This window comes from Grampus griseus (assembly GCF_964374135.1).
Source record: "Grampus griseus genome assembly, chromosome: 19".
NCBI lineage: Eukaryota > Metazoa > Chordata > Mammalia > Artiodactyla > Delphinidae > Grampus > Grampus griseus.
Window position 1 is genome coordinate 14,460,984 of NC_139013.1, and position 60,268 is coordinate 14,521,251.

The 60,268-nt window shown below is 40.1% G+C and overlaps 1 protein-coding gene across 2 annotated transcripts; it reads right to left on the bottom strand.

Moving 5' to 3' along the window:
• Window positions 1–18,153: 18,153 nt before the first annotated feature.
• On the bottom strand, window positions 18,154–41,598 carry LOC309836822 (zinc finger protein 875-like). 2 transcript variants are annotated; one of them, XM_082677004.1, is made up of 5 exons: window positions 41,499–41,598; window positions 41,058–41,146; window positions 32,288–32,414; window positions 31,758–31,853; window positions 18,154–18,435 (listed from the first exon to the last, which is right to left on the bottom strand). In XM_082677004.1, the coding sequence occupies exons 2-5, from the start codon at window positions 41,088–41,090 to the stop codon at window positions 18,359–18,361; spliced, it is 333 nt and encodes a 110-aa protein (XP_082533130.1). In that variant the 5' UTR covers window positions 41,091–41,146; window positions 41,499–41,598; the 3' UTR covers window positions 18,154–18,358. The 2 variants fall into 2 exon arrangements, with proteins under 2 accessions (XP_082533130.1, XP_082533131.1); XM_082677005.1 differs by lacking the exon at window positions 18,154–18,435 and adding an exon at window positions 26,021–26,104.
• Between the last annotated feature and the right edge of the window lie 18,670 nt (window positions 41,599–60,268).

Consider the following 60,268-nt stretch of genomic DNA (forward strand, 5'->3'; position numbering starts at 1 on the left):
GACGGCTCCTACATAAGTCATCAGAGAGCAATGTGAATGGATTACATTAAAATAATAGCCCGATAAATTAAATGCATGTTATTACATTTTATGAGCTCAATCTAGGTAAATTCAGAGCCTAACTGTGTGGGGAAGGGAGTGGTGAAAAGACCCTGAATTGGCTAAAGAAATACTGAATTTCTTAGGTTTTTCCAGATGTGACAGAAATTCAGTTTCTGTCATCTAACAGGTTAAGGAGCCAAAAAATTATGCATTATTTAAACTAATTTTTGTTTGCTGAAATTTTGACACTGAAATTCCTAATTGAAACATATGGGTGAAACAGGTAAAGTAAATAATGCTGAAGTATAAAAATTCACCTTTTCGGGACTTCCCTGGTGGCGCAGTGGTTAGGAATCTGCCTGCCAATGCAGGGGACACGGGTTCGGGCCCTGGTCCGGGAGGATCCCACATGCTGTGGAGCAAATAAGCCCGAGCGCCACAGCTACTGAAGCCCGCGCCTAGAGCCCGTGCTCTTCAACAAGAGAAACCACCACAGTGCGAAGCCCACGCACTGCAACAAAGAGTAGCCCCCACTCACTGCAACTAGAGAAAACCCATGCGCAGCAACAAAGACCCAACGCAGCCAAAAATAAATTAATTAATTTTTTAAAAATTCACCTCTTCTACTACATAGTTTTCTGTGGAGCATTTTTTTAAAAACTTTTTAAATTTAGCTACTGGAATAGTACACAGTAATGCCTTTGTGAGACACCAAAAATAAAGAATATTGCTTTACATAGCAAAGAGATTACCAGAAAAGGAATATGAAGACTGTAATTTGGAGATAAGAACCACCTAAGAGAAGAATTTCTCCAAAGATGTTAACAGTAAGATTCCTTTAGATGGTCAAAAAATATAAGCTGACATTTCACCTCAGGTCTCCTCTCTGATCAGCTGATGTGTTACTCCTGCCTCACTCCTTTTCACTTACCTAAGCTTGTGGTTCCTGTCACCATTCTCTCTTCCAGCCATGGCTCTTTCCCATTCTCAAGTAAGGAGATTACAGATGGTTTAGGCCTTCTGGTTCCTGCTTGAGAGAAGAAAAAGAACCTATCAATGCTATGAACTTCCCAGAATTGGGAAGCAATGCTTTGATAACCCAGAATAAGGAGAGTTATAGCTACCCTAGAATTCTTTTTCACACAATACTATCCCCAGCCAACTCTATCAGAATGCAGATTCCAGGGGCCCATGTCCAATGTTCTCAAAATGAATCACCGTGGGATGGATGTTCAAAATCAGAATTTTTACCATGCTTAAGGAGACTTACTATAAATCAAAATTTAAAAACTAATGGCCAAATAAGGATAAGAAAATCATCTGAAGAATAGGTAAGATCAACATCCCAGCATTCTGAACATTATGAAACAGGCAACATGAACCTGCCCATTTCTAATTCCACAAAGCACCTAAAGCTTCAGAGTATAGGAAACATACTGGCATACCAATCATAATTTCCCCCAGAGTCATAACGTAGCAAACAAAGGAATATGGAACTCTTATTTTGAGTTTAGAAAGAATGATATACTTACCCAGTGAAACCAGGTTGCTTTAGTTCTCCAACATCACACCTTTGTACAAGTCCCTCTGAGCAGGGTCCAGGAATTCCCACTCCTCCTGAGAGAAGTCAATGGAAACATCCCTGAAATTCACCAACCTCTAAAATGAGAAATGCTTTATGAGTATGATTGTGTATGCCACTTTTATCACAGAGAAAACTTTTTATTAAGGGCATTAACAAAAAGTCTTAATTTAAGGATTGTCTATTGTAGTGTTTCTGGTGTAGCTCCAAGAAAGGTAATTTTGAGTGTCTGCAATAATCCTAGTTTTTTAAACTCTACCTTAGCTACTTCAGATTTTACTATATTTTAAAGAACATAGAGTTTTTACGCATAAGAAAAAATAGCAAACAACAAACAAAACTGAAGATTCAATCAAAAACAAAAATGTATATGATACATACTGAATGCTTTAAAATCCTTACACATGAGAGATCAGGGTGGGCTATAGTACAGACCTGCATGCAGTCTTCTATAAATTGCAGGGTCAAATCCCGTCATTCCTCAAAGAAAATAGTTCCTGGCTCACTGTCATTTACTCCAACTCAACTCTTGTCTTAATTCATGGGGATTTCATATAGGTTAAAGACCTATATGCTGAAAACTATAAAACACTGATAAGGAAAACGGAATATGATTCAAAGAATGATATCCCATGCTCTTGGATTGGAAGAATTAATATTTTTAAAATGACCATACTACCCAAAGCAATCTACAGATTTAATGTGATCCCTATCAAAATACCCATGACATTTTTCACAGAACTAGAACAAATACTCCTAAAGTTTACATGGAACCACAAAAGACCCAGAATTCCCAAAGCAATCCTGAGGAAAAAGAACAAAGCTGGAGGCATAACCCTTCCATACTTCAGACTATATTACTAAGCTACAGTAATCAAAACTGTAGTACTGGCACAAAAACAGATATGTAGACCAATGGAAAAGAATAGACAGCCCAGAAATAAACCCACACACCTTGTCAGTTAATCTGTGACAAAGGAGGCAAGAATATACAATGGAGAAAAGACAGTCTCTTCAAGAAGTGGTGTTGGGAAAGGTGGAGAGCTACATCTAAATCAATGAAATTAAAACACTCTAACACCATATACAAACATACACTCAAAATCATTTAAAGACCTAAATATAAGACATGATACCATAAAACCCCTAGAAGAGAACAGAGGCAAAACATTCTGTGACATCATAAATCATAGCAATATTTTCTTAGATCAGTCTTCCAAGGCAAAAGAAATAAAAGCAAAAATACAGACGAGATCCAGCACATTCAGGGTGGTATGGCTGTAGACGGGAATAAAGACACAGATCTACTAGAGAATGGACTTGAGGATACGGGGAGGTGGAAGGGTAAGCTGGGACAAAGTGAGAGAGTGTCATGGACGTATATACACTACCAAACTTAAAATAGATAGCTAGTAGGAAGCAGTCGCATAGCACAGGGAGATCAGCTCTGTGCTTTGTAACCACCTAGAGGGGTGGGAGAGGGAGGGTGGGAGGGAGGGAGATGCAGGAGGGAAGAAATATGGGGACATATGTATATGTATAACTGACTCACTTTGTTATAAAGCAGAAACTAACACACCATTGTAAAGCAATTATACTCCAATAAAGATGTTTAAAAAGAAAAAAAAGCAAAACTACACAAATGGAACCTCATCAAACTTAAAAGCTTTTGCACAGCAAAGAAAACCATCAACAAAATGAAAAGACAGCCTACAACATGGGAAAAAATATCTGCAAATGATGTGACAGACAAGGGCTTAATATCCAAAATATACAAACAGCTCACACAACTCATTATCAAAAAACAAACAAACCACCGAATAAAAAAATGGGCAAAAGACATAAACAGACATTTCTCCAAAGAAGACATACAGATGGCAACAGGCACATGAAAAGATTTTCAACATCGCTAATCATTAGAGAAATGTAAATCAAAATTACAATGAGGTATCACCTCACATGGGTCAGAATGGCCATCATTCAAAAGTCTACAAATAATAAATGCTGGAGAGGGTGTGGAGAAAAGGGAACCCTCCTACACTGTTGGTGGGAAAGTAAATTGGTGCAGCCACTATGGAAAACAGTATGGAGGTTCCTTAAAAAAACTAAAAGTGGAGCTATCATATGATCCAGCAATCCCACTCCTGGGTAAATATCTGGAAAAGATGAAAACTCTAACTTGAAAACATACATGCACCCCAATGTTCATTGCAGCACTATTTACAATAGCCAGGGCATGGAAACAACCTAAATGCCCATCGACAGACAAATGGATAAAGAAGATGTGGTACATATATACAATGGAATATTACTCAGCCATAAAAAGGAACAAAATTGGGTCATTTGTAGAGATGTGGATGAATCTAGAGACTGTCATACAGAATGAAGTAAGTCAGAAAGAGAAAAACAAATATCGCATATTAACGCATATATTTGGAACCTAGAAAAGTGCTATAGATGAACCGGTTTGCAGGGCAGAAATTGAGACACAGATGTAGAGAACAAATGTATGGACACCAAGGGGGGAAAGTGGCGGGGTGGTTGTGGTGGTGGTGGTGTGATGAATTGCAAGATTGGGATTGACATGTATACAATGATGTGTATAAAATGGATGACTAATAAGAACCTGCTGTATAAAAAAATAAATTAAATAAAATTCAAAAAAAGGGAGTGTTTCCTTAATAACTCTTTCAGATTTTTCATCGTTAGTGTATAGGAATGCAAGAGATTTCTGTGCATTAATTTTGTATCCTGCTACTTTACCAAACTCATTGATTAGCTCTAGTAGTTTTCTGGTAGCATCTTTAGGATTCTCTATGTATAGTATCATGTCATCTGCAAACAGTGACAGTTTTACTTCTTCTTTTCCGATTTGGATTCCTTTTATTTCTTTTTCTTCTCTGATTGCCATGGCTAAAAGGATTAATCTCCAAAATATACAAGCAGCTCATGCAGCTCAATACCAAAAAAAACAAACAATCCAATCAAAAAATGGGCAGAATATCTAAATAGACATTTCTCCAAAGAAGATATACAGATTGACAACAAACACATGAAAGGATGCTCAACATCACCAATCATTAGAGAAATGCAAATCAAAACCACAGTGAGGTATCATCTCACACCAGTCAGAATGGCCATCATCAGAAAATCTACAAACAATAAATGCTGGAGAGAGTGTGGAGAAAAGGGAACCCTCTTGCACTGTTGGTGGGAATGTAAATTGATACAGCCACTATGGAGAACAGTATGGAGGTTTCTTAAAAAACTAAAAATAGAACTACCATATGACCCAGCAATCCCACTACTGGGCATATACCCTGAGAAAACCATAGTTCAAAAAGAGTCATGTGCCACAATGTTCATTGCAGCTCTATTTACAATAGTCAGGACACGGAAGCAACCTAAGTGTCCATCGACAGATGAATGGATAAAGGAGATGTGGCACATATATACAATGGAATATTACTCAGCCATAAAAAAATGAAACTGAGTTATTTGTAGTGAGGTGGATGGACCTAGAGTCTGTCATACAGAGTGAAGTAAGTCAAAAAGAGAAAAACAAATACTGTATGCTAACACATATATATGGAATCTAAAAAAAAAAAAAGCTTCTGAAGAAGCTAGGGGCAGGACAGGAATAAAGACGCAGACGTAGATGTGGAGAATGGACTTGAGGACCCGGGGAGGGGGAAGGATAAGCTGGAAGAAGTGAGAGAGTGGCATGGACATATATACACTACCAAATGTAAAATAGATAGCTAGTGGGAAGCAGCTGCATAGCACAGGGAGGTCAGCTTGGTGCTTTGTGACCACCTAGAGGGGTGGGATAGGGAGGGAGGGAGGGAGGCACAAAAGGGAGGGGATATGGGGATATATGTATACATATAGCTGATTCACTTTGTTATACAGCAGGAACTAACACAACATTTTAAAGCAATTATACTCCAATAAAGATGTTAAAAAAAAGAAAACAAATGTATGGTTACCAAAGGGGAGAGGGAGCAGGGAGGCATAAATTAGGATCATGGGATTAACAGATACAAACTACTATACATAAAATAGATAAGAAACAATCACAGGGACTTATATTCAATATCTTATAATAACCTATAATAAAAAATAATATGAAAAATGTATATAGAGAGATATACAGATATATAAAAAACTGAATCACTTTGCTGTACACCTGAAACTAATACAATATTGTACATCAACTATACTTCAATTAAAAAAGAAGAATGAAATATCATACAAATGAGGAACTCTGAGCTATAAGTGTTGGCTGACATCTAAACTGATTCGTTTTAACCTGTCTAAAAACATGTAAATCTCCACCACAGAAAGCAAATTAGAATCAAGTGAAGAGCGCTTTCTCTGCAAAATATCTGAACATAGTATAATCAAGGGAGATATGAGTAGTAAACCACTCCACATCAAAACCACAGTGCATCTTTTCTGGAGATAATCAGTACAAAAGTGCTTAGCATGCTATCTACGTACTTGTTCAGTAAATGTTAAATGCATCCAGGTAAGTTAATTTCATCAAACCAATTCCAAGGGTAAGACAGTTTGTCCTTTGGCCCCTTTAGTATCTTTACCCAAATCATGGATTTAAGCATATCAAAGCCTTTATCACAAACCTTCAAAACACAGCTTACTCTAAGGTACAGTCCCCACTCCAGCCTGGCATTCAGACTCTGGCTGACCTGTGCCCACCTAAGCTAAGAGGTGGTGAATCCAAAAAGAACTTCCCAGGCCAGGCAGGGGAAAGTCAAGGAGTGAGGCAAGGAGGGAGGGATTTGGTCAGTGGTTTCCACCTCAGTGTCCAGCGGAGCAAAGGGAAAGGTAGGAAGTGGAACTTGCTACCACTTGTGGACTTGGCAGGCCACGTCTAATTGGAAACTTCGCCAACCCAGAATGTGGACCAAGCACAGTAAGAATGACCTGTTGACAGAGAAACAGATTATCCAGATTTTTAGGTGAAAATTCCCTATTATTAACGCTGAAAACTCATTCTAACTTAATAACTGTTTTCATCAAACCAAGTCCCTCCCTGGTGGACATGTGTACAGCTATTGTATCTTCAGCTGGTCTGCTTAAAAAAAAAAAAATCAACCTTAAATAAGCCCACAGGCCATGACACTCTCCAAAACTTTGGCAAGGGCAGTGTATTTCCTGCCTTCCTCTTTCCCCCTGGCATGTCTTCTCTAGCCTACCAAATCCTGGAAGGCAGTCTGCCCGTTCCCCCTGCAAGTCCTCCCACACTTCTCCAGCCCACGGGAGTCTCTGATACCTCTGCCCTCCTCCTACATCAACCACCACTGGCATTTAAGCACTGACATCCCTATTTTTTTGTTTGTGTGTTTGTTTATCATTTAACTTAGATTTATTATACTTTAAAAGAAATTTTATTGGAGTATAGTTGATTTATAATATTATGTTAGTTTCAGGTATACAGTAAAGTGAATCAGTTATACATATATGTATATCCACTCCTCTTTTAGATTCTTTTCCCATATAAACCATTATAGAGTACTGAGTAGAGTTCCCTGTGCTATGTAGTAGGTCCTTATTAGTTACCTGCCTATTTTTTCTTTAAATGCTCCATCTGTGCTGTTCAAAGGAAACCACTTTGTGAAATGCCACACGGATGGAGCAGAGAGAGCTGCCCCAGCAGGCTCCAAGATCAGAGCAGTTCAGACTGACCACAAGGCAGTGTCCAGGGCAGGAGAAGGAAATGGATGTACCAAAGGACAGTGAGGGTGAAATTTCAGTAAATACCCACCTTTCTTCTAATTCTCCTGAGCCTATCAGCCATTTTCACGTTTCCCTGAGAGCTTTCCCAGAGATGAGCATAGCCTCCAAAACGCAGATCTGAGGAACTGAAAAGAAATGAGAGGTGCTGGGAGAAAGGCCTTCTGTACCAGCTGAAGAGGGGCCTGTCCAAGGCCGCAAAATGAAGCCGAGGATTGCAGAAGACGCTGGCACTTCCCAGACCTCAGCTGATGGAAAAACGAGAGTCGAGAGGGGCCACAAGGCCAGTGGCACTAACTTCCAGTACTCCAGTCAGAGGAAGAGCCTCCAGCACCCACATGAGTTTAAAATGCCTCTGAGGGCTTCCCTGGTAGTGCAGTGGTTAAGAATCCACCTGCCAATGCAGGGGACACGGGTTTGAGCCCTGGTCGGGGAAGATCCCACATGTCGCAGAGCAACTAAGCCCATGCCCCACAACTGCTGAGCCTGCGCTCTAGAGCCCGCGAGCCACAACTACTGAGCCCACGTGCCACAACTATTGAAGCCTGCGTGCCTAGAGCCTGTGCTCCACAACAAGAGAAGCCACCACAATGAGAGGCCCGCGCACCGCAACAAAGAGTAGCCCCTGCTCGCCACAACTAGAGAAAGCCCACGCACAGCAACGAAGACCCAATGCAGCCAAAAATAAAAATAAATAAAATAAAATAAAATAAATAATAAGCTGCCTCTGAGCCCCCCAGCTGCAGGAAAGGCCGGTTTCGAAACCCCTTTCCGGCAGCTAGTTCCAAGTACGCGAGGCGCATGCGCAAGCGCATCACGTGGGCTGCTGTGCTTCAGGCTGGTTGGTGGGTTGATGGACTGCAGGCTCCCCGGAAGCGAAAGTGGGGAGCTAGGACCTTGACGGGAGGTAGGCCATTGAGGCAGAGAGGTATGAATATGTTTTTCTTTCGTATGCCTCATATTAGGGTCCCGATATCTGGGGTTCACTTAGAATTCAGGATTAGGTCACACAGAAACTGTCTTAGTTTGCAGCAAGTCCGTTTCACGAAGAAATTTGTTAAATGGTGAGGTCAGAACAGTGCTAAATCAAAAAGAAGAGACAATTCATACCTGAAATACCATGTGTGGGCTTTAACTGGGTTCTGGTTTGCACAAGTCACCTGCAAAAGACATTTTGAGAAACATTATGTATATTTTAACCTAAACTGAAAATTAGATTTTGTTGGGGCATTATTGTTAGTTTTGTTAGGTAACCAGGGAAGCGGCCAAGGAGGAAAAATAATTCTAATTTTCAGAGACACATGCTGAAGTATTAACCGTCTAATGATGTCTGGAATTTGTTTCAGAATATTTAAACTTTTGCTAAACCAAGGATATGGAGTAAAATGGAAGGAGAAGAACTGTTATGGAAGAAACAAACCCAAAATACTTAGGACCATGTGAACTGAATGCAATAGATGGACCTTGCTTGGATCAGTATTTTTCTCTGTGAGAAAGCAGTTATCACAATCGGAGAAATTTGAACATTGACTTTTTATTATACAACATTAAAAACAATCTTATTATTAGGTGTATTAGGCTGCTTAGCTAGGTATTTTTAAGTTTTTACATATTAGATAGATACATGGGAGAATTTATCATTAAACATGTTATCTGGGATTTGCTTTAAACTCTTCCAGGAAAAATGTTGGTGGAGAAATAGATAAAACAAGATTGGAGGTATTTATAATTGCTAAAACTGAGAAATAGGTACATGGGCAGGCTTATTATAGTATTCTCAAATATTTTCATATGTTTGAAATTTTCATAATGAATGTTTGAAGTGTGCAATTTTCAATAGTGTAGTTTAGATAAAAAACAAACACTGTAGAGAGAACACTGTTTTAGTACCTGAAGCTGTTCATGCAAATAATCAATACATAATCTATAATAAGAATAGAAGAGAGTTTTGATTGCACCAAACTGAGGACTGTAGCCCAGGAATGCTGCCTCCACCAAGGAAGAAATTTCTCCAGAGAAGCATGGTTTTCAGCCCAGCTTCATATCTTATCAGAACAAATATCAAAAGGACAGGGTTACACTCCTTCAAGTTTTCCAAAGAGACGGATTAGCACATACATAATGAGTCAGCATGACCTTGGTGTCTGGGAAGGGAGCCTTATCTTCAAAGGAGTACTAGCATTGACATCATGGAGGGGGGTGGGCATTTATCCCTATCTTCAAAGTGGACCTTCTAAGCAATCTGGTAAATGTATTCTTTTCTTTAATGGTTAAAGGAGATGTACAAAATGCATGTTTGACAGGCCATGAGACAGGCTGTTCTCGTTAGCATAAAGTTCAAGCCATATCGTGTATAAGCCAGAATGACTTCCCCATACCTTAACATGTAAAAATTTCTTCCATCAAAGCAATAACTGTGAAAATTATTACTGTGGCTATCATGTGGAAATTGGAGGACAAAAGGATACAAATTAGCCCAGGATACAAATTATTAATTTTGAAATATTGAAGTCCAACTTTTTAAGTTAAACCAGGGTTCAGCAAATGACAGCCTCTGAGCCAAATTCAGTCCACTGCTTGATTTTGTAAATAAAGTGTTACTGGAACAAAGCTGTGCACATTTGTTTATGTATTTTCTATGGTTGCTTTCCTGCAAGAAGAGAGTTGTATGGTAGAGATTGTATGGCCAACAGAGCCTAAAATTTTATTAAAAGGCCCTTTATAGAAAAAAATTTCCAACACCAGGGTTAAATGAAAGAATATAGTTGGTAAGGGAAGTGATTACAGAGGAAAAAGAATGAAATTGAAAACTGTATCAATTATCCTTTGCTGTGTAACAAACCTGTCCAAAACTTAGAGGCTTGAAACAACAGTGATTGATTAGCTATCACCTGAATGGTTTTCCTGCTGGTCTCACCTGGACTCAACCTTAAAATTCAGTTAGGGCCAGGTGGTTTGGGATGGCCTAGGAATGCATTACTTACATGACACCTGATAAGCTGGTTGGTGAAGGGAGCCTCAGTTGGGAAGGCTCATCTCTACTTCATATCCAAAGGATGTGTGCCCATTTGCAATTTACCACAAACATCTTCCATAAGGACAGCAAAAGGCATTTTTGTTTTTAATGGGTTTTTCCCCAACATATTTGACATACAATTACCTGCACATATTTAAAGTATATAATTTTGATATTACCTGGCTTGTGTAAATATAGAATAATAGAAAAATATATTCAATATAATTCAAAATATATATTATATAGTATATATAATCACTAGTAGCAAGGTAGTGAATATATATTCTGTCACTGTAGATTAGTTTTCATTTTCTAGAGCTTTCTATAAATGGAATCATATAGCATATACTCCTTTTTTGTCTGTCGTCTTACACTCAGCATAATTATTTTGAGATGCATCTGTTGGTGGATATTTGGGTTGTTTCCACTTTGGGGGTATTACAAATAAAGCTCCTAGGAGCATACCTGTAAAACTCTTTTTCTAGATGTATGTTTTAATTACTCTCAGGTGAATATCTATGAGTAAAATGGCTGGATCATTTGGTTAGTGTATGTTTAATTTTTTTTATTTTTTGAGGTACGCGGGCCTCTCACTGTGGTGGCCTCTCCCGTTGCGGAGCACAGGCTCCGGACGCGCAGGCTCAGCGGCCATGGCTCACGGGCCCAGCCGCTCCGCGGCATGTGGGATCTTCCCGGACCAGGGCACGAACCCGTGTCCCCTGCATCGGCAGGCGGACTCTCAACCACTGCGCCACCAGGGAAGCCCTGTATGTTTAATTTTTAAAGAAACTGCCAAACTATTCCCCAAATTAGTTGTACCATTTTACATTCTCACCAGCAGTGTGTGAGAGTTCCAAATCCTCCAGATCCTTGTTAACCCTTGGTATGGGCAGGCTGTCTAATTTTAGTTACTATAATTAATTAATATTTTATGGCTGGGTAGAATCCAGAGGATGCAAAAGAGTATAAAGTCAAAAGTCAGATTTCCCTCAGTACTCCTTACCAAGTCAATCTCTTCCCCAAGGGTAATCTCTGCTAACTATTTAGTGAGCATCTTCAATTCTGTGCATTTGTACACACACACACACACACATATACACTTGCATAGGTAGTTTATTTCCATAAGTGGGAAACATGAGCAATGCTCTAACGTTCACTTTCTTAATTTACTCTCTTGGTAATATTCCACACACAGAGCTGAACTATAAGTGTGGGTATACTTTATTTGGGAGTATCATATCTTTTTAAAGAATTCCTGGGCTTCCCTGGTGGCGCAGTGGTTGAGAGTCCGCCTGCCGATGCAGGGGACACGGGTTCGTGCCCCGGTCCGGGAAGATCCCACATGCCGCGAAGCGGCTGTGCCCGTGAGCCATGGCCGCTGAGCCTGCGCGTCCGGAGACTGTGCTCCGCAACGGGAGAGGCCACAGCAGTGAGACGCCCGCGTACCGCAAAAAAAAAAAAAAAAAAAAAAAAAAAAAAAATTCCCTGATACTTGAGTATGAGGATATTTCCAGGAATTCTCTATTATAGACAATGCTCCAATCAGCAGTCACACGTATTATACTTGTACATATGAGCAAGAGTTTCCTTATGAGAGATAAGGAAAAAGATTCTCTGAATACATTTTAAATACTTTAGATCTTGCCAAATTGCCCTTCAGAAAGACTATACTAACTTAATTGCACCAACAAAGCTTGACAATGCCTCTTGCTCAGGATTGCCATATACTCCGAGTTTCAATACTTGGGATATACTGACAAATTAGTCACTGTTTATCACAAATTCAAATTAAACTGAGCATCCTGCATTTTTATTTGCTAAATCTGGCAATGCTTCTTTTTCCTGACATCTTACTGATACTCAATATTTTACATTTGTAAAAATCTGAAGGGAAAAATATTACACTACTGTTTTGATTTGTGTTCAGATCATATAAGTAGGAGAACAACATAATGAAACTAATGAAAAAGTAATATATAAAAGAACAGAAATAAATGAAATTTAAAACTGTAGCATAAATATATCAATCCAAAATCTGGCGTTAGAAAATAAAATAAAATAGATAAATCACCTACTAATATTATCAAAAAGAATAGAAGAAGCACAAACACAAAAATTAAAAAAAAGGGGGGGGGGAATAACCAGAAATACAAAAGGTGTTACAAGAGTTATTACTCATATATAAATCTGTATAAGTGTATAAAAATAAATATGAATATGTGCTAGAAATAGATGTTATGCTTGTATTATAAAAGTTGACTCTAAAGGTATAAACAAACTAAAAGGCTAATAACTATGGAAGAAATCAAAGAAGTATCAAAATGCTTAACTCCCAGAAGCTACCAGGTTTGGAGAGTTCACTGGTGAACTCGTTTCAAATTTTCAAGGAAAAAAATTACCAGTATAATTTTAAATTTCTAATGCTTTAAAGACAGAACTTTTCATGATTTAAAAAAATGGACTAATTTTTGGAACAGTTTTAGGTTCACAGCAAAACTGAGCGCCAAGTACAAGAGAGTTCCCATATACTCCCTGTTCTAAAACGTGTACAACCTCCCCCACTACCACATTCCAAATCTCAGTGGTACCTTTGTTACAATTGGTGAACCTACATTGACACATCATTATCACCCAAAGTCCGTAATTTACATTACAATTCACTTTTAGTGTTGTACAGTCTATGGGTTTTGACAAATATATAATGATATGTATCCACAATTGTAGTATCATGCAGAATGGTTTGACTACCCTAAAAATCCTCTGCGTCCTGTCTATTCAGCCCTCCTCCCTAACCCCTAGCAACCACTCATCTTTTTGCTGTCTCCATAGTTTTGCCTCTTCTGAAATGTCATGTGGTTGGAAGTACATGGCCTTTTCAGATTTTCATTTAGTAATATACATTTAAATTTCTCCATGCCTTTTTGTGACTTGGTAACTCATTTCTTTTTAATGCTGAAAAATACTCCACTGTCTGGATGTACTAGAGTTTATCTAGCCATTCATCTACTGAAGGACATCTTGGTTGCTTCCAAATTTTGGTAATTTTGAATAAAGTTGCTATAAACATAACTATGCAGGTTTTTGTGTGGACCTAAGTTTTCAACTCCTTTGGGTAAATATGAAGAAGCATGATTGCTAGATCATATGGTAAGAGTATTAGTTTTATAAGAAACTGTCAAACTGTCTTTCAATGTAGCTATACCATTTGGATGGGTGTGGCTCCCATCAGGTCCCTGGAAGGGCTGCTACTTAGTCACTGGATGGGCCCCTGGGTGGTAAGGACGGGCTCTGGACTGTGGCTGAGAGGGGCTACAACCAAGCCCCAGGGCTGTTTCAGTTTCCACAGCTAAAATTGAGGTCTACAAACCTGGCTGTGGAGGTACAGATGGGTGTTTCTCCTGCCAGGTCCCTGGATTAGCTGGACTGCTCCCTGACTGTGGCTAGAGAGGCTGGAGCCAAGCATAGGGCCATTTCAGGATCTCCTGAGATGCAGATATGTCTCCCATAGGGTCCCTGTGCCAGCAGGGCTGCTCATGGACTGTGGCTGGAAGGAGCTGGAGCCAAGTATAGGGCCTTTTCAGGATCTCTGGGGATGGAAATGAAGTGTCTCCTACTGGGAACCTGGACCCTCAGGACAGTTGACAGACTGTAGCTGCTGAGGGCCCTTTCAGGATCTACAGGGTCAGAGATGGGAATGTCTCCTGCAAAGTCCCTGTGCCAACAAGACTTCATGGACTGTGGCTGTGATGGCCTGGAGCCCAGTTATAAGTCTTTCAGAATCTACAATCTGACTGAGCTCAGATTGCTTTGGTGGGCTTACCTCCAGGGACTCCTGAACCCTGGCTGAAAAGGAATAGAACTTGTTCACACACCAATTCAGGGTCTACAGCTGGGACTGAGGTCTATTACCCAATGCATAGGTGCACGTTCATCCTTCCAGGTTCCTTAGTGTATGGTACTGGTGACAGAACCAAAGTCAAATGGGACTTTAGCTGAATTCTTGGGGGTACAGAGCCATTTCTTGGTCTGTAGCCAGGACCATGGTTGGTGGGTCAGTTGCCTGTGTATGAACAAACCTTATCAAAATGGCTCCTCAGCCTTGGACTCCACTGGGGTTTCACTGGATCACAAAGACCCCACAAAGTCACTTTTGTTCATGGGCGGATGCCAAATTATTGCTGAAGGGGGCATACAAGTGAGGGACATCTTATTTGGCCCTTGTTGGTGTCACTTCGTAGATTCAATTTCTTTAATACTTATAGGAATATTCATATTATGTTCATCTCATGAGTTTTGGTAAGAGAGTTTTTGTTTTTGTTTTTGTTTTTTTAAAGAATTGGCCCATTTTATGTAAGTTATTGAATTTATGGGTGGAGAGTGGTTCATAGTATTTATGTATCCTGTTAATGTTTGCAAGGTCCCCTTTATCATTTCCAAGTGGTTTGAGAGTTTTCTATATTTGTTACTAATTTCTAGTTTGATTCCACTGTGGTTGGAGAGGAAACTCTGTATGATTTCAAGTATTTAAACAATTTTGAGGTTTATCATATAGCCGAGGATATGGTTGATTTTGTTATAGATTCTGTTGGTACTTGAAAAGTACATGTATTCTGCTGTGGTTGAGTGGAGTGTTCTATGTCAATTGGATCCTGTTGACTGCTATTTATTCTAAATCTTTGATAATTTTCTGTATAGTCATTATTTCAAGTACTCAAAGAGGGGGATTAAAGCCCCCAAGTATAATTTTGGATTTGTCTATTTCTCATTTCAGTTGTTAGGTTTTACTTCATGTATTTTGAAGCTCTATTATTTGGTGCATACATATTTAGGTTTGGTATCCTCTTTCTGGTTTTTCTTTTATCAGTATGTAGTGTATCTCTCTGTCTCTGGAAAATCTCTTTGCTCTGAAGTCTACTTTATTCTGGTATATCTTTTTCCATCCATTTACTTTTTGTTTTCAGGTGAAATTCAAAATTAACATAAAATTAGGGCTTCCCTGGTGGCGCAGTGGTTGAGAGTCCGCCTGCCGATGCAGGGGATGTGGGTTCGTGCCCCGGTCTGGGAAGATCCCACATGCCGCGGAGCGGCTGGGCCCGTGAGCCATGGCCGCTGAGCCTGCACGTCCGGAGCCTGTGCTCCGCAACGGGAGAGGCCACAACAGTGAGAGGCCCGCGTACCGAAAAAAAAGAAAAAAAAAAAAATTAACATAAAATTAGCCATTTTAAAAAGTACAATTTGGTGGCATTTAATGAATTCACGTTCTGAAACGATCTTAGTTTCAAATTTTTCATCACCTCAGAATACCCCATACCCACTAAGTAATCACTATCCATTCCCCCTCTCCCATTCCCAGGTAGACTTTAATCTGCTTTCTGTCTATGGATTTCCTTATTTTGGATATTTCATATAAAAGGAATCATACAATATGTAACCTTTTCTTTTGGCTTCTTTCACTTAGCAAAATGTTTTTGAAATTCATTTAAGTTGTAGCACGTATCAGTACAGTACTTCACTCCACTTTGTGGCTGAATAATATTCCATTGTATGTATCTAGTATAACTTGTTTATCCATTCATCTGTTGATGGACATTTGGGCTCTCTCCACCTTTTGGCTACTGTGTATAGTGCTCCTATGAATATTCATGAACAAGTATTTTTTGAGTACTTGTTTCCATTCTTTTGGGTATATACCTAGGAATGGATTTGCTGGGTAATATAGTTATATGTTTCATTTTTGAGGAATTGCCGAACTGTTTTCCATAGTAGTCACACGATTTTACATTGTGCCACCAACAATGTATGAAGGTTCCCAATTTTCCACATCCTTGCCAACATCTTTTGTTTATTACAGCTATCCTAATAAGTGTGAAGCGGTATCTTACTGTGGTTTTGATTTGCCTTTCCTGAATGACCAATGATGATGAATGTTTTTAAATGCTTTTTGGCCATTGGTATATATTCTTTGGAGAAGTGTCTTCCCAAGACCTTTGCCCATTTTAAAATTGTGGGGTGTTGTTGTTGTTGTTGTTGTTGTTCTGAGCTGTAAGAATTCTTTGTATACTCTGGATACTAAATCCTTATCAGATATATGATTTGCAGATATTTTCTACCATTCTGTAGGTTGTCCTTTCACTTTCTTAATATCCTCTGATGCAAAAAGGTTTTAATTTTTATGAAGTCCAATTTATCTTTTTTTTTTTTGCTCGTATGTTTGGTGTCAAATCCAAGAATCTACTGCCAAATAGAAGGTCATAAAGATTTATTCTTGTTTTCTTCTAATAATTTTACAACTTAGCTCTTATATTTAAGTTGTTGATCTATTTTGAATTAATTTTTGTATGTAGACTAAGGTAGGGGTTCAACTTCATTTTTCTGCATTAGGTTATCCATTTGTCCCATCATGCATGTAACAGACTGTTCTTTCCCCATTAAATGGTCTTGGCACATTTATCAAAATTCTATTGGCCATGGCAGTTTAGGTTTATTAATGGGGCTCTCAATCCTATTCTGTTTGTCTATATGTTTATGTTTATGCCAGTACTGCACTCTTGATTACTGTACCTTTGTAATTAGTTTTGATATCAGGAAGCGGGAGTCCTACAACTTTGCTTTTCTTTTCCAGTATTGTTTTGGCTACTTCAGTCCCCTTTCAATTCCATAAATATGGGGACTAGCTTTTCTATTTTAGTCAAAAAGGCCATCAGAATTTTGACAGGAATTGAAGTGAATATGTAGATCTCTTTGGGTAGTACTGACATCTTACCAGTTTTAAGTCTTCCAATCCATGGACATGGCATATGTTTACATTTATTGAGGTCTTCTCAAATTATATAGTTTTATAGGTTTTTTTTCTTTTATGTTTTATAGTTTTCAGTGTACAAGTCTTTTCACATCTTTCATTATATTTATTCTTAGGTATTTTATTCTTTTTGATTCTGTTGTAAATGGGATGTTTTTCTCAATTTCCTTTTCTGATGGTTCATTGGTGGCGTATGAAAATACTTTTTTAAGTATAGTTGGTTTACAATGTTGTGTTAGTTTCTCGTATACAGCAAAGTTGTTCATTTATATATATATGTAAAATACAACTGATTTTTGTGTGTTCATCTTGTATTCTGTAGCTTTGCTGAACTTATTAGGCTTAGTAGTTTCTTTGTGGATTCACCCAGATTTTCTGTGTATAGAATGATGTTTGCAAACAGAGGTAGTTTTACTTCTTCCTTTCCAATTTAGATGCCTTTTATTTCTCTTTTGTACCTAATTGTTTCTGACTATGGCTTCCAGCACTATGTTGAATAGGACACTCTATTCACAAAATAAGAGTATCAAGATGAAAACAAAGAATTGAAAAAAGTAAATACTACCAAAAAAGGCAAGTGCAACAATATTGAGAGCAGACTAATTAGAAGCACTGAATGGGTTTTTAAAGGGAAAAATTCATCAGGAAGAAATGTTATTAATTTCTACAGGTCTAAATAAAACAGCTTTGAAATATGTTAAGCAAAATTTGATTGAAATACATGAAGAAATGCTTCCTAACATGATCATAAATTTATTTATTATATCACTTACAGAAATGGAAGTACTAAGTTTTTAAAAATAATTAAGGCTTATTTCTTCTGCTGGGGTGAACACAATGGCATTTGTTCTATTAATAATCTTTATACCTACATTTATATCACAGATTTAATTTTACATGTGTTAAACATATAATATAAATTAATAAATAAAAATACAGATCATTAATATAAAACAACAGGAGAATAAAATAACTAGAAAAATATCAAATTTTATAACCGTTTGTATTAATTTTGGCATATTACTAAAATAGATATACACACACTCACACATTAAATACTTGCTTTACGTTACAGAGCTTGATCACATTCAAAACTGAACTTTATGAATTAAAATGGAAGAAATCACAAAATACACTGATTACAATGCTACAAAATAAAAGGCTAAATACTAGGATATTGTAAAAATGAATATGTCCATCTAGCCATTTGTAAGCACTCTTTGAAACAGTAATTCTTGTCTAAAAGAGAAAATAAAAATGAAAATTATATGCCACTTAGAAATGAAATGAATTTCAGAACAGTAAAAAGATAAATAAATCAAATTATGATTAAATAAGCTTGAAAAATCAATACAATAAAAAGAAATTAGCTTGAGATTAGTAAACAGTAACAGAAATTAACAAAATATAAAAGACACACTGAAGAAATGATTAAAAGCATAAAGCTGCTTCTTTGATTTAAAAAATAGAAAAAAATAATTGCCAAGTATAATCAGAAAGAGACATAGCCAAAAGCATGAAGGAGATTAATTATATCATTTAGTTCTAGAAGTGAAAATGCCCCAAGTTTGTGTTCTGTCTAGATAGATCAGCATACATCAGATTGTAGGTTTATATCTGTCAGTAGGTGTTAAGTATTTTCTTTGTATTTGTTTCTTCTATGCTTAGTTTAAATTATATAAAGCATAGATGTTAATAGTATGTTAGGTATTATAACATGTAACTTTTTTTCTGGTGTGTGTGTGTGTGTGTGTGTGTGTGTGTAGTATTTTCAGTGTGGGTTACAGACCATAAACATCTAGAAACAACACACATAAAGGGGAAAAGTAAAGTGTTTCACTTTCACTTAGGTGTGAACATTTTCCACCATAAAAAAAAAAAAGTGAGAAGAGTGGCATTGTTTTGTATTTTTGCAAATCTCCTTAATGTCCAGTGTAATAGAATATAGCTGGTATTTTATATGTGCCCCTGTACTTAACCTGTTGACATAAATAAAATCTGGCCTGACACAGATATAGTTAGAAAATAGAGGAGTGTTTTAATAGCCTTTTCAGGTAATTGTCAACATTATCCTTTGATAATACACCAAAAATCAACAAGTAGTAATTTCTTAAAGGTTACTTATAATGTGGAATCTGGCTTTTATCTCTTGAAATCCATTTGTCTGTCTTATACTTTAATATACCCACAGATGATTTTGCAGCATTATGTACTAATTGGAAAATATTGGTTCAGTGAATTAGGCAGATCTTCCATCAACATATTTCATTATATGGTATTATAAAATCACATTCATTAAAATCATCACCAATCTCATCATAAAGGAGTAAGTATTGGGAAACTGTCAAGTTCTTGGTGGCAGATAACTTGTTTTTCAATATTCTAATTTTTTTGCTTGAAAGTCAAATTAACAAAATTACTGTCAGCTTTCTTTACTGTTTTAAAAAATCACTTCATTTTTTTTTACAAATGTCTACCAAATATCCAAGTCTGAGTCACCTTATTCAAAATTCGTCAGCTAATCTTTCAAATAAAATTGGTGTCCATAAAAACGTAGCTGGTTCAGCTCGCAAATCAATCATTGAAGTGCACTTCTTTGAAACAACTTCATACATGAAAGACTTTATGTGCATTTCTCTTTTCATCACGTATAGTTTTTAAAAGATGTGTACATATCAATTTTAGTATCGTGGTTGTGATATTATAGTATCATTTTGTAAGACACTACCATTGAAGTAAAGTGAGTAAAGAGTACATGGAATCTCCCTATATAATTTCCTGCAACCCTGTGTGAATCTACAGTTATCTCAAAATTAACAGTATAATTTTATTATTATTTTTTATTTTATTTTTTTGCGGTACGCAGGCCTCTCACAGTTGTGGCCTCTCCCGTTGCGGAGCACAGGCTCCGGACGCGCAGGCTCATTGGCCATGGCTCACGGGTCCAGCCGCTCTGCGGCATGTGGGATCTACCCGGACCGGGGCACGAACCCGTGTCCTCTGCATCGGCAGGCGGACTCTCAACCATTGCACCACCAGGGAAGCCCTAACAGTATAATTTTAAAATGTTGTACCCAAAGGTCAAGATTTAACAAAATTAATTTTTCCTTTTCTATGAAGAAAATTCTTAAGTGGAACTTGCATGGTTTTTTTTTACCACAGTAGGGGGTGGTAAAAAATACAATAATACTAGTAGTACAGTTTGGTGACACTGCCTTGATTCATGCTAGAAGCCCAGCAGTTTTATCCATGATTGTTTCTGCACCATCAATGCAAATTTCAGCACAACAGAAAAACGTAAGTAATGTCTTAGTGTTATAACGGAACTTGTTTTGACCATGCAGATCACTTGAAAGGGCCCCCAAACATCCTCTGACCATACTTAGGGAACCACTGATCCATAATAATAAATTAGAATTAAATGAAACAATTACATTAAAATTTACTGCTACTCCTTTTAAAATGGAACATCTCAATGGTGACCATAACAGGCTTAACGGATTTGAAGCAATATTCATTGTTTCATACTGTTCATCATCTTTTCTTCAAAATTTTCTGCAGTATAGTCTACTACTTACCATAGGATTGGTAGGATGGGCAGTGGTTGCTCTGGGGCACATTTTCTGTCTGTTTTAAACATCTAGAGCTGTCACCTCAGGTTATGAAATATGGGGCAATAGTGGATGGATAGTCCAGACACAGATTGAAAGACAAAACCAAAAAAACCCTCCAAGACTGAGAGGATTCACATATCTGAATACCACGTGGTGTTTGCCTCCTAATCAGTTTCCAAATATGCACACAGATTTTAATGCTAGGCCCAGGCAGACAACTCAGGTTACCTGTCCTAATTCTGTCTCTTCTGAGAGGTTCTAAGCAGAAGGCCTGATGTGGGTTTAAGAATCAGTAGAGGTGGGCTTGGGCAGGGTCAAAGGATGGGACTTCTTTCTACCTATTTCTCAGAACATTTCCAGATCTTTCTGTTTGGTTGCTGCTCCATAGAAATGTTTCCCAGAGTTTAAATCTCTTTGAATCTATTTAAATCTTCATATACCAGCAGTGCTCTATTTTTTCCTGTTGAGAGTTTTAAATAATTTAAGGCAAAATCTTTTATTTTTATGAGGCAATTACACTGAAAACTGAAATATTCCTTCCGAAAGCTAAAAAACTGGTGAAAGGTACATGTTTAATTTTGGAATCTTTATTTTTGTGACATGATTTTATGGAAAAGAGTAATTAAGTTCTAAGACTTAAAGAGATTAAAACTCAAAAGGTATTTTTCTGTTGAGAAAATGTAAGAGCATGAGGCCAGGATTTACCATGGGGAGGGCTAAGAAGGGCAGGCCATGCCAGCTGCTCCATTTAAGATAGTATTTCATAATTTTTCACCAGGTTCTGCTCACTCCACTCAACCTTAGATTTTGAACAAAAATTATGACTCTTACCCCTCATATTATTTGAGATAGTGATTCCCTAACTCTAACTCCTTTGGATATCGAAACTTTGGGACCTATGTTTATTTTTTCCCTAACTGAAAGCCAATGACCCAACCACTGAGTATTGTACTTTAAATCCTACATCACCACTTTCTAAATACTCATACACTTTCTCTTACGCTTTCAAATTTATTCTAAATACCTGCACAGAGATAAAAAGATAAGTTATTATACAATTTCTACATTTTCCTGCCTGTTGTTAGAAAACTTATTTTCCAAAGAAAATTCACAGTCATTTAGTCAAGTTTCATGAAAAAAAACTGGGCCTTGGGACACGACTCTAAATGAATTTGTGGGATACTGCCATTTTCAAAAAGAGTATTCTCAACCAAAAAAGTAGTATATTTTACAATGGTTGGGAAAATTTAAACCAAATAATTACTAATGGGATGCTGTATGGTAACTCAAAGAAGAATAGAAAGTAATTTCATTTTGTATTTCTGTATATGTGTGTATATATTTTCTTCATAACACTACATAGTACATTTCTAGTCTAAAAACACTAGTCAATAAAAACATTTTCAGTATGGATTCAACCTGAAAACCAGAGACAGCCCCAGGAAGCAAGCAAAGATATGATATTTCCAAAAATGGACACCTCTTCCCAAACTCAGAGCTAGGATACCTACAATCTTTCTTACCTGTCAGCCTTTTGTATAATAAAACCTTCTACCCAAGCACTATCTCTGTCCCCATGAGTTGACCATTTTCCAAACTCTCCCTGAAGCTGACTCTGCTGGGTCATGCTCTGTGGAACCAAGATTAAATCAGCCATGGTTTCTGTCTCTTGTTCTCGGAAGGTAAGACAGACATCAAGAGATGGACTCTAGAATTGCTGTTTTTGTAACATCCAGGTTACTGTGGAAAGAGTGTTCAAGTATACTTGGGAAATGATATTGGAATAGTATCAATTCTCTAATTTCAGCCTACTTAATAAGTACTCTCTCCATCAAGTTACCTGAGAGACCTTCCACAACCTACCATCCCCACTAGGGAAAGCCAGAGCCCCTGAAAATGGGCCAGCAATTCTCCTTCAGGTGGATTGGAGATGTTGACCCTTACCATTAGTCTCGTGAACACTCCCATCACACATAAGATGTTTCTACTTTAGTGTCTGGCAATGGCTGACTTATTACTAAAGCTACAGCCCTGGGTGGGACTTCTGGTGTTTCATGCCGTGTGACTATTGGCTAAAGGTTTCACTACTTGTCCACACAAGGTTTCTATCCTGAGTGTGTCCTCTGATGTCTGATGAGGTTTGATTTCCGACTAAAGCCTTGCCCACACTTCCTACAAATATAAGGCTTCTCTCCTGAATGGATCCTCTGATGTCTAATAAGGTGCGACTGCCGGCTAAAGCCTTGCCCACACTCCCTGCATACATGAGGCTTCCCCCCCGAGTGTGCCCTCTGGTGTGTAATGAGAGTTAACTTATCACAAAAGCCTTGTCCACACTCCCTGCACACAAAGGGTATACTCCCTGAATGTGCCCTCTTGTGCCTAAACAGGTTTGGCTTCTGGCTAAACTTTCTACCACACTCCCTGCATACGAAAGGCTTTTCCCCTGAATGTGTCCTCTGGTGTGAGATGAGGGTTGACTTATCATTAAAGCCTCGCCCACACTCTGTGCATACAAATGGCTTCTCTCCTGAGTGTGTCCTCTGGTGTGTGATGAGGGTTGATTTCCGGGTAAAGGCTCTCCCACACTCCCTGCATACAAATGGCTTCTCCCCTGTGTGTGACCTCTGGTGTTTGTTGAGGTTTGACTTCAGGCTAAAGCACTGCCCACATTCCAGGCACACATAAGGTTTAACCCCTGAGTGTGTCCTCTGGTGTGTCTTGAGGTTTGATTTCCAGCTAAAGTGACGCCCACATTCTGTGCACACATAAGGTTTCTCTCCTGTGTGTGTCCTTAAGTGTCTAATGAGGTGTGACTTCTGGCTAAAGCCTTGCTCACACTCCCTGCAAACATAAGGCTTCTCTCCTGAATGTGTCCTCTTATGTCTGATGAGGTGTGAATGCTGGCGAAAGCCATGTCCACATTCCTTGCAAATGTAAGGCTTCTCCCCAGAGTGTGCCCTCTGGTGTGTGATGAGGTTTGACTTCAGGCTAAAGCTCTGCCCACATTCCTTGCACACATAAGGCTTGACCCCTGAGTGTGTCCTCTGATGTGTGAAGAGGTTTGATTTCCAAGTAAAGCCTCGTCCACACTCCTTGCACACATACGGTTTCTCCCCTGAGTGTGTCCTCTGGTGTGTGATGAGGTTTGACTTCCAAGTAAAGCCTCGTCCACATTCCCTGCACACAAAAGGCTTTTCCCCAGAGTGTGCCCTCTGGTTTTTGATGAGGACTGACATACTGCTAAAGCTTTCTCCCCACTCAGTGTACATGTAAGGGGTCTCCCCTGTGTGTGTCTTCTGGAGGCTGAGCTGGTTTGACTCCTTGATAAAGCCTAGCCCAAACTCTCCATATTTGATTGCTCCAAATCCTGAGACTTCTAAACCATGTAATGTTTTGTCTGTTTCCTCAAGGTTTGTCCTCTGGGCAGGGCTGGGCACTATGTCCACAGCTGTGTTGTCTTCCTTGGACCTTACTGGCTGTTCTTCCAGGGTTCTGGAGAATGCCTTTGAAGTGCTGCTTTTACTTACTCTCCCAAACAAAAGCTTGGAATCTTCTCTCTCTTGAATTTCTGCTTTGTTGCTTGAGCAGGTTTGATCAAAGACTTGCTCCTGCTGCTGTTTCTGATCTTCTGAATATTGTTTCCCTGAATGGAGATGATTTCCTGCACGTAAACTTGAGAAAAACTGAGGGAGATGACTGAGCCACACATGTTGGCTGAGGGCTTGCTGACTAGAGAATGCCAGAGGACAGGAGGGACAAGGTTGAATTTCTAGCTTTGATCCTGCTGAATAAAGAATGTTTTCAGTCAAAGCAGTCATAGGTAGGGCTGCCCAGGCCATTTTGCTTTGCCTACTGGTCATTCATATGTTCACATCACAAGCTGTTTCCCATTCAGCCATACTTCCCAAAATCTATTTTTTATTTCACATTTTATGCTTTACATTTTTATTGTAGGAAACAGTAAACCTGCTCAGTGGGCCAAATCCAGCCTGCAACCTGTTTATTGTATGGCTACAATATAATATCTAAAATATCCAGTTTTCAAAGAAACAGGAAAGAGTGAGTGACACATACCTAGGGAAAAAATTGCAGCCAATAGAAACTGTTGATGAGTGGGCCCAGATGCTGATATAGGGGGAAAAAAAAAAAGACTTCAAAGCAGATACTATGAATATATTCAAAGAACTAAAGAAAACAATGTGTGAAAAATTAAAGGTAAGTATGATAACAACTTAAAATGGAGAATCTCAACAAAGAATAAAAACTATTAATAAGAAACAAAAGGAAATTGTGAAATTAAAAAGTAAAATAACTAAAATTACAAAGTTACTAGAGAGATACCACAACATATTTGACTTTGTAACAGAACCAGTGAACCTGAAGATAAGTCAATAGAAATTACCTAAAACAGAAGAACAGAGTTAAAGGAAGACTGAAGAAAAACAAAGAGCCCAGAAACCTGTAAGACACCATCAGGTAAACCAAACCTATGTGTAATGGTAACTCAGGAAGGAGAAGACAGAGAGAAAAGAGCAGAAAAAAAATCTGAAGAAATTATGGCTTAAAAAGTTCCAAATTAAAAAAAAAAACAAAAAACTTCCAAATTAGATGAAAAACAATCTACAGATCTAAGAAGCTCAACAAACCCCAAAATAAACACAAAGAGATCCTAGCTAGACACATCACAGCCAAAATGTTGACTATCAGAAAAAAAAAGACAAAAAGGAAATCTTGAAAACAGCAAAGGAAAAATGACTCAACATGTACAAGGGGAAAAACCATATGACTAGTGTTAACTTCTCATCAGAGACAATGGAGACCAGAAGGCAGTGGAATAATGTATTTAAGGTGCTGGAATAAAAGAGAAAAGACTTCTATCTATGAAGAATTCTATTCTCATAAAACTATGCTTCAAAAGTGAAATTGAGGGAATTCCCTGGAGGTCCAGTGATTAGGACTCCAAGCTCTCACTGCTGAGGGCCCAGGTTCAATCCCTGGCCAGGGAACTAAAATCTCACAATCCCACAAGCCACATGATTCAGCCAAAAAAAAAGAGAAATTGATATAAAGATATTCTCAGATTAACAAGTACTCAGAGTATCTGTTGATAGCAAACATGCCTTATAAGAAATACTCAGTAAGTCCTTCAGGTTGAAAAGAAATGACATGAGACACCAACTCAAATCCACAAGAAGAAATGAGGGCCACCGAGGGATGTCCCTGGCAGTGCAGTGGTTAAGACTCCATGCTTCCACTGTGGGGGGGCGCAGGACTGATCCCTGGTCAGGGAACTAAGATCCCGCATGCCACGCAGCAGGATCAAAAGAAAAGAAAAGAAAAGAAAGAAATGAAGGCCACTGAAACTGGCAAATATGTGGGTAAATATAAAAGATAACATATGTATATTTTCCTCTAAATTTCTCTAAAATACAAAAAACTATTATAAAAGGCAGTAAATATAACACAATATTGTGGGCTTTATAATATATGTATAAATATTTTACTGGAACTAAGTTAGTATTAATTAGAGGTAGACTGTGATAAATTAAGGTGCATATTTTATTTCCTAGAGCAGCATTAACTCCAAAACAAATTTAAAATCAAGAGTGATACGAAAATAGTACACTTAAATTAAAAAACCCAACAATATGTCATAAAAGAGGCTAGAGAAATAAAGACGTGAGACATATTAAAAATAAACAGCAAAATGGCAGATTTAAACCATATCAATAATTATATTAAATATGAACAAACTGAACACTCCAAACAAAAGGCAGAGATTATCCCACTAGATTAAAAAAGCAATATCAAACAATGTGCTATTTACAAGGGACACATTCTGGATCCAAAAACACAAGTAGGTTAAAAGTTAAAAGGATGAAAAAAGATATACCATGCAAACAGTAATCACATAATCACAAGGGAATTGGAATGGCTACTATATTAATAGTAGACAAAATAGATTTCAAGACAAGGATTATTGCTAGACAAAAAGAGAGGTATTTCATAAAGACAAAAGGGCAATAAATCAGAAAAGTAAAACAATTATAAAGGTATCCACAACTAAAAACAGAGCCCTAAAATACATGAGACAAAAACTTACAGAACTAAAAGAAGAATTAGATAATTCAACAATAATTGGAAATGTCACTATTCTAGTCTCAATAATAGAAACCACTAGACAGAAAATCTCCAGGGATACAGAAAATAAACCAACTTGACCAAACTGATATGTATGGAACATTCCATCCAATGACTGCAGAATGCATATTCTTTTTAAGTGCACATAGACCATTCTTCAGAACAGATCATATGCTAGGCCAAAAAACAAATAACCGTTAAAGCTATATAAAGCATGTTTTTCTACCACAAAGGAGTGAAATTAGAAATCAACAAATGAAAGAAAGATGGAAAATCCACAAATATGTAGAAATTAAACAAGATACCTCTAAGTAACTCAGGGACAGAGAAGAAATCAGAAGAGAAATTGAAACATATTTTGAACAGAATGAAAACAAAACCCAGCATAATAAAATTTATGGGATGAAAAAAAAATTTATGGGATGTAGCTAAAGAAGTGATTAGAGAGAGATTTATAGGTTTAAATGCCTGCATTAAGGAAGAAGAATGGTTTCAAATCAACTGTCTAAGCTTCTATCTTAAGAAATTACAAAAAGAGCAAATTAATAAATAAGCAGAAGGAAAGAAATAATACATCTATAAAAAATTAATCAAATAGAAAACCAGAATGAGTAGAGAAAATCAATGAAATTAAAATTTGATTTTTGAAGAGATCAACAAAATTGAACAATCTTTAGCTAGAATGAACAAGAAAAAATAGAGAAGATAGAAATTACCAAATCAAGAAAGAAAGAGGGAACATCATTACTGACCTCACAGAAATTAGAAGGATTAAAAGTAGTATAAACAACTTTATGCCAACAACTGGACAACAAAGGCAAAACAGAAAAATTCCAGAAAAACACAAACTACCAAAACTAACTCAATAAAAACTAGAGTATCTGAATAGACCTGTAATAAGTAACAAGATTGAATTAGTAATTAAAAGTCTTCACACAAAGACAAGCCCTTGTTCAAGTGTCTTCACTGGGGGATTCTAACCAATACTTAAAGAAGAAATGATACAAATTCTTCACAAGTTCTTACAGAAAATAGAGGAGAGAAAATTTCACCACTCATTATATGTAGTCATTACCCTGATACCAGAGCAGACAAAGATCAAAAAGAAAGTAAAATACAGATAAATACCCTTCATGAACAGAGGTGAAAAAATCCTTAACAAAATATTAGCAAACTAAATCCAGCAGCAAGTCAAAAAGAATTATACATTATAATAAAGTAGGATTTATTCCAGGAATGCAAAGCTCATTTAACATCTGCAAATCAATTAATGAAATACACCACACTAACAAAATAAAGACAAAAACTACATGAACATCTCAACAGATGCAGAAACATCTAACAAAATCCAATACCCATTCTTAAAAAATACTCCACAAACTAGGAATTGAATGGAACTTCCTCAACCTGATAAAGGGCATCTATATAAAACCTACAGCTAACATCATATTTAATGATAAAAGACTGAATATTTTCCTCTAAGTTCAGAAACCAGACAAGAATGTCTGTTATCAACAACTCCATTCTACACTGCACTGGAAGTTCTAGCCAAAAGGCTAAAGGAGGGGAGTAGCAGAACAAGGAAGAGGAGAAGTTAAAGATATCTAAATTGGAAAGGAAGAAGTAAACCTTTCTTTTTTTGTTCACAGATTATATGAGCCAGGACGTACAAAATTCCAAGGAATCCTCAAGAAAGAGACAACAAGTAATCATTGTATTTAATAAGGTAATATGATAAAAGCTCAAAATACAAAAATCAATCGTATTTCTACATACTAGCAATGAACATTCCACAAATGAAATTAAGAAAACAACACCATTCACAATAACATAGATAATAATAAAATACCGAGGAATAAATTTGACACAAGTATTACCAGACATGTAAGGTGAACATTTTAAAACATTGCTGAGAAAAATTAAAGTCCTAAATAGACAACCATAAATTAGAAGACTCAATATTATTAAAACAGTGATTCTCCCTAAATTGATTGATAAATTCAATGCAAACCCTATCAAAAGCTTGTTTTGTTTTGTAGAAATTGACAATCTGACCCCCAAATTTATGTGCCAATTCAAAAAACATAGAATAGCCAAAATAATTTTGAAAAAGTTAGAGTATTTACACTCCTCAACCTCAAAACTTAATATAAGACCCCAGTAATGAAGACAGTGTGCTATTGTCATATGAAGAAACACAGAGATCGATGGAACAAAATTAGGAGTCCAGAAATGAATCATTTACAGTCAACTGATTTTCGACAAAGGAGCCACGGCAATTGAATGAGGGAAAGCATACTATTTTTTTTTTCTTAACACCCTCATTGGAGCACAATTGTCCCACAATGGTGTGTTAGTTTCTGCTCTATAACAAAGTGAATCAGCCACACATATACACACATCCCCACATCTCCTCCCTCTTGCATCTCCCTCCTTCCCTCCCTATCCCACCCCTCCAGGTGGTCACAAAGCATTGAGGTGATTCCCTGTGCTATGTGGCCGCTTCCCACTAGCTATTTATTTTACATTTGGTAGTGTATATATGTCCATGCTACTCTCTCACTTCATCCCAGCTTACCCTTCCCCCTCCCCGTGTCCTCAAGTCCATTCTCTATGTCAAGCATACTATTTTTAACAAATACTGCCAGGACAATTGAATATTCATATGCAAGAAAATGAATTTAGACTTTCACCACACATGACACATAAAAATTAACTAAAAATGGATCACAGCCTTAAGTGTAAAAGCTAAAAAATAAAACTTCTAGAAGAAACCAAAGAAGAAAATCTATGTGGCCTCGAGTTAAGCAAACTTCATAGTTACACCACAAAAAGCACAATCCATTAGAAAACTGTTAAATTGAACATCATCGAAATTTAAAACATTTATGCTTGAAAAGACACCATTAAGAGAATGAAAAGACAATCCACAGACTTGTCTTTTTTCTGAAACTTCATTTCATAGTTGAAAATAATTGAAAATCCTGTATGTGATATAGGACTTGTGTCTTGAATATATGAAAAATTCTTACAACTCAAAAAGAAGACAAACAATCCAACTTAAAAATGGGCAAAAGAACTAAGTAGCTACTTCACCGAAGAAGATATGCAAATGGTTAATAAGCACATGAAAAGATTAACATTATCAGTCATTAGGGAAATGCAAATTAAACCACAATGCAATACCACTACACACCCACTAGAATGTCTGTAATCAAAATTAGAGACAATTCCAAGTGCTGGCAAGGATGTAGAGAAACTGACACTCTAAAACACTGCTACTAGAAAATGCAAAAATAGAAAATATAAACATAATAGAAATGTAAAACATAAATGCTAATAGAAATGTACAGCCACTTGGGAAAATAATTATGCAGTTTCTTAAAAGGTTAAACATAAACATACCATACAATCCAGAAATTCTAGTCTTAGTTATCTACCCAAGAGAAATGAAAACATATGTCCACATCAAGACTGGTACATGACTATTCCTAGCAGCACTATTCACAATAACCAAAAAGTGGACAATCCAATTCACATCAACCTGTGAATAGCTAGACAAAATGTGGTATATCAATACAATGGAATATTATATGGCAATAAAAAGGAATGAATTACCAGTACATGCTGCAACATGGATGAACCTCAAAAACATTATGCTGAACCTCAAACATTATGTATTGAAGCCAGATACAAAGACAAATATATATTTTATGATACCATTTATATAAAATGTCCAGAAACAGCAAATCTATAGAGACAGCAAATCATTGGTTTCCTGGAGCTCAAATGGGAGGAGAAATAGATGCAAATGGGCACAAGGTAACTTTTTAGAGTGATGGAATGTTTACTCAAAATAATTGAACTGTACACTTACAGTAAGTAGATTATGGTATTTAAGTTATAACTCAATGAAGCTGTTAAAAAAGGAGCTGTGGAACTGTATACTTCTAAAGAGAGGTTATTGAAATGGTCTATATTAAGAGAGACTAAATAGATATGCCACGTAAATGCACTACTGGGCCATGTTCTGGAGAGGAAAAAATATTACTGTGTCTACTGATGATTATGAGAGGTAGATGATAGGTATTAGATAAAATTATTGTGTTGAAGTTAAGTTTACTGAAGTTGATAACTGTACTGTGGTTATATGAGAATATCACCATTCTTAGAAAATCTTTTAACATACATCCACATATGAACCTACATATATAGGTACACACAAATATATATACATAAACATATACATAAATACATACACATACGTATGGTGGAGGGAGAAGGGAGAGCATGCACACAAGAGACACACAAGCCAATGATAAAGCAAACTGGGTGAAATATTAGTAGGTGATTTTATGATACCATTTTATAAAAAATATATATGCCATATATATTTATACATATTTGTGTATGTGTAGAGGACATAAGAATGTTCTTTGTACTATTTTTATTTTTGCAAATTTTCTGTAATTTTGAAGTAATTTCCAAATATCAAGTCAAAAATAAATAGGATGAAGCCCACTTCTGAAAATGGCAGCAGACTGAACTGGTCACAAGTATCCGCCGCAGAAAACAATGCGAAGTGAGAGGAAGGGAGGCTTCCTGGTGGAGGGATGCGACAAAGAAACCAGGAAAGTCCCTCCCTTAACTGAAGATGATATTCTGGAAAAGAGGTCATGCCAGGCAGCCTTACCAGGGACCTAGGGGCCTAGAAAAGAGCTTCCTCCCAGTACCTGAGAGATGCCTCATCCTTCCCTACCTGCCATGCTGCAGACGGTTCCAACTACCCTGTGTCACACTCACCTGGACAGAGACTCAGCGGACGTTGCCTCTCCTCTATCCAGGGCTCTTCCCCTCGCTCCAGCTGAGAAATGAGTTTTGGTTTGCAAAATGGAATTTCTGCTCATAAGGAAAGAAAAAAAGGAGACTCTTGGTTATGAGCTCAAGGGGCCATTCCAGAACTCAGAGACAAAATGGAGAGGGAAACCCAGAGGGTGATACAGAGGACCTATGAATAGTGAACTCTCTGCAGTAGAAGGGTTGAGTAAGAAAAGGTAACTCCAATCAGAAAAACAGCATATTAACACAGTGAATGAAAATCTCCTGGGTTTGGGGCAAGATAAAGTAAGAAAAAAAATGCAGAGTGGCATACACAATATGAATAAATCTACCTGCTTTCAACTCTACTGAATCCAGATCCACCTGAGGAAAAAGGTAAATTTTTGTTTTGAAGCCCAACCCTAAGACAAAGCTGCTTTGTGAGGAGCGTTTCTTTGTGACATATAGAAAATACCGTGAGCCAGACTTTAAGTGCTATGGGAAGCCATTCTTACCTAGTGAGACCAAGTGGTTATAAGTCTCCAGCATCACCTCCCTGTGCAAGGTCCTCTGAGCGGGGCTCAACAGCCTCCACTCCTCCTGGGTGAAGTCCACAGCCACATCCCCGAACGCCATGAATGCCTTTTAACACAAAACACACCTCTGCTCATCCAGGAGTCTGCCTTGTCCACACCTCAGGATGAGAGATCAAAAGGCATCCCTGAGGAGGTAGAGAAGATTTCTAGACCTTACTATGGATGATGAATAAAGGGTAACAGAATATACCACTCTAAAATATGCCACTTTGGCATAAGGATTATTTTGAGCTGAAGGCAATTAATAAGCAGACACAAGAAAAGCTCTCTGCCCTCTCCCATTTGCCTAAAAGCAGAACATAAATTTGCAAAGGTGTCCCCCTTCCCCTCTCTACCAGGAGGACAGAAATTAATCACCAGATACAACTCTAGACCCTTATCAGCCCAGGGATAGGCACCAGAGAAATCTACATAGCAAACCTTCACTAACTAGCCCTTATCTTCCATTAGTTCCCCCATATATTATTAACCTTCCCACAATTTGCTGCCTAGAAACTCAAAGTCCTTTTCCTTTGTCTTGTCACTTCTCTATAGTTATTGCTATTTTGTTAAGATGCTATATAAGCTCAAGTTCTAACCACCCCTTTTGAGTTACCCATCACTGAGTACTCCCATGTGTATGCATGATGCACATGTTAATAAATTTCCGATTGTTTTTCTCTTGTGAATATGTCTTGTGTCTAATTTACAGCCAATGAAAAAAAGAATTTTTCTCCTCCCATACATGACCTTCGTGCCAATAGTTCAAAGACCATTACTCTCCCATCTCTATACAGCCAGCATCATTGTGCACCTATCACTGTCAACATGCTAGGCTCACTGCTATGGGGGATAAAAGCAAAAGTTCTTTCCCATTGGGAGCTTTAAATCTAAGCAGGAAGACATCATGCACACTACATTAAAAGAATAATTCTCTTGCTGAGTTCGAAGAATTTCAGAGACTACTTGGTCTAAGCATTTATGTTCTACATGAAGCAGCTCAGCCTCTGGGGCAGGGGATGAATAACCCACCATTATGTATACTTCAGGCAGGGCTCACTCCTTCCCCTCCCTCACACTGCCACTTGCACTGCTCAGGCCTGAGGAATGGAAGTGGATGGTGGTGAAGAGCCTGGATTCAAAACACTCTGCCTGGATTTGGAACCTATCTGTCCCCAGCTAGTGTACCCTTAGGCAAATTAGTTAACCTCTCAGCACCTCAGTTTCTTCTTCTCTGAACTAAGAATAACAGTGTTTATCTCCCAGGTTGTGCTGAGGATCACATGAGTTGATAAATGTAAGGACTCAGACAACTGACTGCTCCACACAGTAAGTGTGTGGTGAGGGGGTTTTTTTTGTTTGTTTTTTGGGTTTTTGTTTTGTTTTTGTCTGTGCCACGCAGCTTTCAGGATCTTAGTTCCCCAACCAGGGGCTGAACCCACGCCCTCGGCGTGAAAATGCCAAGTCCTAACCACTGGACTGCCAGGGAATTCTCTGTGTGGTGTTTTTTTGTGTTTTTTTTTTTTTTTTGCGGTACGCGGGCCTCTCACTGTTGTGGCCTCTCTCGTCGCGGAGCACAGGCTCCGGACGCGCAAGCTCAGCGGCCATGGCTCACAGGCACAGCCGATCCGCAGCATGTGGGATCTTCCCGGACAGGGGCACGAACCCGCGTGCCCCGCATCGGCAGGCGGACTCTCAACCACTGCACCACCAGGGAAGCCCTCTGTGTGGTGTTTTAAATTACGGATTCTTGGGTCCCACCACAAATCAATAAAATCAGACTCTTCAGGGATAAGGCTTTTATACTTTTAAGGGCTCCTGTGTATAGTCATCGTTGCAAATCACTGGGTCAGAGGAATCTGGAGAGGGAGAGGTCACTGTAGGATACAGAGATCAGAAATGGTTTCATGAGAGGGCAGTATGATCTTGGTCTTAAAGGCTAGGCAGGATTCAAAGGATGAAGGAGCGTGGAAGGCTAGGTACTCCAGACAAGGCATGTGAGATGGGAGGGAATAAAGAATGAAAAGTGGCTAGTTGGGAAAGAGAGCAGGCAGGTTGTAGCAGCCTACAGAAAGTCTGAAAGGTCAAAGGAATATAAAACTCTGTCCTCTATTGTGCATTTAAGGCAATATTTGAATACTACCCTTGAACTGATGGTAGAGGACTACACATGTGAATAGACAGGTGGTAAAGCACATGTTGCAAAATACTCATCATTGAATCTAGGTGGTGGGTATGTGAATGTCAATGTACAAGTCTTTGTATTTTTTTCTTTATGTTTGAAGCTGTTCATAATTAAATGTTAGAGAGAAAAAGACTATTCACTCATTCAAGTTCCTGCCCAGTCCCTGTAGTGATATGATCTTATAGATCCTCCTCAGAATAAACACACACACACATACCTTGAAAATCTCTGACAAAGGAGCTACATTACAGACCAACCTACATCATTTCAGCAAGTTTAATACAACTGGTATTCCTGCAGCTCTAGAAAGATTCATGGTTTCTTTGTCTGAGACCCATGCATGTAGGGAGGGTATGGTAAACACTAACTGGATGATCCATTTCAAAGCTCTCCCACTGAGTAGCAACATAGCTAGCAGTCTGGGGGACTAATTTAGAATAAAGAAAAAATACCTAATGAATTTTCACATCTGACTAAACAGATCTCCTGAAAGCCTGTTAAAAGCTTCAGTCGGATGCTTCTACCTAGCTTCTATACATGATAATGTATAGAAAGAGAAGAGTTAAAGAAACAACTAAGCAGTTCACAAGCATAATTTAGAGGAAATACAGACAAGCCAGGACTTGCTGGGTTGGAAAATAAAACTGTTTTACATCTCCAGTCTCTCCAGCCAACAAGAGTCTCAAAATAAGAAATGGCCTCAGGGTAAAGATCAAGAGTTTGGCTAAAAGACCCAAATGTTATGACCTCTGAAATTGTTAAGGTGATACCTAGTAGACAAAAGGGCTTCTGAGATTCTTACAGGTATTGTCCCATAGCACTGGCACCCTGCCCAAAGATTAGAGGCCTATCTGTAAAGGAAATGTGATTGTAGCTTTTTGTTTAATAGAGTAATATAATCTGATACATGGGAAACCCAAAGAGTTTTTAAAGAAGTTATATCAGGGCTTTCCTGGTGGCACAGTGGTTAAGACTCTACCTGCCAATGCAGGGGACATGGGTTCGAGCCCTGGTCCGGGAAGATCCCACATGCCACGGAGCAACTAAGCCCGAAAGCCACAACTACTGAGGGTGTGCTCTAGAGCCCATGAGCCACAACTACTGAGCCTGTGCCCCACAACTACTGAAGACCACGTGCCTAGAGCCCATGCTCTGCAACAAGAGAAGACACTGCAATGAGAAGCCCGCGCACTGCAACAAAGAGCAGCCTCTGCTCGCCACAACTAGGGAAAGACCACGCACAGCAACAAAGGCCCAACGCAGCCAAAAATATATAAATAAAAAATAAATAAATTAAAAAAAAATATATATATACTCTAAAGAAGTCATATCAGCTTTACTAAAAGGGATGGAGAGAGTTCAAAATGAAGAGGCCTCCTATGTGCCTCCAACTCCTTCCCTTTTTGAATGGGAGTGTATATTGCAGTTTTCCTGTCCATGTCTCACCACTGTGTGCTAGGTGGGTAGTTGGGGGTAGAGGGAAACAAATAAATTGTCTTTTTAGTATACATCTCTGACTCAAAAAGAGTTTCACTGAAGAAGCCTTAGCCACATCCAGACTGATATGCATATGATACTGGACTTTGAGGATGAAACTTCTGGGGATCCTGGGAGGGGGTGAGTTTATCTTGCACAAGGGAAGGACATGGATCACTGGGACCAGAGGGTAGTTACAGTAATGAACCCCACTGTATAACATCTCCCTATATCTACACCCTTGTGTTAGTCCCTTCCACAACTCTGCACTTTGATCAAAGGGACATTAGCAAACATAACACGAGCTGAGGCTTAAAACGTGCTTGTCCATTGGGGTTGTCCTCTCTCTTGCTGTGTAGGGAAACCCAAGACCATCATTTGATCAAGCCTAAGCAGAGTCTCTAGAACAAACCCAAGCCTACATGGAAAAGAACCAAGAAAAACCAACACACCTGAGACAACCAGCTTGGTAACTGTCATGCATGGATAGTCACCCAGCCCCAGTCAAACCACCAGCTGACTGCAGCAACAAGAGCACAAGTGAAACCTGCAAAACATCCATCTGTGCCCAGCTCAAAATGCTGACCTATCAAATTGTGTGCTAATAAATTATTTTTTCTTTTTAAATATTTATTTAGTTATTTGGCTATACAGGGTCTTAGTCGCAGCACTCGGGACCTTCGTTGCAGCATGTGGGATCTTTTAGCTGCGATATGCGGGAACTTTTATTGCAGCGTGCGGGATCTAGTTCCCTGACCAGGAATGGAACCCAGGCCCCCTGCATTGGGAGCACGGAGTCTTAACCACTGGACCACCAGGTAAGTCCCTAAATTATTTTGTTTTAAGTCAGTAAGTTTTGGGTAGTTTTTTATGAAGCAAAGGCTAACCTATACATTGATAAAGGAGTCATGTTATATGAAAAATACTTTGCAAGTAATATTAACCTTGAGATCAAGGTTAATTGATTGCCAAGATGCTCATGCTGTCACAAACGCCTAAGAGAGATTCACACAGCAACAGATTCAGTCCTCCCATTTCTCACTGCCTCCCAGGCATGAAGTCATTAGGTGATAGAGGAGATTTATTTGAATGACTTGAATAGTTATTTTTCTCTCTTTTTCCAGCCAAGTGCCTAAAAAGTGAATTTAATCTAAATTAAAGGTGTATATGAGATTACTCCACTGTGCTGGCAATAAACACATTTTCAGAATGAATAGTCAGAACATGATGTCATAAACAGAACACATTTGAAGTGAAGACTGCCCTGAATATCTAAGACACTGTTGTTGAGACACTGAAGGAAGACTTCTGAACAGAAAAGTGATGTTACTGTAATGTTTGGGGGACGTGAGGATTACAGATGCAATGGGTAGCAAAGGAACATATCAACATGGGGAAACAAATCAGGACATTATTGTGAACATTCACATGAGAGAAGAAGATCTGCACTGGTAGGTCTACCCTGGGAATGTAACACTGCACAGTGTAACAAAAACAAAAAAACTGCACAATGTAAAGTGAAACATGGTGATGGAAGAAAGGAATCTCAAAAAAGGAAGAAATAATGGATAGGATCACATGTTTTAGAACAAGCAGGGTTCCAAAGCTCCAACCGGTGTGAGTGCTCATTGCTTCAAAATATTTATTTCTACTCACTTTGTCATATTTTAGTTTTGAGAATAAATACAAATCTATAAAAGAATTTCATGCACAAAGCTGACCACAGAAGCATCATTTGCAACAGTTAAATATTGGGAACAAGTTAAATGTTCCCCCAAATTGAGAATTAGTGGATTGGATCATTCAGTCAAAGCACTATTATAGGATAAAGAAGATGTGGCACATATATACAATGGAATATTACTCAGCCATAAAAAGAAACGAAATTGAGCTATTTGTAATGAAGTGGATAGACCTAGAGTCTGTCATACAGAGTGAAGTAAGTCAGAAAGAGAAAGACAAATACCGTATGCTAACACATATATATGGAATTTAAGAAAAAAAAATGTCATGAAGAACCTAGGGGTAAGGCAGGAATAAAGACGCAGACCTCCTAGAGAACGGACTTGAGGTTATGGGGACGGGGAAGGGTGAGCTGTGACAGGGCGAGAGAGAGTCATGGACATATACACACTAACAAACGTAGTAAGGTAGATAGCTAGTGGGAAGCAGCCGCATGGCACAGGGATATTGGCTCGGTGCTTTGTGACAGCCTGGAGGGGTGGGATAGGGAGGGTGGGAGGGAGGGAGACACAAGAGGGAAGACATATGGGAACATATGTTTATGTATGACTGATTCACTTTGTTATAAAGCAGAAACTAACACACCATTGTAAAGCAATTATACCCCAATAAAGATGTTAAAAAAAAAAAAAGCACTATTATAGAAATCGCTTTCAGTTGGATAAATGTTGGTTGTTCCTTCATCTATTAAAAAATGGGTCTGAGTAGATATAATGTCACTAGCTTTAATACAATACGATCTTATCATTAAGGTCTATCAAAATGTATGTATGTAGGGGTGTGTGTGTGTATGTATATAAAATTGACCAAATCCCAATGATAGAGAAATCTAAAAATAAAATGCAAGACTCATAAGTGTGCAGGCTGTGCTTTACACATCACTGAATGTAGTCTATCAAGAGTTCTGCAAACAGTAAACATTCAGCAAATTTGTTCAATGGAATCAAGGAGAAAATACTAAGAATTAGTAACATCATGTTCCTGCCAGCCCAACTCATTTGTTACAAATTCTACTTTACCCTCTCAGGCAGTGATAGCTAATATCCTACTGTATATTTGCTTAAATTGTTGCATGTAATTCAGAGGTCATGCATATTAGAGTACCTGGAAATCCTCCTCAAACCCCCTGAAATATGTGGTTAATTACATGCCCCAAATAACATATCAAAACAAACAGAAACTCCCTTGTTACTTATTAGTTCCTTCAAATTAATTTCTTTAAGGTGTGGTTCCTCCATGCACCAAACATATCATGTGTGCCAGGTACTCCTCTAGGCACACAGGTTTCATCTTAAACAACTTACACAATTCAAATGCTTGTGCACTTTCGTCAAGTTTTCATAATGCTTTTTCTTCTTTTTTCTTTTTTAAAGTATTAAGAGCAGGAAAAGTCAGCTCACACAAATTTCTGGCTTTTCTCAGAAAATCAGAATGCTTCCCTAGTAACATTATAAGTGGGGAAGAAAGTACACACAAAAGATTCAATGTTACCTTAGGAAATGCCCCAGATTTCCCATGCATTCTTGGTACTAACACTTTTCAGATGAATATAATATTTTACAAATAAGAAATGCAGAACTCTCAAAGTTGTTCTGATAATGCCTAGGAAATTGTAAATCTCTAACATGGAGACCAGGATTAAGAATAAACCAAGAAGGCTTCCCTGGTGGTGCAGTGGTTAAGAATCCGCCTGCCAGTGAAGGGGACACGGGTTCGATCCCTGGTCCGGGAGGATCCCACGTGCCGCCGAGCAACTAAGCCCGTGCACCACAACTACTGAGCCTGCACTCTAGAGCCCATGCTCCGCAACAAGAGAAGCCACCACAGTGAGGGGCCCGTGCACCATGGGGAGGAGCAGCCCCCGCTCACCGCAACTAGAGAGGGCCCGTGCACAGCAATGAGGACCCAACTCAGCCAAAAATAAATAATTAAAATAAATAAATTTATTTAAAAAAACAAGAAATCAAGACAACGAAGGCAGATCTGAAATAACAAAGTTAGTGCATATCAAAATGATAGTAAACAAGCCTGGCAACTGTGTTGGTGCTCAATAAATATCAGTCCTATTCAATTAAGTCAAACTCATCATAGTCACCATTCTCAGGGGTTAGAAAATTTCCCCTTAAGTTCCTATGTGCCTATAGCTCTGATTTCCTATGTCAAATCCCTTCTCAACATTCTTCAAAATCCATCTTACTTGGCTTCCCTGGTGGCGCGGTGGTTGAGAGTCCGCCTGCCGATGCAGGGGACACGGGTTCGTGCCCCGGTGCGGGAAGATCCCACACGCCGCGGAGCGGTTGGGCCCGTGAGCCATGGCCGCTGAGCCTGCGCGCCCGGAGCCTGTGCTCCATAACGGGAGAGGTCACAACAGTGAGAGGCCCGAGTACCGCAAAAAAAAAAAAAAAAAAAAAATCCATCTCACTCAAAGACAAAGTCTACACTCCTCAGCCTGGCACTTGACCTGGCCACCCAGACTCAGAGAGGTGGAAAATAAAAATCCTTCTGGGGCCAGGCAGGTAATAAAAATTACAGAGACAGGCAAAACGTTAGATTTCAATGGTTTCAACCTCAGTATGGAGGATACTATGGAAACTACAGCAAATAGACTGTGCAGGACCTGTCCAAATGATGCAGACACTGTTCAGCTCAAATTCCCTGACGCCAAAGTAGAGTGCAGTTTATTTTCTGAGAGGCAAGCAATCCAGAATTTTTGGTGAAATCTCCCCATTGCCAGATGCTGAAAATGCTCTCAAATGTAAAATTCAGGTTAGACTATATCATGTACTGGTGAAGATAGTCTGTATCTTCACCAGTACATTATTTAAAAATTAACCTAAAATACGATCTTCCCACACTGTGTTAAGGGCAGTGTGCCCAGTGGCCCAGCCTCAGACTAACCATTCTTCTTGCCCTCCCACTGGTATGTCTTCACCAATTCTCCAATGTACCAGACTCGCAGGGGTAGTTCAAACAGCCCTACTTCTCCTGGAAGTCCTCCCTAGCCACTTCAGGCCGCAGTCTACTCTGCTGTCCCTGCCTTTCATCCTTATCACTGGACAATTAAGCCTGGATGTCCCTGTATTTTTATTTAAATTGCTCCATGTGTGTTGTTCACAATTAACTACTTTGAGGATGACTGAAGTATGGATGGAGCAGAAAGAAATGTTGAGGGAAACTCCATGTAAGCCACTCCTCCAGGACCAGGAAAGAGCTTTGCCCAATACCAACAAGGCAGCCTCCAGAGCAAGAAAGGGGAATGGATTCATCCTCTTGACAGCCAAGATGGAATTTTACGGAAATTCTCACCTCTTTTTTGGCTTTCAGGAGCCCCGTGGCCATTTTCCTGATCTCCTGAGTGCTCTCCCTGAAGAAGGGCAAAGTCTCAGAAGGCAGATCTGAGGATGTGAAGAGAAAAAAGAGCATGCCTAGTTGGAAAACCCCTCCCATGTGCAGGCGGGGTGTGCTCCAGAGCCCCACTACTGGGGATTGGAAGTGTCACAGAATTCACCACCACAAGCCAATTCCCATCTAGCCTCCTGGAGAAAGGGCCCAGGGTGACGGAGCACCCTCAAGCTCAGCCCCAAGCTCTGGCCAGAGAGTGAAGCCCATATTCTCCAGCAGTGGAGTAAGGGTTTGTCCCTAAGGCAGACTGTGTCCTCGTGAGTAAAACCGGGACAAGCATGGGGACGTGCTGAGTGGACGAGGCAGTGACTATTGGGCACTCACGGAACGCGGGGTGCACGTTACCGATTCTGAGGCTGAAGCTCGGGAACCAAGAGCAGAGGTGTGAGAAGGACCCGAACACAGTTGTCTACACCGTTGCCAACCAGCCTAATGGGCGGACTCCACCGGCCGGAAGTGTTCCTGTTACGCCAACTCCTCACGCTAAGGGGCGAGCGGAAGAGAGGGCGGAAGTGGCCGCAGAGGCCTCTGGAGAGTGTAGTCTTGGGGTGGAGAGGAGGAGGGCGTGGGCTTCTCCATGGCAGGGTGACTCTCACATCTGCACCTCTTTTACAGCCAAATTTAGGAGCCCGTTGTTAAGGTGCCCAGACCGCGAGGTTCACCAGTTTCTCTGCCGAGGGCCAATGAGATCTGCAGGCCACGAGAGCGTCGCGGACACCGCCGAGAAGTCTAGGAAATGTGGTCCTGGAGCCTGGTGTTGCAGCGGCGGGTGACCAGACTGTGCGCACTGACCTTCAGCGGCACGAGGGAGCTAAGCTTCCCCACCCAAGTCTCCACTGATGTCCCCTTCCCGGAGCTGAAACCAGGGTCGGCACGGGCTGGACCAGAGGCGGGCCGATGTGGGCGCGGCTCAGAGTAAAGCACTTGGAGGGTGGGGAAGCGGGGTGATGCTCTGTTGGGACGCCCAGATAGGAGCGACACCGGCTTTACGTCCCCGAGGTTGGGAGGGGGCGCCACTATAGACAGGGAACACCAAGGCTGTTTTCGGAGAGAGCGGGATTGGCTTGGGCCAACTTGGAATGGCGGTGGGAGTGGCTTTCGTCTTGTGTGCCCGGGATTTTGAGGAGTGGAGAGGCTGGACTTGGGTAAAGAGCAAAAGGTTCCCTGGTGGTAGTAGTATAATGAAGCCCCACGGCTCGAGCCAGCAATACAATACCTGGTACAGGTATCGCTTGGAGGAAACTTTCCGAGCTAGTGGTGGTGGTGGTGGTGGTGGTGGTGGTGGTGGTGGTGGTGGTGATGGTGAGGGAGACAGGGTTGAAGAGGAGGCATAATTTGACAGTTTTGTTCATCATGGATTGGGGGGAGGGGGAGATTTGGTTCATCATTTTTATTTTTAAGATAATACATTAAAATATTTATCTTGATTACTGAGTGTTTTTGGTGCTTCCTTAAATTCTGTACCCCAAATCCCCACATTAAGGAAAAGCATAGATAGATCTGATGCTACATGAACCTCATTGGCACCTAGTGGCCTATAGCTTTGATAAGAGGTGAGGGGTTGGCTTCTGGGCATTAAGTAGCCAGAAAGAGTCCTTTAGGAGCTTACCCTGAATTGTTGAATTGTCAGTGATCTCTTCTTTCCTGACTTCCTTAAAATCCACAATTTCCTGATAACTACTCCACTCAAAGCACCACCCTCAAGGCACCTCCAAGGCCCATCATGGTGCAAATATTCAAAGAATACTCTTAAATCTTAACACTCTACTCCAGAATCTTTCCCAATATCCCTTTGCCTGGAGAAGTAAAAAAGAAAAAGGTTTGCATGTTAGCATCAGCCTCCCAGACTGCACAGGGGTTCAGGAATGAGGATCAGCCCAGCACCCTATTCCAATCCTTGACAGACCTCACCAAGGATTTCATATCCCTGAATGTGGAATGTTTCTAAAAGAACTCAGTGGGCACCAAAGTCAGGCATGGGGCTGAGAGGAGCACAAATGAAATGGAGGGACTGAAAAGTGTCAGAGAAGGGATGGAGGGTTGCGAGGCGGGGGAGCAGAGGAGGTGGGATCCTGAGATAATCCAGATCCTTATGTGTAGACATGTGTACACAGTCTGTGAAGAGAGATCCAGGCTGACAGGTTATCTATAATAAATCAAACATAACAGCAGATTGGGTAATGATGGGGCCCTGGGAACTTTCTCCCCTTTCTCCCTTCCACAGAGGGGAAAGGGACTGGAGATTGAATCAATCGCCAAAGACCAATGATTTAATCCATCACACCTATGTAATGAAGCCTCCATAAAACCCCAAAAGGTTGGGATTTGGAGAGCTTCCAGGTTGGTAGAGATTCAGGGAGAGTAGCGTGTTCAGAGAGCATGAGAGCTCTGCACCCCTCCCCGATACCTTGCCCTATGCATCTCTTCCATCTGGCTGTTCCTGAGTTATAATCTTTTATGATAAACTGGTAATCTAGTAAGTAAAATGACCCTCTGGATTCTGTGAGCCACTCCAGCAAATTAAATGAGGAGGGGGTTGTTGGAACCTCCAGTCTATAGCCAGTTGGTCAGAAGCCCAGGTGACAACCTGGACTTATGACTGGTACCTTGGGTGGGTGGAGTGGGGAACAGTCTTGCAGGACTGAGCCCCTCACCTGTGGAATCTGATGCTCTCTCTGGGTAAACAGTGTCAGAATTGAGTTGAATTGTAGGACACTCATTTGGTGTCCCAGAATTGCTTGGATGTGTGGAGGAAAAAAACCCCACACATTGGAATTGGGGGTACAGAACCCTTTTACCCTGGACCTGAGTTTGCTTAATAAATCTAAGAGCTTTGAGATTTAATCTCTGTCCTTTGAGGAGTCCTATTTCCCACACTCCTATCTGGGCTCTGAGGCTCAAAGATGTGAAAATCCATTTAAATTATAAACACAATGGAAAAAAATCTAGTCATGCCTATCTAGGGAACATATCTGGTTACAATTAACATCAGATAAAAATCAGTTAAAAAGAAAAAAAGTGAAAAAATATTCTTAGAAATTAAAAGCCATACAAACTACTGTGTCACTGATAAGTTGAATAAGAAATTGACTTGCAATCTACAAAATCATTAGAAGAAACAATAGTGAAAATAACTTCAGATCAAAATCTGTGGAATGAGGTTACCTGAGTACCCAGAGATACCACCTTAAACACAGTGCCAAAAAAAACAGGGCAAAAACTTCAGCTCTATATACATTTTTGGACGGAAGTTCTAGTTTCAGTAAGGTCAAATGTTTAAATAAAAATGACCACAAAAGGGAAAAACAAAACTACAGAACTGGGGAAGAAGGGCTAGTCTAAATCACTGATGAGTCAAATTATTAAAAATTGATTTAATTTCCCATGAATGAGGAATAAAACAGTGGTTAGAAGGAAACTTTTAGCCTGAAAGTAATCTATGACTTAGAAATTAAGACAGAAAACTAAGAAGCTAGCAGTCAACTTTCAGGGCAGAAAACTAACAGAACAATAGGATATGAGAGAGGGAAGAAATAATTAGATGGGGGCAGAGAGAGGTGCTCATGGGGATACAGGAGGCAGGAAGAACATATGGAGTTTTTGCATAAAATCACTATAAAGAAACAGTCCTTGGGACTTCCCTGGTGGCGCAGTGGTTAAGAATCTGCCTGCCAATGCAGGGAGCACAGGTTCGAGCCCTGGTCTGGGAAGATCCCACATGCCACGGAGCAACTAAGCCCGTGCGCCACAACTACTGAGCCTGTGCTCTAGAGCCTGCGAGCCACAACTACTAAGCCCGCGTGCCACAACTACTGAAGCCCGCGTGCCAAGAGCCCATGCTCCACAACAAGAGAAGCCACCACAATGAGAAGCCCGCGCACCACAACGAAGAGTAGCCCCCTCTCGCTGCAACTACAGAAAGCCTGCGCGCAGAAACGAAGACACACGCAGCCATAAATAAATAAATTTTTTAAAATATATATTAAAAAAAAGAAACAGTCCTTAGGGAGGTGGATACACAAGGATTGTGCTAGATGTGGAACGAAGAAGACAGATACCTCTGGAGGGTATATTCAGGGAGTAACATTGGATGAAAAACAAGAGACAGTCAAGTGTGGAGGCTTTCCCATCTTACACAGAGATAGAGGGCAGCATGGATAACATTAGCAAGTGATGGGCACAAACGAGGAGTCAATAAACACGGGAAACAGCCCCTCAAGAGGAGATGAGGAAAATGAGCACAATCCCTTCCTCAGAAAGACAGTGCTTAAATCCATGCATGTGGGAACTCAGGTTCAGAGGCGAGACTAGGAATCAATCAAGAGACAGCTGCCCACACCTCTGCTGTGTCACCTGCGGCCATAGGGTGGCAGGCAATACCTTCTGTTCCAGCAGAGCTGGCCAGAGAGAGCAGTTAGAACAGGAGAGGTGAGAGAGGATTCAGGAGAAGCCAGGACTTCCCAAAGGACCTTGAGTCCTGCGGGTCTCACAGTGAAGCCCCAGCAGAGGGAAGGCTCCACCGTGAAAGAGAAAACACAAAGGAAACATAATCTTTGTCTATTTTCAAAATAAAATATTTACTACATGTTCAGGTAGAGATGGGTACAGAGACAGAAGTAAGGTAGAGGAATCAGCTGGACACCACAGGTATGCAATGATGGATAAATAAATGATATGTATGGGGAGATTACCCACATATGCAGACTTTATATGTTCACATAAATACTTATATTTATGCATCTCCCAGTAGAGATGTTTACATAAACTGCATTTATTACACTGTGAAGTTGACAAGGAGATAAAGTAAAAATAAAACAGCTGTAGAGAGTGTCAGTCTCTCTGTTTAGTGGGAAACACATGAGCACAGCTTCTCCCTTCCCTTCTGAACACCACTAATGCCTGCAGCAGTAGGTGGCAAACCACAGCCTGGGCCACCCCTCCCAGAATGTCACAAACATGGACATACATACCACAGAACTCACTAGAAACCAAAGCCAGGAAGCGTAGGGGCTGTGGAAGACAGCCTTCAAGTAGCAGGGACTAGAAAATTCCAGGATGGGGCACTGGGGAGTAGAGATTCCAAGAGGATCCAGATGCCTGTGCAAGGGCCAGGTAGAGAGCAGACGTGTGTCAGTAACTCAAATTTGGTACAGCAGACCCACCCAAAGGGCTTCTTAAAGACAGGTTGCTGGGCCCCACCTCCAGAGTTTCTGATTCAGCAGGGCCTGAGAATCTGCTTTTCTAACACGTTTCCAGGAGACACTGATGCTACTGGTCCAAGGATCACACTATTAACTAATCTAACACTAGGTCTAGGGGAGGAACTGAAGAGCAAAGAAGCAGAAGGGACCTGAAGCCTTTGCTAGGGGTTTCTCTGTAAACTTCTCAAATATAAAAACTTTCAAGACGCTGAAAGAGCATTTTCAGCATCGTGTCTACAAATAAAAGGTACCAGTCAGGGAGCGTTCCATCAGGTAGTGATGGGCCCAACCAGGGTCCCCATGTAAACCTTTCAGAAAAATCTGTGACCCTGGCACTCTGAGAACCCCTACTTTCCACCTTCCCTCCTGGGGGAGTGGCGGGGTGGGGGGGGTCTGACACCTTGTTTCCTGAAAACACTCCATTATAGCACAGGAAAGAACTTCTTCAAGACACCCATTTTTATGTACTTTCCTAGGTAAAAGTCACTCCCATTCAAGTAGGAATTTTTTAAAATAAGTTATTCTGATATAATTCTATATCAGTTTAATTCTACATCAGTTTAATGGAAACCCTAAAATATATAGAAAAGATATAAAAATAATTATCAAAAATATTCAGTGAGGTAAAGCAATACTTAGAGTGAGATATTATAATCCTAAAATACATATACCTATATGTGCTATTTTTAAAATCAAGGCAGAAACATAAGGGACTCTATACAAACCTCTAAATTTATGATTTCTAGTTTAACTCTAAAATTAATTTAGAGATCTGTCAAGAAAGATACATTTTTTTTAAATAAGAAAAATATCTAAGTCAACTAATGGGTCAAAGAAAATAATCATTAGGAGGTAATTGCAAGCAAATGCCCAACCAAGACAAAAGGGTGTGTCACCCCCTGAAATGGGGGTTAGAGGAATGTAAGACAGAAGAAATCAGGCCAGAATTTTAAGAAAGGAAATGATTTTCCATGTTAAAAAAAGATCATGACAAATGGAAAGAAAGGAGAGAGGGAGGCAATAGTCACAGACTCTGGGGGGTGTTGGGGCAAATGAGAATAAAGGAGGCAGGAAGAGAGATGGAGAGTGTACATAAAATCATTCTCTAGAGCTGTACTGTCCAATAAGGTAGCCATCTCATGTGGCCATGGAGCACTTGAAATACATCTAGTCTAAACTGAGAACACCTACGTGTAAAATACACTCCAGATTTTGAAGACACAGTGTGAAAAAAAAAAGAATGCAAATTAACTCATTAATAAGTTTTAGACTGATTGAAGGTTGAAATCATGATATTTTGGATATACTGGGTTAACTAAGTATATTATTAAAATTAATTTCACTTGTTTCTTTTTAATTTCTCTAAAGCAGGTGCTAGAAAATTTTAAATTACAGGGCTTCCCTGGTGGAGCAGTGGTTGAGAGTCCGCCTGCCGATGCAAGGGACACGGGTTCGTGCCCCGGTCCGGGAAGATCCCACATGCCGCAGAGCAGCTGGGCCCGTGAGCCATGGTCGCTGAGCCTGTGCATCCGGAGCCTGTGCTCCGCAACAGGAGAGGCCACAGCGGTGAGAAGCCCACGTACCGCAAAAAAAAAAAAAAAAAAAAAAATTAAAATTACGTATGTGGCTTGCATTATATTTCTCTTGAAAACCGCTGCTCTGGAAAGAAATGGTCTCTAGGGAGGCAGGAACATGGGGACCACAGTAGAGGTGAACAGAAGGGGATGGCAGACTCCCCTGGTGAGTACATTTGGCTGTTGACAGTGGGGGACACAGGAGAGATTCAGGTGCGGACATGCCGCCATCTGCACATAGCAGAAGGGTAGCATGGGTGACACTAGTGGATACTGGGCTGACACACAAAACTACTTAGTTTTATAAAAAGTTTTAAAAGATACTGTTAAATCACTGACAGCTCCCAAAACAAATTGTAATAGAAATGAGAAGAGACTTAGGAAGAAATGATACATAAATACCCAATATCAAAATGGCTGGCTGAAGAGTGTCTCCTTCCCCCTGACTCCCATCCAAGTACAAACTGTAAGAGAACTGAAGCTCCAAATCAGTAAGCTGAGATTGTGAGGATGTTTCTTTTTGGAATAGGAACTTCATTTCCATGCTGGGGTTGAAGGTGCCCTCTTGTCATCTCTATGCTATGCCCTTTTTGATTAAAAGTTACCTCTAATTTCTTTTGTTTTTTTAAATAAATTTATTTATTTTATTTTTGGCTGTGTTGGGTCTTTGTTGCTGTGCGCGGGCTCTCTAGTTGCAGAGAGCGGGGGCTACCCTTCATCGCGGTGTGCGGGCTTCTCATTGCAGTGGCTTTTCTTGTTGCCGAGCACAGGCTCTAGAGTGCGGGCTCTAGAGCGCGGGCTCTAGAGCGCGGGCTCAGTAGTTGTGGCGCAGGGGCTAAGTTGCTCCATGGCATGTGGGATCTTCCCAGACCAGGGATTGAACCCATGTCCCCTGCAATGGCAGGCGGATTCTTAACCACTGCGCCACCAGGGAAGCCCACCTCTAAGGTTAAGTTAGACATCAATAACAGAGAAAACTAAAGGAAAACCTAATTTGGATGTTTAAGAAAACAAAGTTCAAAATTCACTGCTAAGGACAATGAATCTTCATGGGAAATAAAAAATACCTCTTCATGAACATTAAAGAAAATTCTAACAGCCAAAATTTTTGAAATTAGGGTAACCCAAATGAGAGTTGAATCCTCTTAGAGGAATTTTAATTTCCCACCAAAAGTACTTTACAGCTAAGGGTAGAAAATTATCTTTACAGCTTTTCATAAAGGATTGAAACTAAATATCCAAGATCATGTCTTCCCACTCTGACAGGAACTATTTCTGAGAACAGAAGAGCGATATAGGACCTGGACCTGGAAACTACTCAGGGAATCTGGAATATTCTCTGAGGGGATATCTACCTTCGAAACCTGGCGGTAATAATAAAACAATTACACAAACAAAACCAGACAACTCTTGTGATATGGTTGGAGCCTGAGGTCTTCAGATGGGTCATTTTCTATCCTGGGGTCTGAATAAGCCAATTACAACCCCGTAAAATGATGTGAACATAATGAAAGAGAAGGATTTTGGTTCTTTTGTAAGTCACTTACAAAAAAATTCAGCTGATCCCAGATTCTACCACAGCAAACACAGGGAAAAATGAAGGAATATCAGTACAATGTGAAGGGGGAGTTCTGTGACCCAAGAATTTTTTGCTTAGCCCAGATGCTGTTCATGTGCCAAGGAAAGGAAAGATAACGTGAGATATGTAATGCCACCTATCTGTTACTGATGCACCTCTCCTGAAAACCTTAACCAAAGCTACAATACCTAAACCCAGCAGATGAAACAAAATTAAGGTCTCAAGGTTTGAAAAGTTATAAAATGAAGCACTGCCACCATTAACCAGAGATTGTCTAAATAATTGACATAAATATAAGTAAATGAATGTCCAAGTCTAAAGGGATTCCTGGAAAACAGGTTATAAATTGTAAACAATGTCAACATTAATAAACATGTGTCCCACAATGTACCCCAGATGATATTGGCATGGCCTAGAAAGTTGAGCAGGGAAAGTTAAAATACATCGTGAATTCCTCATTTTAAAATGAGGAGTCCAAAGTTCTTGTATTATTTTTGAATTGAATAATTATAGAAAATGTGCCAGGAAAGATGTTTTTGAAAAGTATAAAATTAACCAGTTATTAAAACTAAATATTGGCTGTATGCTATCAACTATCACAAGAGAAAATAAAAGCAAAGAAAACATGGTCCAGGGGACTTCCCTGGTGGTCCCATGGTAAAGAATCTGCCTTCCAGTGCAGGTGGCACGGGTCGATCCCTGTTCGGGGAACTAAGACCCCACATGCTGCGGCACAACTACTGAGCACGGGCGCCTCAACTAGAGAGCCTGCATGCCACAAACTATAGAGTCCATGCACTCTGGAGCCTGCACCACAACTAGAGAAGAGAAAACCCTCAGGCCACAACTAGAGAAGCCCCGCGCCACACAAAGAGCGCAGCAACGAAAGATCCCATGTGCTGCAACGGAGACCCAACACAGCCAAATAAATAAATATATTTTTAAATGGTCCATAAGACAAAATAATGTAATGTGGATGAGTGAATGTATGAAATAGTATGATAAAAATAAAACTGAACATATTAGTTACAGTAATAAGCAAAAATGGCCTAAGGGACTTCCCTGATGATTCAGTGGGTAAGACTCCTTGCTCCCAATGCAGGGGGCCGGGGTTCAATCCCTGGTTGGAGAACTAGATCTCACATGCATGCCACAACTAAGAAGTCTGCATGCCGCAACTAGGAAGTCTGCATGTCACAATTAAGAAGTCTGCATGCCGCAGCAAAGATCCCGTGTGCTGCAACTAAGACCTGGCACAGCAAAAATAATAAATAAATAAATAAATAAATATTTTAAAATGTGCTAAATTCACCAATGAAAACAGTACAAATCCAGTTTAATTACCACCATGCTAAAAGTCCCCAAGTACTTAAGAATATGTGCATTAAAAAATAAATGAAGAAGAAGAAAGAGAAGAAATGGGGAGAAAAAAAAAACAGATGAGAGATTTAAAGGGATGTACTTGCCTTTTTACTCTGGCCTTCAGGGCTCCTTACTGCTGGGATGTCCAGTCCTAACTCTAGACCAAGAAACAGGAGGATTTTAGAGTGATTAGTAGTTTCTCTATTATCTATAATTATTAAACCATTCTCAACAGTGTATGTGAAAAATTAAAAAACCATTACAGGTGACTAAGACAGAGACTACAGTACTTATACTATCTGTCTCCCAGTTACCTACCCACAGGCTGAAGGGTCATTAAACTCTTAGGGTCACTGTCTCTATTATCACTATGATACTATGATATCACTATGATATCACTATGATACCAACTATTATCACTATGGTATCACTATGGTCACAACCAAACCATCAGGTACTATACAGACTGCATGTCTCAGCTGAAATATGCTGGGCCTGGAGAAGCACTTATCCAGTGGGGGGACACCAGGAGGTGACACACATGTATCTGTGTGTGAGTTTGAATGAGTGATCAAATTCTCACGCCCACAGCTCCTCTGTCCCTCACTAGCACTGCAGTGTGTGGCCTCATGTCTTTTTGGGGGTGGAACAGGGAAGGGAATACACATTCCAGCTACACCATGGGGAAAGAGGGAGACACTTTGGGATTTTTTCCCCTGATTTCTGAGGGCCTTTTCTCGTTTCCCTCTGGGTTATGTTTAGACTTTCCTACTATCCACAGTTTTGCTACCCCAAACTGTGGCCCAAGTCACCTCCTGGGCCTTTCTCAGTGTGAATGTTGAAAGCTTAGCCTTACCTCTTCAACCTCTAGCAAGATATGTTCAAAATTCAGACCTAAAAGAATAAAAAACAAGATTTGCCTGAGAAGGTTCAGCCTTTCCCTTCTGAGGGGAAGCCCTGAAGTAATATCAGCCCCGTCTCTCCCCTGTTCAACAACAACTCATGAGCCTTCTTCAGGAGCAGAAGGCAAATTCTTACCCAGGCCCACCTGCTTCCATGAAGAGTAGCACAGCACAGATACACAGAGAACAATAACCCAATATAATTTAATATAATACAATGTCAGGAAGAAATGCCCACCATGAAATGTTTAAGCAATAAAGTTGCAGTTGGCAGGTGGCAGGTGGGTAGGAGACTCTAAGGATGGGCTGGGGAGTAGGTCCTGAGAAACTCCGTATACTGGTAGAGGTCAGGAGTGGGCAATCAGGCTTTGAAGAGACATATAAGCCAAAAATTACATCTGTGCAAACACACACAATTAAGATCACACCAGGTTGAGTGAGGTGGTTTAGGAATGACAGAAAGCAAAGGAAGAGGCTGAAAATGTGAAGGAGCTTTTCTGTAAACTGTTTCAAGAATAAATGCCAGCCACACCTCCAGGAAGTGTTCATAGCAGCATTTCTTCAATTAACGGGCAAAGGTTCGAGGAGCAAGGACCAGATGAAGACCAGGCACTTCTTCTGGGTCATTAATGTGAACCTGGCAACTCTGGATACCACCACTTTTCTCATGATGAATCAAAGGCACAGAGAGGTTCATTGCTGGGTTCAAGGTCAGATAGCTAACAAAGACTGGATCTGGGATTTAAATGAGGCCTTTGGCCTCCCAGGCCTGTGCCTAATGCTCAATTACTAAAAATCAACCTATTTGGTGATAAGTGAAATGAAAGTTATCTCTCCACATCCCTCAAGTTATTCTTTTTGGTTGGTATTTGCTCTGGGAGCTAGACATGACAGAAGAAAAATAAGAAAATGAAAACTCAGGAAAGCAAACACACTTCTAAACTGATGAATGGTCATAAAAGAAAATGCAATATACACGAGGATGAAAATGCCATTTGGCAAAAACAGTTAGATGAGTCTAAAGACTGGCTTCAAATGCATCTGAGACAGAAGAACAGGGCTGCAAAAGAATCTCCTAATCTCTATTGAGGTGAGAAAAACAGAAAAAAATTAAACCAGAAAAAAAGAAAGGTCACAGACTGATTTCTAAATCACCGCTGAGTCCAAGACAAATGAGAAAGTCCGGTCCTGACCAATAAACCAGGGCTGAAACTGTGCACTTCAAATCTTGGGAAGGAGCCTGAGCCGTTCTATGTCCTAGACCCTTCTTACATCTGAGAAAGTCCTTGAATCCTTCTCAGAATAATGCTGTAAAATGCATGCCATAAAATTCATAGGATTTCAAACAACTACATAGAAATGCAGCTATCACAATATTTAATTTTTTTTGATATATTAATAGATGTGTCAGTATAAAAGTTTTTCTTTAAATGGCTACACATTGCTTGGCACTCCTTCCATTGAGAGGTGGGGTCCACCATCTGTCTCCTTGATTCTGAGTGGACTTGTTTGAAACTAACAGAGCACAGAAGTAATTCTCTGTAACTTACAAAGCTGTCATAAAAGACCACGCAGCTTCCACCTTGATCACTGCAACACCCGCCTTTGGAGCCCTGTGCCTTGTAGTAAGTCTGACTACCACGAGACTGCCAGGCTCTGAGGAAGCCAAGGCCATATGGAGAAGTCATGTGCAGGCACTCCACTGGATAGTCACAGCTGAGCCCAGGCTTCCAAACATCCCAGCCCAGGCACCAGACACAAGGGAATGAGCCTTCAGATGGTTCCAGCCCCTAGTTGTTGTGACTTCCCTGCTGAGGCCACAGACATTGTAGAATAGAGAAAAGCTGGCCATGCTTGTGTCCTGTCTTCATTCTTGATCCCTACAGAACCCATGAGCATAATATTTTGTTTGATCCACTAAATTTGGGTGTAACTTCTTATGCAACATAGTCCCTGGACCAACCATTTTAACACAGGAGTAACAACAGTGAGTGGCAGGTTGTCATTAGGAACCATCATTGGGAAGCAGTGATAACCATAAAGGCTACTTGGAGATGCTGTATTATGACATAAAAACTGCTATGGACTCTACTGCTAACAAAGTTCCATACCCAGGGAGCCTACATTTAGGACAGAAGGAAACACTCCATTTCAGTTAGATGGGACTCCCAAAATTTAGATGGGACTTTCTCATGGTCCTCTAAAATTTGGCTCATGGAACTGGGAGTAAGGACTCCTGAGTTAGAGGGAGCTAAAGGCATCAAAATGCTAGTCATAAAGGAGCTGAGAGTCACAAACTCAAGTTTGGACAAGAAAAGAGAGAGGAGAGAAAAGAATGATAACTCAGCAGGGAGGTCAGAGGCTATACAATCAGAGTTTCCAGGCATCCAAGAAAAGGGACACCCATTTGAGTAATGGATTCAGTACAAAGATGTGGAGAAATATCAGGGGGAGACAGTGGTTAGTGCTGGATATTTCTGCAAGTCTCACGTAACAACAAAAACTCAATTTAGTTTTAGGTACAGTGTCAGGAGCAGAGGGATGCTGAGGATTAAGGACAAGGCCTATAAAGAGTGTAAGGGCTGCTTTATAAAAAGCCCACATTAGGTCTCTCATCCAAACATATGAAATAAGTCCTATGAAAATAAGGGATCTACCAAGTAATGTTTTAAAAGAGCTGGGAAGGTGGTGTTATTACCATTATTGAAAGAGTCAAAACCAGGATTACATTTTTTTTATTGAAATATAGTTGATTTACAATGTTGTGTTGCTTTCTGCTGTACAGCAAAGTGGTTAAGTCACATATATACATACATATATATTTTTTATATTATTTTCCATTATGGTTTATCTCAGGATATTGAATATAGTCCCCTATGCTATACAGTAGGACCTTGTTATTTACAGGGTTACATTCTTTAAACAAAACAAAATCCCCAAACCTCCTTAGCTGGCTGTACCTTTCACAAAAGCCATTCTCTATATATCTGCCAAAAAATAAGATTTTAAAGAAACTGGGAATCATTACTAACAATAAAATACCCAAATCGGAAATTTATTTTCCTTTAAAAGAAAAAAATTCCAAAGTAACTTGCTGTGATTTTCACAGCCAGTTCTCAAATTAAGATTTTATGAACCCTGAGAAGTTGCCGTTAGGACAGCCAAAACTAAAATTTTGTTTCAGTGACAACAACAGCAACAAAATCCCAAAGCCACTGTAATCCGCTGTCCTTATCACAAGACATCCCACTAAATAATACAGCTAGCAAGAATGGAATTTTTTAAAGGTTGGGGCGCTACAGTATTAACACACTCTAAACCAGGAATTAATTTTATTTAATAAACCTGAACCCGTCGGCCAACCACCGCCCCCCCGCCCCCGCAGGGCGTTCTGAAACAACCTTTAACAAACCAACCAACCCTGCGAAAAAATAAAAGGGCGTCTTACCCGGGTGGGCTTTAAAAAAAATCCCCGTGTTTACTTTTAATCCCGAGACCCTGAGAGTCGGAGGTTGGGAAACCAAGTAGATTAGCCCAAGCGGCTAGGCCGCCCACCAAGTTCTGTCGGAAAGGGGAAGGGCCTGGCCGCAGCTCGGAGTTTACCACTCAGATTCCGAGCCGGAGTCCCGGTTCCCCCCTTGAGAGCCGACTTCCCAGGCGCGCTGCATGGACCCGGGAGACTTCCCGCCGCGCGGCACCTCCCGCCCAGCCGGGCCCCTTGTCCAGCAGTCCCCTGCCAGGACAACCACAGCTTCGCTATCACGTTTAGTACAGTCCGCCAGGACTGCTTTTATTGGCCCGGCGCTCGTGGGGGCTTCTTGTGAGGGCGGGCTTCCGAAGGAAACGGTAGCCAATGGGAAACACGATCAACTGTTAATAGACAGAACACCGTTTCCAGGCAACGCAAAGGAGGAAGGCAAGAATGCAGGTATCCTCAAATATGTAACGCAAAGGAGGAAGGCAAGAATGCAGGTATCCTCAAATATGTATAAACAGAGCTCTTAGTCAATGGATGTGCAAAGGAGGGGAGGTTTCGCTCACGCTGGCCAATAAGAAGCGTTTGCGGGCTTCCCTGGTGGCGCAGTGGCTGGGGGTCCGCCTGCCGATGCAGGGGAACCGGGTTCGTGCCCCGGTCCGGGAGGGTCCCGAATGCCGCGGAGCGGCTGGGCCCGTGGGCCATGGCCGCTGGGCCTGCGCATAAAAAAGAAGTGTTTGCGGCCGACCCGCCTACAAACATTAACAAACGGTGTCCTGGGAGTCTCAGCTTCAGAATTCCTGCGCTGGGCACCCCACCCGGACTTTACAATCAACCCTTCGCGCTGTTTGCTCCTTCTCTGAGATTTACACCCGGCGCTGGAGACCCTCCGGCCTTGTCCAGGTGCTACGACCCCGTTAACTCCGAGACCGGACTTTGCACACAGCCGGTCTCATCACTGGGCTAATAAATCATAAGTAATAAAATTAAGGAAATGGACAAGGGGAGACATTAATGCAAGAAATCAAACAGACGCTTTCTGTGAAGCTGCCCTATGCAAAATCGAGCCCAGGGGCAGGTTGCACGTTTCTAACCAGCAATCAATACAGAGTGGGCAGGCAGCAGACATTGCATTTAATTCAAATTACAGCCATTTCAATGTTCTACAGCTTACCTCAGGTTCTGAGCGCAACGCTGCGCTTATAAGCAACAACCGACTGGTTTAATTTCAGCAAATTCCTTTTCGTGTGAGTATTTAAAATTTTTCCATTTCAAAGGGGTCGTTGGCCTTGCTGCATTTTTTTTTTCTTGGTCGCCTCAGAGACCCACGGTGCTTCTCGACTTTAATCTCCACCCACAGAGTCCAGAGCCCCATTCTTCCACTTGGAGACTGTTCCCAAAATAGTATTATTATAGTATATATAGTTTAGTATTATGCAGAAAATATGCATAAAATCCTTGCCATTCTTCGGTATAGAACCCTACATTACAAGCTGGTGAAAACTGAGAATTTTAACCAGAATATGTTTTTCTTCTACTTGAATCCAAACATTTCTATCTCCTTTACAATTGTTGGGTAGAGTTTCAAAATCAAGCAATAAACTCCCTTAATTTTATCCTTATGTACAGTGCCCCCTCCACATATGTAGGATCAAATGCAGGCCACATCCTTCGTAGCACCGAGGATTGGGAGACTCACATCCCAGATTATCCACCTCAGTGCCTTCCAAGGTGTTAAAATCAAACTGCTCACGACAGAAAATGGATGCCTCAAGAAGTGACAGTGACCCAGCAATTCCACTTTTAGGTATATACTCAAGAGAAATGAAAACATACGTCCACACAAAATCTTGTACCTGAATGTTCTTAGCATTCATAATAGCCCCAAAGTGGAAACAACCCAATATCCATCAACCGATGAATATATAAATAAAGTGTGGTATGTCCAGACAAATGAATAATACTCAGCAATAAACAGGAATGAAGTACTGATACATGCTACTGTGAAACAGAATAAAGGAAATCTCATTTAAAATGGAGGCGGAAGGGGGAGACCTCACACACTACCACTTGATTTCAATTACACACCCCAAGAGGAAGTGGTACAGACCTGAAGGGGAAGAATTCTCCTTGCCCAGCAACAAGCCCAGCCAATGAGAAACGCTGCACCATGAACTCTTTCATCCAATGGTTTAGTTCAAAACAGCCCCTCCCAGCCTCCCCCTTTTTCTGTTCCTCTCATTTGCCAGTTGTACTTGCCTATAGTTTTTCCTATAACATGCTTGTCCTGAAATGCAGTTCTTTGCTTCTCCTGAGTAAGCCCATTTTGCTCATAAAATAACTGGCCATTTTATTTTTAAGGTCGACACTACACCATGGATGAACTTAGAAAACACTGTGCTAAGAAAAAGAAGCCAGTCACAAAGACCACATATCACGTGATTCCACTTACATGAAATGTCCAGACTAGACCAATATATAGAGACAGAAAGTAGATTAGTGGTTGTCCAGGAGTAGGGGAGTTGGGAGGAAATAGAAGAGTGGATCTGGGATTTCTTTGGGGGTAATGAAAATGTTCTAAAATTGTGGTGATGTTTGCATGACTTTGTGAATATACTAAAAGCCATTTAATTTTTTTTGTAACCTACTTGTTTTTTATTTGAGATATAGTTCATATTCCACAAAACTTACCATTCACCAATTTTAAAGTGTACAACTCAGTGGTTTTTAATATATTCACAGGGTTGTGGAAATACCATCACTTACTCCTGGGCATTTTCATGACCCCATAAAGAAACTCCATGCCATTAGTAGCCACTCCCCATTCCCTTTTTCCTAGCCCTGGAGACCAGTGATCTACCTTCTGTCTCTATGGATTTGCCTATTCTGAACACTGCATATAAATGCATATATGCAGTATCTGGATATTACATATATGCATGCATATGATTTGCATACATATGCAGCCTTGTGTTTTGGCTTCTGAGCAATAATGTTTTCAAGGTTCATCCATGTTGTAGTGTGTCGTCAGTGCTCATTCCTCTCTATGGCCAAGAAAGATTCCACTGTATGGAGAGACACATATTGTTTATCCATTCATCAGTTGATGGATATTTGTTCTCTTTTTTGTCTGTTAGGAATCATGCTGCTCTTAATATTCAGGTACACATTTTTGTGAACATATGTTTTCAGCTCTCTTGGGTATAAACCTGGCTGGTCATACGGTAACTCTACGTTTACTTTTTTGAGGAACTGCCAAACTATTTTCCAAATCTGCTGCGTCATTTTACATTCCCACCGGCAGTGTATGAGAGTTCTGATTTCTTGATATCCTGGACAATGCTTGTTATTGCCCATTTTTCTTTTCCTGTACTCATCCTAGTGGGTGTGAAGTGGTTTCGCATTGTGGGTTTGATTTGCATTTTCCTAGTGACTAATGAAATTGTGTATATTTTCACGTGCTTATTGAACTTTTGTATACCCTCTCTGGAGAAACATCCGTTCAAATCCTTTGTCCATTTTTCAGTTGGGTTGTCTTCTTATTATTGAGTTGTAAGTGTTTTTTTATATATTCTGGTTAATACATACTTAGCAGATATATGACTTGCAAATATTTCCTTCCATTCTGTGGATTTTTTCACTTTCTTGAGAGTGTTCTTTGACACATGAAAGTTTTAAAATTTGATGAAGTCCCATTAATTTTTTTCCTTGGTTGCTTGTGGTTTAGATGTCATAGCTAAGAAATCACTGTGTACTCTAAGGTCATAAATATTTACATCTATGTTTTCTTCTTTGTTTTGTTTTGTTGGCTGTGCAGCTTGCAGGATCCCAGCTCCCCGACCAGGGACTGAACCCCAGGCCCTCAGCAGTGAAAGCGTGGAGTCCCAACCACTGGACTGCCAGGGAATTCTCACATTTTCTTCTAAAAGTTTTACAGGTTACATTTGGGTCTTTGATCAATTTGAATTAACTTTTGTATATGGTATTGTTAGGGATCCAACTTCATTCTTTTGCAGTGGTCCCAGTACCATTTGTTGAAAAGAATATTCTGATCCCATTAAATGAGCTTGTCACCCTAATTGAAATCAATTGCCTATAGGTGTATGGGTTTATTCCTGGACTCTCTAATCTGTTCCATGAATCCACATGTCTATCCTGATGCCAGTACCACATTGCCTGGATTACTGTTACTTTGCAGTAAGTTCTGAAATTGGGGAGTGTGAGGTCCTCCAACTTTGTCCTTATTCCAAGGTTGTTTTGATTATTCTGGGTCCCTTGCATTTCCTAGTGAATATTAGGATCAGCTTGTCAGTGTGTTTTTCCTCACTTTGCTTTCTCTCACTCAGTGTCTCCTGGGGGTGGGTCCACATTACTGTAGGAACCGTCCTGCAGTTTCTAGCGATGGCAGTTCACTCCTCTGAAAGGAGGGACTAACTCATGTCACGTGGTTATTCTTGGTTTCGTGGTCAAGACAAGAAGGTCTACCTTCGTGTCCACGAGAGGCAGCTGAGGGTACCGGCGCCCCTCCCTAAATGGCAGAGGGAAGCCCTAACTTGGCCGCGGGGCATTGTCAGCCCAAAGGCGAGTCCGGGAAGGGCCGGGTGCCCCAGAGGCCGCCCCACGGAGCACCGCAACCGAGAGAGAGCGCCCTAAAAGCCATTTAATTGTACACTTTCAGTGGCTGATTTGTACGGTATGTGAATTATATCTCAATAAAACAGTGTCTATCTTTTTATATAGTATTTCCTCCAAAGTCCACAATTTTTTTTTGTAATTGACAAAGAAATCAAGATTTAGTTCGTATCATTTCAGCTGCCCTAGGACCATTTTATTCTACCATTATTTCTAAAACATCTCCGTGGAGTTTTCCCACTAGTTTCTAAAGAATTTTACTCTTTTTAAGGTTTCATCAGAATTTTTTTAAGGAAACAAAGTATATATTTAGTGATCTGAGACAAGTGAATGAACTTATGATCTGCAGAAGCCAAAAACAGATAATATTTTTAAAACCCTCATTCTTAT

Bases quoted from the DNA above. Each gene is read 5' to 3' on its own strand.
- LOC309836822 (XM_082677004.1), bottom strand. From the start codon at position 41,090: ATGGCCACGGGGCTCCTGAAAGCCAAAAAAGAG. The intron at 32,415-41,057 runs GTGAGAATTTCC...TTGTGTTAAAAG, and splicing joins TCCTGAAAGCCAAAAAAGAG to GCATTCATGGCGTTCGGGGA. The intron at 31,854-32,287 runs GTAAGAATGGCT...CCTTATGAGCAG, and splicing joins TAACCACTTGGTCTCACTAG to AAATTCCATTTTGCAAACCA.